The sequence below is a fragment of the Muntiacus reevesi genome, chromosome 2 (genome assembly GCF_963930625.1).
Source record: "Muntiacus reevesi chromosome 2, mMunRee1.1, whole genome shotgun sequence".
In the NCBI taxonomy this organism is placed as follows: Eukaryota; Metazoa; Chordata; class Mammalia; order Artiodactyla; family Cervidae; genus Muntiacus; species Muntiacus reevesi.
In genome coordinates, this window is record NC_089250.1 from 262,174,632 (window position 1) to 262,245,960 (window position 71,329).

The window sequence follows — 71,329 nt, forward strand, 5'->3', positions numbered from 1 at the left end:
CACCTCCCAGACCTGGAGAGTGGAATGTCCACAGGGACTCCCTGGTGCATCTGAGGAGATCCCCACTTCTCCCCGGAACCCCAGCCCAACTCTACAAGAGTTGTTCCAATGACAGGGCCTGGGTTCCAGCCCCCTGGCCCGTGTCCTGAACACGAGCTTGGAACTTAGGGTAGACGGGGTAGTGGCTGGAAAAGAGACCTGTTTTATAGTAGACACTGGAGCCACTTTCTCTCTCTTAACTTCCTACTCTGGCCCAACTCAGGACTCAGAAATCACGATCAAGGGGGTCTCTGGAGTTCCCCTAAGGCCAAAAATCAGCCCTCCATTACTCTGTCAATTTGGAAAATCAACCCTTATACACTCATTCCTCATAATGCCTCAGTGCCCAATGGCACTTCTAGGGAGAGATTTGTTATCCAAATTGGAGGTCTTTATTACCATAGCCTCCCCTCGATACAGTCTCTATATTCTGCATGCAGATGGCACCTGGACAGTACCTATCCCTCACCCCTGACCTTCCCTTGGATCTACCTGCCTTAGACCCCCAAGTCTGGGATGCTGATCACCCATCAATAGCCAAGCATCATTTCCCAGTCCACATTATCCTAAAAGACCCCTCGACTATAATCACCCAGCAACAGTACTCTCTCACCCCGGAGGCCCACAAGGGACTTCAGCCTATCATAGACCGTCTTCTTCAAGCCTCTATCCTAATTCCTACCCATTCACCACACAACACCCCTATTCTGGCAGTAAGAAAGGGACCAAACTCTTGGAGACTGGTCCAGGACCTGAGAAAAATCAATGAGGCTATTATGCCAACATTCCCAGTAGTCCCTAACCCTTACACCCTTCTGTCTGCCATACCCCCGACTGCAACCCACTTCACAGTATTAGATCTCAAAGATGCTTTTTTCACCATTCCCCTCCACCCCCTCTCCCAACCTCTTTTCGCCTTCACCTGGCAAGACCCTGAGACTCACGTTTCCCAACAGCTAACATGGACAGTTCTCCCCCAGGGGTTTAGAGACAGTCCCGACATTTTTGGACAGGCTTTACAAAAGGACCTACGGACTCTCAACCTAGCCCCAAGTCATCTCCTCCAATATGTAGATGACCTCCTCCTTTATAGCTCAACCCGAAAACTCTGCCTCCAACATACTGCCAAACTCCTTAGGGCCCTGGGATCCTGGGGTTATGGGGTATCCCAATCTAAGGCCCAAATAGTCCAGACAAAAGTCACCTACCTGGGACTTTCCATATCCCATCAACAAAGAACTATTCCCCCAGATAGAATCCAGGCCTTAATTAACTGTCCACTTCCAAAAACAAAAAGGGAACTCCTGTCTATCCTCGGCCTCCTAAATTTTTTCCGTATCTGGATCCCCAACTTCTCCCTCATTGCAAAGCCACTCTATGAGGCAACTAAAGGATGTCTGGATGAGCCCCTCTTTAATCCTTCTTCGCTGGCCAATCCTCTTCGCCAACTCACCCAGAGCCTGCTCCGAGTCCCAACTCTCCACCTGCCAGATCACACCAGACCATTCTTTCTCTTTGCACATTCCAACCAAGGACAGGCCCTGGGGCTTCTATGTCAGCGGGCTGGAGATACCTGGGCTCCCATAGCCTATCTATCAAAACAGCTGGACATGGTGACCAAGGGGTGGCCTCCCTGCATACAGGACATGGCTGCTATCGCAGCCCTCGTACCCGAAGCAAATAAACTCTCTAGACATGCCCGCCCCTTTAACAGTCTGGTCTCCACACACCTTCCGAGACTTGCTGTCACATCGGGCTTTCCTCTCCCTTCCCCCTTCCAGGGTACAGGTTCTACATGCCTTTCTCCTTGACCCTCAGCTCTCATTCTCCCCCTGCTCTTCCCTTAACCCCGCCAGCTTATTACCCATGTCCTCTACAACAGACTCCCTCTTACATAGCTGCAGCCTAACAGTAGATCTTACCCAAAACCCCTTCAAACATGTAACCGATCAGCCCATCCTAGACCCAGACACCCCACACTGGTTCGCTGATGGCAGCTCTCAAAAATCCCCACCGTTTGCAGCAAGATATGCCATCATCCAGGGGGACCTTCGTCACAATTATAGAACCCAGACAATTGAAGCTTCACTGCTGCCACCTCACACCACCTCCCAACAGGCAGAACTGATAGCTCTCACCAGAGCTTTAACTCTGGCTAAAAATCTAAGGGTTAACATCCACACAGACTCCAAATATGCCTATAACATACTTCACTCAAACATCCTAATATGGAGAGAAAGAGGTTTCCTAACCCAAAAGGGATCCCCTATTATTAATTCAGACCTGATCCACAAACTTCTAGAGGCAGTACTCTTACCAAACAAAGCCACCATCCTCCACTGTAGGGGACATCAAAAGGGAAGTCTCATATCAGCCTTCAACAATGCTGCAGACCAGAAGGCAAAAGCGATAGCCCTGTCCCATCCTTCCCTCCAGTCTCCTGTCATCTTATCTTTGACTCCACCCGACCCTCCCACCACCAGAGAAATCCTCTCTTACCTACACTCACTTTTTCATCCCTCATCCAAGACACTCCAACAGTTCCTCCGTAACCACTTCCCCATATCCAATGCTGACCAACAATATTTAGATAACCTTACCCGCTCCTGTCAAACATGTCAACGTACTAACCCCAATTCCAACCTTAAACCGACATCCTTTCCAACCCATCAAATGTGAGGCAGCCTCCCAGCACAGGATTGGCAGATAGACTTTACTCATATGACCCCAGTCCAGAGAGTCAGATATGTCCTGGTCCTTGTGGACACCTTTTCAGGTTGGGTAGAAGCATTTCCCACTACAAACACAAGAGCCCACACTGTGGCCCAAATCCTCCTCACAGAAATTATCCCCAGGTTTGGCCTGCCTTCATCCCTACAGTCTGATAATGGCCCGGAATTTACGTCCAAGGTCACCCAACAACTTGTCCAATTCTTACAGATACCCTGGAAATTTCACATTCCATACTGTCCCCAGTCCTCAGGAAAGGTAGAAAGGATGAATAGAATAATTTAAAAAAAAAACGCTTACCAAACTAACCTTGAGGTACATCTGGATTGGACTAAACTTTTGCCAATTGTTCTCCTCAGAATGCGGGCTTTGCCCAGAAAGCCCCTGGGGCTGAGCCCCTTTGAGGTGATGTATGGAAGGCCCATGCTCCCTCCTAGACTCCCCCCTGAACCTCCTCCCATACCAAGCTTCCTACACTCCCCTCTGCTGGTGCAACTCTGCAATGCCCTCTGGAAATACGTCAACCACAATCTGCCTGTCCCTGACCCCCAAGCCTCCCTGCCCCCTTTACAAATTGGGGACCTGGTCTATCTATCAGATAATCCTCAGGGTGACCTAACCCCAAAGTGGCAGGGAACATTCAAAGTCATCCTCCTTACCCCAACTGCAGCTAAACTCGAAAAGGTCACCTCCTGGGTACACCTCTCTCGTCTAAAACGGGTCACCGCCAATCCAGCGCTGCCCTCCTTAAATGACACCTATCAGGTCTCCCTCACAGGACCCACCTCCTTAAAATTCACCCGGCGACAACCCCTGTCAACCATCAGAGAGGACACTGAATGACCTTGACTCTCTTCAACATACAACTGTTCCTGACCCAACTACTACAAGACCTCTGGATCAGCGCCCCGACAGGAACCTCCTTCAAAGACCTGACTACACTGGTGTCTCAACTGTGGCTCCATGGAACCTTCTACAACTTGACTTCAGATGAAATCGATTTCTTTACTCTCATTCTCTACATCATTCTACATCCTAATGAGCACTGTCCCTCCTCAGATTCAAACCACCACCAACTTGGGGCCTTCTGCCCCTCACCCTGACTGGCCTCTCCCTGTCTCTCTAAGTATAACTGCACTCCTAATCTTAATCCTTGCTGTAGGCCTAGTAACTGTCTCCCCTCAGGACTGGCCACCTATCCTTCGTCTTTCCGTGGGTATCGCCTACGTTGCTAGGTGTGTTCTACTCTTAGGGTGCTATTTCCTCTGCACTGCCTAACTAACAGCCTCATGGCTTCTCTGCTCCTTATCCTTGCTGCACTCCCCAGCCTTCTGGCTACTCCCTGCCCCTGCTCAGACATTTATTCCTACGTACATTCCTCACGTTATAATACAGCTCCAAAACCATGCACCATGAACCTCGGGGGCGGGAAGTCCAAATTCCTACTCACTGTCAAAGTACAAATGAGAGGGAGTTTCGTGAGTACCTGCCATAAGCCAAATGGAAGAAACTTATGTTTCTATCCCATTACCCACTGAGGCTACTCAGACGGGGGTGGGGTACTAGATCAAAATTGGGAAAAGAAACAAGAACAAGTTATAAAGAACATAATTTCCTGGTTACAGGTGACCCCTGAGCCTTACAAACACCTAGACCTCCTTTCCCAATTACGGCCTCTCCTAAAACCTCCCTCTGGCAACCAACACCTTACTGCCTACTCAACTCTTCCTTCCAATTCTTCCAGTACACACAACACACATCCCAGTGTTGGATATGCATGTCACTGTCTCCCTCACCGCACATAGCGATTCCCTTACCCTCAACCTGGCTGTCACAGGGCAACTATACCTCCCCTTCCTAACAGAAAACTACACAACTCATTGGACCAGTCTCTGACAATGTCCTACTCTCAGCCTCTTCAAACCTAACCTGTATTAACGACTCTAGTCCCAACTGCACTGGTCTTACAAACTCCGCTCCCTCCTTCTGTTCCACTTGGGTTCTCTGGAACAGCACAAATAATTGCACCAATCCGGGAATCTTCATTCTTTGTGGGACCTATGAATATTCATGCCTCCCCTTAGACCCCCCTGGACCCTGCATCTTGGTCTTCCTGATCCCAGGCCTAACATTCCTCAAAGAGGAAGAGATAGAACAAATAGTTTACCCCCAAGGGGAACTTTCCCACAGAAAAAGACAAGCTGTCATAGCCCGCCTCCTGATTGGGACTGGCATAGCAGCAGCCCTAGGCAACGGGATTGGAGGCATCTCGACCTCTGCCCATTTCTATTACAAGCTGTCCCAAGAACTTAATGAAGACATGGAGCAGGTAGTAGAGTCCTTCGTTTCAATCCAAAAACAAATTAACCCATTTGTTTCTATGGCCCTACAAAATAGGCGAGCCCGGGACCTTCTCACTGCAGAAAAGGGAGGGACCTGCCTTTTCCTAGGAGAGGACTGCTGCTATTTTGTTAATGAAACGGGCATAGTCCAGGTCCGACTCAAAGAACTTAGAGACAGAATTGAACGCCGCAGAAAAGAGTTACAAAACCTTTACATTCCCCAAAACCTGTTCCAACAGATACTCCCTTGGTTGCTCCCTTTCCTGGGACCATTGGTACTTATCATTCTATTCCTCTTATTTGGACCCTGTCTCTTCAATCTCTTTCAAAGGTTTCTCCAAGAACGAATTCGGGCCATCCCTCGAGATCAGGTCAAGACCATTCTTCTTCTCGAGAGCCTCACCTCAAGCTCAGAAAAAGGATACTGTGGACCCTAGAACGATCCTCCATTCCAGACACCAAACCGTCGCCCCTATCCAGCCAGAAGTAGCCAGAGAGATACGGCGCCCTTTTTCCCTTTTTTTTTTTTTATTTTTATGATTTCAGGGTCTGGAATGAAGGAGTCTTTTGGGCCTAGAAAAGAGAACAACAGTTTCAAAAGGCCCTTGCTGAATCATCTAACTTCGGAGAAAACAAAGCATAACTTTAGTTCCATCCTGATGCTCCAGGCCAGTTGCATCTATCTGGGACTTATCACCACCTGTCCGGAAACCTACCACCCCCTACACCCGCCCAGAAGACTTATCACCCCCTGCCCAACTACAAGTGTCATCTCAACAAAAGAATACTCAAAATATCCCGCCTGATTGACGTTTCCCTTATTGCTTCCACAAACCTCCCTATAAGTATGAAGCCTCCCTGATCCCTTTCGGCGCTCAGCCTGGTCGTTAGGCCGACTATCTCCCCTCCTTGCCTGAATAAAGTTAACCTACTTCTGTTGAGGTCTTCTTTCCTTTTCTGCCTCGCCGGAAATGTACCTCACAAATTGTACTTTTAAAAATAGCACTGCTCATGTTATATTTGCTGTGAAGTATGTAAGTAAAGTCGCTCGGCCAAGTCCAACTCTTTCCGACCCCATGGACTGTAGCCTACCAGGCTCCTCTGTCCATGGGATTTTCCAGGCAAGAATACTAGAGTGGGTTGCCATTTCCTCCTCCATGGGATCTTCCTGACCCAGGGATCGAACACGGGTCTCCAGCATTGCAGACAGATGCTTTACCGTCTGAGGCACAAGGGAAGACCATGATGATAAACAAACAAACAAACAAACAAACAAACAAACAAATTTTACTTCATAAGATCCCCACAAAAATCAATTTATTAAAAGTTAAAAATAAACCAGATGTGTGATATAGTGCATTCTTCTCAGAAACATGTTCAAAAACAAGTTCTAGTGGCATCATCTTAGACTGGTGATGAGTCTAAATGATATTTCCAGAGCTGCAATTGAAATGTGCTGTGAAAATATCCGAGGTTTCTGGGGGCTTCCCTGATGGTCCAGTGGTTAGGACTGCAGCAGGAATGCAGCAGGATTGAATGGGTTCCATTCCGGGTCGGGGAAATAAGATCCCAAATGTTGCAGGGCGTGGCCAAAAAGAAAAGAAAATATCTGGTTTCCATTAGTGACAAACCCACTGTTACTGCTGACATGACTGCAATCTGCCTTCATAAATGAGAGAAAGGCTAAAGTTCAGAATGAGTTTAGTGAAAAACATACAATTTTGTTTTCCATCCAAGTTCCTGGAGCCCCTGAATTCTAGGGGTGCCTGAACCTCAGATAAAGACTTCCAGGTCTAGAGGCTTCAAATCTAGCCGCTGGAGTCCTGTAGGCCTGGATTTAAACATTGTCTCTGGCACATATTGGCCTTGACAAGTGACTGTCCTCCCTAGGCCTCCATTTTGTCAACTATAAAATGGAAAGTTTTTGTTTTTTTCTCATCATTTTAAAATTTATTTATTTTTAGTGAAAGGATAATTGCTTTACAATATTGTGTTGATTTATGTCGTATCCCAATATGAATCAGCCATAGGTATACCTATGTCCCTTCCCTCTTGAACCTCCCTGCCACCTCGACGCCCACCTTACCCGTCTAGGCAGTTACAGAGCCCAGGTTTGAGTTCCCTGAGTCATACAGCAAATTCCCGAACGCTATCTCTTTTACACATGGTAGTGTATGTTCTTCCAGGCTACTCTCTCCATCCATCCCACCCTCACCTTCCTCCTCGCACCCCCATGGCCCTAAATCCGTTCTTTATGTCTGCATCACCATTGCTGCCCTACAAGTAGATTCATCACTACCATCTCTCTAGAATCCATATATATGCGTCAGTATGCGACATTTGTTTTCTCTTTCTGACTTCACTCTGTATAATAGGCTGTAAGTTCATCCATCTCATCAGAACTGACTCACATGCGTTCCTTTTCATGAATGAGTAACACTCCCAAAATGGGGCTTTTTAAACTGTTTATAGTCATTACATCAAGAATGTGGCTATTGAATGAATCACACAGGTCACACAGCACAGTAGGAACCATGACCTGGGGTCAGAAAAGTCCATGGTGGCGCCGCTTGGCGCCGCTCCAAGGTCAGGGAAGTGCATGTTTTGCCCCTGTGTTGAAATGCACCACAATGTGATCAGCAGGAAACAAAGGTCAGGAGGCAGAAGAGTTTGCGATATGTAAATCCCAGTCCCTACAGGGCACAGACTGAATGTGTCTGGTGTTTCCAGGGCCCAGGTGGGGGTCTGGGTCGTGGCAGGGGCCCAGAAGACTATTGTGACATGAATAATGATTTTCTGGGGTTTAACTGTGTCATCCCCAAAATTGATACATTGAAGTCCGACTCAGTGGACATGAGTTTGAGTCAACGGGAGTTGGTGATGGATGGGGAGACCTGGTGTGCTGCACTCCATGGGGTCGCAAAGAGTCGGACATGACTGAGTGATGGAACAGAACTGAATTGAAGCCTTAACCCCCAGTACCTCAGAATGTGACCTTATTTGAAGATGCATTCATTCATTGCAAATGTAACCAAGTTAAAAAGAGGTCCTTAGTGTGGGTTCGAATCTTGTTAGACTGGTGTCTTTATGAAAGGGGTAGTTCAGGACACAGACACATCCCAGAGAGAATGCCATGGGAAGATAAAGGCAGAGATGAGGATGATGCTTCTAGAAGTCAGGGAACGTCAAAGATGGCCAGCAAACCACCAGACACGAGGGGAGAGGCCTGGAATAGATGCTCTCCCATGGCTTTTAGAAGGAATCAACTCTGATGACTCCGTGATCCTTGTTACAGCAGACTTAGGAACTAATATAGACAGGGATGACCCCAGATGGAAAGTCACATGATGAATCAATTTCCTATGGCTGATATAAAAAACGATCACAAACTCAGTGCCCTCAAATAACACAAATGTATTATCTTACAGCTTATTTATTTCCCTAGCTGTATCATCTTACAGTTTGTTTATATCTTTTTATTGTCTTACATGTTTTCAGTTTCTAGATGCGGCATCTCTTGGCTCATGGCCCCTTCCTCAGTTTTCAAAGCCAGGAGCATAGCATCTTCTTTCTTCTCTGACCTCTGTCACAGTCCTTAAATCTTCCCTATGTCTGATCTTCTGCCTGCTCCTGTTTCTCTCCAGGGGGACACACCACACGGCTTGCAGGATCTTAGTTCCCCAACCAGGGATAGAACCTGTGCCTCCTGCAGTGGAAGCATGGAGTCATAACCACTGGACCACCGGGGAATTCGCTCTCCCTTCCTCTTATAAAAACACTTACTGTTACATTGGGTCCATCCACATAATCCAGGTTAATCTCCCCACCTCAAGATCCTTAACTTTGTCCCATATGGAAAGCCCCCTATGCCATGAAAGATATTTTAACATACTCTCAGGGTGTACAGATTAGGACACAGAGGTCCCTGGCACAAGGTGGGGAGATACTACACAGGACTTTGCAGGCTGGGTCCATGGCGAGTGACCCTGAGATGGACAGTCGTGCATAAGACCCCTGTTGGTTCTCATCACTCAATGGACATGAATGTGAGCCAACTGCAGGAGACAGTGAAGGACAGGGAAGCCTGGCATGCTTTAGTCCATCGGGTCGCAAGGAGTCAGACACGACTTAGCGACTGAACAACAACAGCAAATTCCTGAGGAAGGACCTGGGAGCCATGGAATGGCTTTGAGCAGGAGAGTGAGATGGTAAGATGTGTGCTTGGAAGGCACCGTGCTCTGGTTGCCAAGTGGAGAGTGACTGAGAGAACTAGTCACTAATCTCTTTTGACTTTGGCACAGATACATCCTTCCACCCCACCTTCCTGATTTGCTGCTTGGTCTCCAACATCATCTGTTCCGTGATCTTTGACCATTGTTTTGACTACAAGGATGAATACTTCCTAGGGCTACTGGCTGAAAACCTGCAGCAGGTGGACAATTTGGGGGTCAAGGTACCTGCTGAAGCCACCCCAACCCCAATCACACAGCCCTTCCTCCACAGTTCCTTCTTTCAGTTCAAATGTCTGCCAACATAAATAAGTCTGTATGTGTGTTGACCTCTTGGTTGGATACTGGAGACACACCAGGAGCCAAGGTATACCTAGCTGTGTCATCAAGCGATGACAGACATGTGACCAAACCTGATAGGCCACAAGGATCAGGGCCATGGCAGTCCATTCAGTCCATGCTCAGTGAACCTGCCCTCCTGTGCAGGGAGGTGGGAAGTGGGGAGTTAGGGTGTGGGGAGGTGACTAGAGTGAGCTCAGGAATGCACAGATCATGGAATCCAAGGTGTGGGGAAAGGGAGGCTGTGGTTATTCTCAAGAGGGGAATATTCACTTGGGTAAGCTCTGGCCCCAAAGGCAGAAATGCTGAGAGATACTGAGGCAAGTTTTCATTCTTTGCTTCATTTATTTAGCTAAATATATATATATATATATATATATATATGTATATATATATATATATACATATATATACACACACATACATATTTATGTATATATGTATACATCACTCGTGGAATTCTATTAATAGGTGGAAGGAAACAACTCCTTGAGTTTAGAAGAGCTGCTGAAGGGCAGAAGAGGTGAGATGGAGATGGGACTTTCCCAAGGAGGTGGCATCCATGGAGGGGAGGGATGCTGGCTCACAGCACAGTCTTTTCAGAGGCAGGAAGACAGGGAGAGAGTTCGGGGGCCATTCTCTGCAGAGGTGGGGACACACATGACCCTGGTATCCTTGATCGGCTTCCCTCAGCATCTTTGGCGGGGCAGGAACTGGATCTGGTAGCTGGGGGGCACTCTGCCCACCCCACTCTCCCGGGGAGTAAGGTCAATGTCCTCAGGGGCTACGGGGGTGGCCACGGAGAAGTTCTGAAGGATGGTGGTGAAGAAGAGGAATAATTCGGTGCGGGCGATGCCTTCGCCAAGACAGATGCGCTTCCCTGTGGGGACAGAACAGAGGTTCACAAGGTGGACATGAGGCACAGAATCTCGGATCACAGTGTGCACTGGGAGCAGATGCACACATTTTGCCTGCTCACACCCCAAAGCCCAGACACCTGTGTTCATTGCAATAAAGTTGTGTGGGATTAGCCTTTAACTTGTAGCCACAGGAGAATCTTAGAGGATTTCAAAACTCTCTGAAAGTAAGTGCCAATTGTGTGGTGGATGCACCTTGCTCATGTTTTTGAGACAGAGTTTGTAAGCTTCTGCTCAATTTCCAGAGATTTCCATGGCCCCAGAGAATGGAAGGATGCTTGATTGTGTGTGTGTGTGTGTGTGTGTGTGTGTGTGTGTGTGTGTGCATCTGCCTGCACATACAGACAAGTGCATATTTCTGACAATATTTTTCATGTCTGTCATACCTAATATGGGAAGAATGGTACCTATCTAGAAGGGCTCTTTTGAAGATAAAAATTTAGTGTTATCTAAAACTTTTAGAAGACCTGACCAGTTCAGTTGAGGTCAGTCGCTCAGTCATGTTCGACTCCTTGCGACCCCATGGACTGCAGCACACCAGGCCTGCCTGTCCATCACCAACTCCTAGAGCTTATTCAAACTCATGTCCATAGAGATGGTGATGCCATCCAACCATCTCATTCTCTGTTGTCGCCTTCTCCTCCCACCTGCAATCTTTCGTAGCATCAGGGTCTTTTCATGTGAGCCAGTTCATCTCATCAGGAGGCCAAAGTATTGGAGCTTCAGCTTCAACATCAGTCCTTCCAATGAATATTCAGGACTGATTTCCTTTAGGAAGGACAGTTACTAAAGGCAAATGTAGGGACTACGTTGTGTTGGTCTCTGGGTGGGTGTGGTGGGGAGTTTGTATGCCAGGTGTCTGCCTGGCGATATGTATATTTACATGTCTGTGTGTTTTCTTCTTATCTCAGCCTGAGAGCCATGGGCTCCAGGAGTTCTGAAAAAAACAATAACAAATATATGTAACATTGTGTGTAGGACTGATGGTCCTGGGATCTGAGTGGACAGATTCCATGAGATTCTCAGAGGCATATGGATCCCCCCACCACAGTTCTAAACCATAAACCTGGAGTGAAGGGAGAATGGAAGGAGGCAGAAGAAAGGCTGAGACCCTGACAGCCTCTTCCTTTTAAAAAAAGAAATTAGTTTGATTTGGTTTCTTTTTGCTTGCACCAAGTGGCCTTTGGGAACGTCAGTTCCCTGACCAACGATCGAACCATTAGTCCCTGCTGTGGAAGCCCAGAGTCAACCCGTGGATGGCCAAGGAATTCCCCCTCAATCTTCCAAGTGGTGAGACTTCATGCCCATTGGAGATAACTGGAGAATGTCTACAACTTCTAGGCTCATTTAGAAGTTAGGACACAGGAGCCCAGCAGTACTCAGAGTGGCGCTCCCAGCTGATTCTCCTCCTGTCACTGAATCTGCAACTGGGCCCTTCCAAGAACATTCTGACTACAGCTCCCTCCAACCCAGTCCTTCCCATCCTTTGGGCTCTGCAGCAGGACATCCTCTGGCTCTTTCTCTCTGCCCATGGCTGTCGGCTTCAGTCTTTTCCTCTGTCTATACCTTCTGCCAGGCACTGTATCTTTGCTCTTTATCTCTTCCCTGTCCCACCTTCTTGAATCGTATGTAAGTCCCTTTCTCTGTCTATTTGAGTCTGATTCTCCCTGCAGTGCGCTTGCGTTTCTTCAGTCTCCCTGCACAATCTCTGCTTTCCTCTCCTTCAGTGTTTCTTCCTCTCTGCTTCTGTCACTCTCTCTTATCCTCTCTGTCTTCCTCTTTCTCAGCCTCTTCTTTCTCCACCTCCCTCTATTATCTCATTCACTAAGTCTCTTTCTACCATTATCTCTCCTGTCTTTCTGTCTGTCTCTCTCTGTGTGTTTCTCACTCACTCTCTCCTTATCTGTCTGTCTGTCTCTTTTCTACTTTGCCACATCTCTGCCTCTCTTAAAACTTCGGACAAGACTGTTTAATGGAGAAACTGACGCTCACCCACCACCCAGACATCACAGGTCCCCTGGCTCTCCCTGAAGAAGAACTAAGGAGGGAGGGGACATCCCTGCTGGTCCAGTGGATAAGACTCCAAGCTCCCAATGCAGGGTGACTAGTTGGATCCCTGGTCAGGGAACCATTAGTGAGATTCCCGCTACAGCAACTGAGCCTGTGCAGCAACTACTGAGTCCGCATGCCCTAGAGCCCCTGCAACACAGCACCCAGAGCAGCCAAAGGTTTAGAAAGAAAGGAGAGAGGAAGCCATTGCACTGGGCACAGCTAGAGGCCCGGAGTCACTGAAGTCACTGGTGCGATTCAAAACTAGGAACTTGATGCATGGGTCCACCTTCTTCCCCAAGGAGGGGAAGCTGGGCATTGGGATTTCCTCTGGTTGGGGTCAAGGAGAAGACAATAGCGACAGAGTGAAATCAAAGCAGGTCAAGACCCTCCCTGGCTCCCTAGTCCCAGTAGAACAAATTCAGACTCCTCCCAGCTTTCAAGGCCCCACCCAGCTGAGCTCATCACCCTTGTTGTTCACTTGCTAAGTTGTGTCCAGCTCTTTGCGACCTCACAGACTGCAGCACACCAGGCTTCCCCATCCTTTACCATCCTGAGAGTTTGCTCAAACTCATGTCCATTGACTCAGTGATACTATCCAACCATGTCATCCTCTGTCGCCCTCTTCTCCTGCCCTCAGTCTTTCCCAACGTTGGAATCTTTCCAAATGAGTCAACTCTTCACATCAGGTGGCCAAAGTATTGGAGCTTCGGCTTTAGCATCAGCCCTCATAAGAATATTTAGGGTTGATTTCCTTCAGGATTGCCTGGTTTGATCAACTTGCCATCCAAGGGACTCTCAAGAGTCTTCTCTAGCACCACAATTGAAAAGCATCCCTTCTTCAGTGTTCAGCCTTCTTTATGGTCCATCTCTCACATCCATACATGACTAATGAGAAACCATAGCTTTGACTATATGGACCTTTGCTGGCAAAGGTCTCTGCTTTTTAATACCCCGTCCAGCTTTGTCATGGCTTTTCTTCCAAGGAGCAAGCATCTTTTCAATTTATGTCTGCAATCATCATCCACAGTGATGTTGGATCCCACAAAAAGACATCTACCAGATTCCGCTTTCTCCCCATCTATTTGCCATGAAGTGATGGGACCAGATGCCATGATCTTCATGTTTTGAATGTTCTTTCACACTCATCAAGTGGCTCATTTGTTCGTCTTCACTTACATTCTTCTTCACCCTTCTCTTCTGTAATCCATGTTCCAGTCTTCCTGAGTTCTTTCTCAGATGAACCATGCCATCTCCACCCTCAGGCTCTGCCCTTGCTTCTCCCTCTGAAGGAACATGCCTTCCAGTGGCTGGTTGATACTCCCCCATGAGGTCATAGCTTAGAAGACTGTTTAGGGTACGCTTTTCCTCACAGACCCACCAGGAGTAGTCAGTAGTTCCTATTTGATGTTCCCAAAGCCCCCATTAGAGCACTTTTCATAACTATGTTTCGTTCCATGAAGAAGAGTTGGCCTCTGAACACTTATGTTAGCCAAGGAGTTCTAAGTCCACTGCAACATTTATTCATTTATAGATTTTTCTGTAACCATATAACGCATGCTCATCTCTCTTGTTGGACTGTAAAACTTCCTGGGGTAGGAACTGTGTCTCTTTGTGACTTGTCTGATGGGTTATCTTCAACCTCTGATAAAATGTTTGGCTCATAGTGGTGTTCAACAGATTTGATACCTGTGTGTAGAGAGGAATACTTGTTGCACTTACAGAGTTGTGCCTTTGGGATGTGACCTTGGTTCTCAAGCCCCCTCTAGGGTTGGTGTGAAGATGAGATGAGTTAATACAGGTAAAGCAACTGGCACAGATAAACTGATCAATGAAAAAAGACCTGTCTTTGATTGTCCTCAAGAGGTCATGTCACCTGAACTCTGGAATGCAGGCCCAGCTTACCTATGGAGAAGGGCATAAAAGCGTCAATTTTCTTCACCATCCCTTTGGCATCCAGAAAGTGGTTAGGGTTGAAGTCATCTGGTTTCTCAAAGTAATGAGAGTCATGGAGAGCAGAGCTCAGGATGGGATAGACTTCTGTGCCCTGAGGGAGGGTCACAAGATTGAAAGATATCTCCATTTCCTCCCCCAACCCACCCCTACACATCCTGAGCCAAGAGTGAGTGATAAAACTAAAAAGAGGTCAAGGTTGGGAGATGAAAGGGAACCCAGGAGAACCACACGAGGGAGATATGGCAGCCCAGTGAGGTGCTGTACCTTGGGGAGGATGTACCCTCGGAAATGAGTGTCTTTAGTGACCATGTGGGGCACACCCATGGGGATGAGGTCCGAAAATCTCTGAATCTCATGGATGACTGCGTCCGTGTATGGCATTTGGGCTCTGTCATCCAGGGCTGGAGGGCGATGTGAGCCAATCACCTGGTCGATCTCCTTGTGGATTTTCTCTGCACAAAAGCGTGGGACCAGTGAACCTCAGTTATATAGATATTTCACCAGGAACACTGCTTTCTATGTTGGAACACAGTTCAATGTTCTGTGAACATTGGTCCATTCATTTCCAGGCCAATAAGCCCAGAAAATCCATAGGAAATGGTTAGATCATTGACAGTCCTCTGAGTAACCAGCTTGGAGTGGGAGGAGAAATGGGAAAAATACAAGAATTTTCACTCTTTAATATCTAATGAACATTATGGATTCTCTCCCAACATACACATGCAAACACACACACACATGTCAACCCCAGTTTTGCTCAGAATTTCAGGCTAAGAACTCAAGGCTATGAACCTATCAAAGTTCCTCCTCTAAGATGAGTAGAAAATGAACTAATATTTATCGTATGTATATTATAGGTGAGGCATTGTGCTAGGTCCTCAGGAATATAATAGTAAAACACATCAGTGGATTAACCCATGAACAACTGGGTAAATAAATGAGCACATCAATCATTTGATCAACTAGTAGAATAAATCATGAGTGACTGCTGCTGCTGTTGCTGCTAAGTCTCTTCAGTCATGTCTGACTCTGTGCGACCCGATAGATGACAGCCCACCAGGCTACTCTGTCCCTGGGATTCTCCAGGCAAGAATACTGCAGTGGGTTGACATTTCCTTCTCCAATGTATGCATGCATGCTAAGTCGCTTCAGTCGTTTCCCACTCTGTGTGACCCTTTGGACAGGAGCCCACCAGGCTCCTCTGTCCACAGGATTCTCCAGACAAGAATACTGCAGTGGGTTGCCATTTCCTTCTCCAATTCATGAGTGGAAAGACTGATAAATGGAAGAATGGTAATAAATGGATGTATTCTTAACTTGTCAAAGAGTAATTTATTACTAAATGATCCATAGGCAAATAAATGAACTTGTCGAACCAATAACTCATATGAATGTTTGGATGGCTAAACTTCTGGAAGGACATGTGAATGAAGGCATTTAAAAGAAGAGGTAAACAGAGGAATCAGTGGGTGGTTGGATGGATTGAATGATAGAATTATAAATCAAGGCTGAATAAATGAGTGCATTATGAAATAAATAAATGAAAACATAGATGGATGAAGGATGAAGTGAAAAACAAGCAATGGAAGGATTAAGCTATGTAACCTAGTTTTAGAAAAGCAGATGGATGCATGAATAAATGAAGAAACAGATGAATCAGTGACAAACACTTCATTTAATGAATCACTGTTTCAAATGATTAATAGATGAATCAGTTTGTCCAAATAAAGCATGTATGCATATATCCTAGATGAATCACAGATGAAAGAATCTGAGGGCACAGGTTGACTGATGAGTTGAAAGGACAGATGGGTAAATGAGTGGGTCGATCTTTAAGTGATAGAAGAAACAGTGGGAAAACAGATAGACAGATTTTATGATTATTTTGGCCACACTGTGCTACTTGCCATATCTTAGTTTCCTGACCAGGGGTTGAAGCTAGGGCCATGGTAGTGAAAGTACGGAGTCTTAAGCACTGGACCTGCAGGGAACTCCCCAGATTGACAGATTCTTCATTCATCCATCCACCAACAGGCCTGGTTTAGTTGGGTAGATCATTCAAAACCTGCACTGCTCAGAGGACTTCCCTGGTGGTCCAGTGGTTAAGGCTGCTCACTGCCACAGCATGGGGTGCAAAGCCATGCCTGGTCAGGGCCAAGTGAAACAGAAAAACAAAAACACCCTAAGGCTCCTGGTGTAAGAGGGGAAAGCTGCCTCTCGCCTTCACCAAAGACCTCTAGCCCCATTTCTGGACCTGCAGAGGGGTCAGAAGCCCCTCCCAGTTCCGTCCCCAGCCTGCCCACCTGCAATGTGCGGGTACTTGAGCATGAGCAGGAACCCGTAACGGAGCGTGGTGCTGGTTGTCTCCGTGCCAGCAAAGAAGAGCGACAGAACAGACATGATGAGGTTCCGATGATCGAACTGGCTTTGGGGGTCGGACTTATCCTGAATCCAGACGGGAGGGGCTCACATCAGGGGAGGCCGGGGGCCTGCTGCCCACGCCTCTTCTCTCCGGGTCCCTCCGCCTGTTTCTGGCCCTTTCCCCTTTCCTCTATGCTCTGTGTCCCACCATCTCTCTATCTCGGTCTCAATCTCCCTTTGCTCTGTCTTGCTCTGTTTCAATCATCTTCCATGTCATTGGTGTGTTTGTCCCCCTCCCTCTCCCAGTCTCTCTGGCTCTGTGACTCTTTTCACCAGCAGCTGCATTTTCCCCCTTGTCCTGTATTTCCCCTACCTCTATCTCCTCCCCGCAACTCCCCGCTCTTTCATCTCTCCCTCTTCTCCCTTCCAAATCTCCCCTCCCTCTCCCTTCTGCTCACTGATCTACTCCTTTCCCCACCCGTTTCACTCTACATCTTTGGGTCTCCTGCCTTCCACCCCATTTCCTCTTCCAAATCCCACTTTTTCCATGCGGAGCAGGTAGCAGTCAATGAAATCCCGGGGAGCATTGGGGTCGAGGGTCTCACGGTGCTCCTCCACACTGCGGCCAATGAAGACGTTGATTTCCTGCAGGTTTTTGTAGATTTGCCTGTGTGAGCCAGGAAAGTACCTCAGGAAGCTGGGGTAGAGCTCAAACAGCTGCAGGAGAGAAGGGACTGTGAGGCCCTTGCAGGGTTGAGCTAGCGGGTCACAGGGAGGGATAGCCCTTCTGCCCAGTACCCTCACAGGGGATCTCTGTTTCCCTGTCTCTCTCTCCATCTCTCTCTGCCTCTCTGGGGTGTCTTGGTCTCCCTGTCTCTGACTCTCTCTCCACCTCTCAGGCTCTGTCTCCCTCCGGCTCTCTCTCTCCACCTAGCAGCCTCTGTCTCCCTCCGGCTCTCACTCTGTATCTGAGCCCCTCACTCACTGCTTCTGTGTCTCCTTTGTGTAAGAGATCACATTTTCTCTTTCTGCATCCTTGCCCCTCTCCTTGTGTCTTATTGTTAGTCTCTGGCCCACCTGTCTCTCTCCTTTCCACCTCTCCTCATCTCCATGGGTCTCCTGCTGATCTACCCTCTGCCCTGTCCCTGCCTGACCCGCCAGTTTACCTCTTCTACTCAAACCCCTCTGCCTCTTTCCTCTTGCATCATTCTTGCTGTGTCAGGCATTTATAACATGATGTCTAGAAAAAATGAAGCTGCTGACTGTCTGGGAGCATATCTCTATGGCGTTGCCTAATGAGAAATGTAACTTCTAACTTGTTGCCAACAATTGCAAGAAATGCAGCATAGTATAAACTATGATGTGCAATTCCTCCTTCACCTGTCCTTCGAGAGATAACATGGTTAAATGTTTGGCAGAACTCCTTCCAGACTTTTCCCCTCTCTGTGGTTCTCTGTTAGAGAAGAAAATTGCAATCCCGTGTTGGACTTGGGCAAGTACTCATCTGAGCCACTTTCCAGATTTTCCAGGCCTGACTCTCCACTAGGAGGTCATGGGAATTTGGATTTGTGATATTCATTCCAGTGACTCTGACCTTCACGCTTGGATGAGAACAACAGCCAGGCAGACTTTTCTGAAGTTTCACTTTTTAGCTTAACATACAATAGGGGTGGGGTTTCCCTGGTGTCTCATAAGGTAAAGAATCTGTCTGCAATGCCTGGGTTGGGGAGAACCTCTGGAGGAGGAAATGGCAACCCCTTCCAGCATTCCTGCCTGGAGAACTGTATGGACATAGGAGGAGCCTGGCGGGCTACAGTCTCTGGGATCATAGAGTCAGACACAACTGAGGGACCAACACTTTTACTTTTTGTAATAGGGGTATTTCTAGGTTAATTGAGAAAGACACACTTTATCTTTTTGCTTTAAGAGAGGAGCAGGTTCATGTGTGTGTCTTTGAGTCCTCTTCCTGTTCCTCCGTCTTCCATCACTCCCCATTCTTCTTCTTACTCTCTCAGTCCTTGTCTCACCATCTCTGCCTTTCGCCAGGCCACTGTGTCCCTTTCTCTCTCTCTGTTGTCTTTGCCCCTCTTCTGACTGGAAGCTGCAATTCTGGTTCCCAAAAGCAAATCACCCCTCTCCCCTGCCTGATATCCACCCAAGCTCTGCACTCCCGGACCTGGCTGAACAGGGAGCTGACGAGCAGGAAAGTTTGGAAGATCAGGTCCAGCAGCCTCCGGAACTCAGGATCTTTGTAGTCAAAGCGTTTTCCAAAGACAATGGAGCAGATGATGTTGGCGGTGATGGAGTGGAAGTAGAAGACGGGATCCTGGAGGGCTCCTAGAGGGAAAGGGGTGGTTCGCAGGACACAGACTCAAGGGCCGTGGGAGCTGTCTCTGTGTGACTCTCCTCTGTCACTCAGTTACAGTAAAGAAAAAAAAAAAAACCAAAAACAGCCACATAACAGCCAACACTCACTAGCCTAGAAGTTGTGCAGGCCCTATTCTAAGCACTTCACATATTATTTTATCAAATTCTCATGTCAGTCCTGTGAAGAAGGTGCAGAGCACGTGTTCAATCAATTGCAAGTGCCATTGACAAAGCTCTGTTTTCCTGGTCCCTTAGTTGTCCACACTTCCTCCCCCACCCCCCATTTTTTTCATCCGCCCCTAGAGCTCTCTGGTCCTCTGTGAACTGCTCTGCGCTTGATGGTTGGTGTCTGGATGGGCCAAGCTCACCCCAGGCGGAGGGAGGACTGGCTGTGCACCAGGAGTGTAGGTCAGTGCGGCCTCTCCCTGGGTCTCTCCTGTCCACTGTCTCTTTTTCCCTTGCACACCCTTTCCTGAGCCTCTCTGTCTCTCTCCAAACTTCATGCCTCAGTTTCTCCCTGCCATTGTTCCTTCCTATCTCTCTGAGTCTCTTCTCTTTTTGCCTCGATCCCTTCATCTCTGTCCCTTTATTCCTCTCTGTGTCTCCATCTGAATCACTGTCTCAGCTTGTCTTTCTTCGGAGTCCTTCCATCCTTATACCTCTCTAGCTCCCCATGGAGCCATTGGCCTCTTCCTCCCAGACTCTCCATTTATGTCTCAAAATCTCTTAAGAAAGCATCTTGTCACCCCTATGTCTCAGGACGTTTCTGAGGAATCCTAAAGCCCCCAGAAGTGCCCACCTGACTTTCTAAGAGCAGAAAACCCCGACTGCCCCCCTGCTCACTGCCAGTGGTTCACCCAAAGAAAGGAAAACACAGTTTGTCTTTTTTTTGAAATGTCTGTTTTCTCTTTCTTTCTCTTTACTTTCTTTTTATTGAAGTCACATTTTGGCCCTTGACAGATACATTCAAGCCACGAACTGGTTCCCTTGAACGCAGGAAATTAATGTGCTATTTACTGCCTGAGTCTTCCTTGCGTTCCCCTTGACCCTAGACGCCTGTATCGCTCCTGTCCCCTGAAATTCCCACCTACCCTCCTCTGCCCTGTCTCTTTGCCCCTCTCCCGGTCCCTGCTCCTCTGCTGGCCTCCCAAGCTCTGTCTCCTCTCTGTCTCGACATCTCTCTCTCTCTCTGCCCACCTACACCCTCTGTCTTTTTGCTACTGTGCTCACAGGGCTTCCCCATGTTCCTCTCCTGCCCACACCCACCCCAGGGCTCACCCTGGGACTTCCGCAGCTCCTCCACCAGACACTGAGCCTCCTCCTGAATCCGCTCCTCCACACTCCGCTTTCCCATCCCAAAGTCCCTCATGGTGGCCAGAGAGAATCGCCGAAGGGCCTTCCAACGTTCCCCGTTGGCAAAGATAACACCTAGGGTTTAGGAGAGGCTTGGGTTGCAGAGGACTTTTCAAGGAGTCTCCGGGTCCCGCTCCACCCCTTATCTTCCGTTCCCAGGCTCACCCTCCCCCATCCCCATCCTCATCCCCTGTCCCCTCCCAGTGGGCCTGAGGCCCTTACCGTATCCCTGGACAATGGGGTCAACAACGGCGATCTTCGCTCGGCCAGAGAAGGCCTCGGCCTGGTCCACCAAGGCCTCCTGAATGGCCTCTGTCCCACATATGATGACCACTGGCCTTGGCCCCAGGTACACCGTGAAGACATCCCCATATTTCTGTTGGAACTGCCAAGCACACCCACAGCCAGGGCTGCTGTTAGTCAGCATGCACCGCTGTCCCCATCTCCATTTTTAAACCAGGAAAACACTTGTGTGTGTGTGTTGGTCACTCAGTTGTGTCTGACTCTTTGCGACCCCATAGACTGTAGTCCGCCAGACTTCTCTTTCCAAGGAAATCTCCAGGCAAGGAAACTGGAGTGGGTGGCCACGCCCTTCTCCAGGGGATCTTCCCAAACCAGGGATCGAACCTGGATCTCCCGGATTGCAAGCAAAGTCTTTACCATCTCAGCCACCAGGGAAGCCCTAAAACACTTACATATAGACTGGTAATCAAACACTTACATATAGATTGGTAATCAAACACTTACATATAGATTGGTAATCAAACACTTACATATAGATTGGTAACTAAACACTTACAAAAAGATTGAAAACTAGCCACTGTCCCAAGACCTTACACCCCAGTCTGCCTTTTTGCCTCCCAGAACCCAACAACTAAAAGATTAACCCGTGACCCAGCCCAGTCCACACTGGTTGGCTTGGTTGGTGTCTTAAGCAGCATGTGTGTGTGCTAAGTCACTTCAGTCGTGTCCAACTCTTTATGATCCTATGGACCATAGTCCCCCGGGCTCCTCTATCAATGGATTCTCCAGGCAACAGTATTGGTGTGGGTTGCCATCCCCTCCTCCAGGGGATCTTTCTGACCCAGGGATCAAACCAACAACTCTGACATCTCCTGCATTGCCAGGGCAGTTCTTTACCACTGTCACCACCTGGAAAGCACCCTAAGAAGCACAGATGCTTAAATATTCCTATTAATAATTTCATCCCAGTCCAGGGGATATTAGTTGAGTCTGGTGAGATCACTGGCATCTCAACTGAAAAATCATCCTTCTTGGAACTTCCGTGGTGGTCCACTGGCTAAGACTCTGAGTTCCCAATGCAGGGGCCCATGTTCAATCCCTGCTCACGGAACTGGATCCCACATGCCGCAACTAAGCATTTGCATGCCAAGGTGAAGAGCACCTAAGACCTAGCACAGGAAAAATAAATAAATAAAATATTTTTTTAAAAAATCATCCTTCTTGTGACCCACCTTCAACCCCCATCTGCCTCCTCGCAATTTCCCCAGAGATCCAACCACCCACTTTGGAGGCATGAAGCTAAACTGATAGCCTTCTGGGGGTTATCATGAAATTTGAAAAATCATAAAATCAAGTTTTGCGACTGGGACAACAGCTCAACAGTATTTATTGAAGCTGGAGGCATCAATACTAAGTAACTCAGCCACTTCATTCCCAGAAATACACTCAACTAAAATGCATACATGTGCTCAGCAAAATAAAAAACATGGAGATTCATAGATGCATTATAATAAAATACTCTGCAACATAGGGAATAAACAACTAGTGATGAATTCATAATGTGGGCTAATATGCAGCCATGAATAAAAATCAAGCCACTGCTACAACCAACAACAAGCATGAGACTCACAGATGTAATGTTGAGTGAAAGAAACTAGACCCAGAAGAGCTCATATGTCATAATTCTATTTATATGAAATCCAGAAACAGATAACAGGAACTTATGGTGTGAGAATAATAGGAGGTGATGACTGGAAGGGGGACTTAAGGAGGTTTCTGGGCATGAGCCAAGTTGTTACGTATCTGTATGTCAACTCCATTAGTATGTTCCTTTGAAAAAATTCACTGAACTGAGCACTTAGGATTTGTGTACTTTACCCTAAAGGTTAAACTTCAATTACATGTTGACTTACAGAAGAGGAAAGAGAAAGACCATATGATATCACTTGTATGTGGAATCTAAAGTATGACACAGTCAGAAGATTCTGCATGCTACACAATGTGGCCAAAGAAATAATAATTAAATTAAGGTAACACAGTGTAAAAAAAATTAATTTAAAAAGTGACACAAATGAAACAAATATGATACAAATTAACATACTTAAGAAACAGAAACAAAATCGCAGACATAGAGAACAGACAGGTTGTGTCAAAGTGGAAGACATGGGGATGAAGTGGGAGGCTGAGCACAGCAGATGTAAGCTTTTAGACATGGAAAGGATAGACAATGAAGTCCTATTGTGTAGCACAGGGAACTACATTCAATATCCTGAGATAAACCATGATGGAAAAGAACATTTTAAAAAGGAATGCGTATATACGTGCAAGGGAATCACTTTTCTGTACAGCAGAAATCAGCAAAACTTGGTAAATCAACGATACCGCAATTTCAAAACTTGATTAAAAAGTGCACTTAAAATTATAAAAAGGTTAAGCTTATCGAAAACTCTTTCACCGTGATGTCTGCAAACCCTCTTTGCTGGTCTCCTTACTGCCTTTCCTGTGCTACACACAATCCTTTCACTACACACCCCACCCTATCTTGAAACCAGAGCTACCTCATTAAAATGTAAATTAATTAACATCCCTAACCTGTTTCAAACCATCCAGCGCTCCTCCTACCCTGAGGCTGAGACCTGAAGTTTCCCCATGGTGGACAGAGCCCTACACGATGTTGCCTCATCACCCCTCTGACATCTGCACCCACTCACACAGACCTTGGGATCGCACAGATCCAGGCTCCCTGTGGTTCCCCAAACATGCTGAGCTTGCTCCTGCTTCTGAGGTCTGCCACTGACACCTGTCGCTCATTGATGTCATCCACAGGCATCGTTCAGGGTGTCTGATCAGCAACAAGGCAAGATGGAGCCTTTCCTTCACCACTCAATCTAAAGTAGCTTCCAGTAGCTCCTGTCACTTTTGTAAAAAATTATTTATTTTTAATTAGAGGATAACAATTTTACAGCATTATGTTGGTTTCTGCCATATGTCAACATGAATCAGTCGTAGGTATATCTATGTCCCCTCCCTCTTGAACCTCCCTCCCACCACCCACCCCATCCCATTGCTCTAGGATGTCACAGAACACTGGTTTGTGGGTCCCACCACTGTTGAAAATATCACCTTGCTTTATTTTAATCATAGTGCTTACCAACCTAATACTTCCTTCTCTGTTTATGTGCCCTGTCTAATGCCACATCATCAATGCCTAGAATGTTTCCTGGCACACACAATGTGCCCAGTAAGTTGCCACTGAATGAATGAATAAATGAATGAATAGATCGAGTAACTTCTTTTTAATGAGCACTTACTGTATACCAAGCTCTAGGCACTATCTAGTCCTCCCAAGTCTCTTATGAGGCAGGCATTCTTATCATCACGACCTCATCTTGCTGAAGAGAAGCTAACACTCAATGAGTAAGAGTTGAATCTGGAACACAAACCCTCATCCATCTGACTACAGAATGATTTGGAAGTAAATCATGACACCTACTAACCTATGACCTTTCGTTCCCTCACTCCCCCTATCTCTCTCAATGTCTCTCACTCTCCAAAGACACAACGAGAATGGAGGATCATGGGGAATTTCCTGCTGGTCCAGTGGTTGGAATTCCAAGCTCCCAGGGTAGGGGGCACGAGTTCAATCACTGGTTTGGGAATTAATCATGCCGCATGACACAACAGGAAAAAATGAGGATCACGGACACACAGAGGATCCTTGCAAGAGCTATAGAAGAGATTTAGGGGGTCTGGAACTAGCAAAAATTTATGCAAAATGTATGTCAATATTTACGGAGGAGGGGATCCACTGTGCCTTAAACTCCCAAAGGATTTAGTGATCTCCAAGTTGTCAGGAGACCCAGGAGAAGGGGTTTCGACCCCTGAGTTGGGAAGATCCCCTGGAGGAGGACATGGTAATCCACAGCAGTATTCTTACCTGGAGAATGCCATGGACAGAGCAGCCTGCCAGGCTACAGTCCAAGGGGTCACAAGGAGTCAGACACAACTGAGTGTGCATGTGATAACAATAAATAAAATTATAAATTATTAGGCAGCTTCCTTCTATGAAGGAGAGGAAAAGGCCTCCATGCTGGACTCGCACATCCCCTCTCTGAAGTCCCAGGGTGTAACTACAGCCCAGTGCCTTCCCCGGGCTGACCTCACTCTCTATTTCTCTAAGGTGAGGACGACTCCTCTTCCAGCCCACAAGGTGTTGTAATCAAGGCCTAATGAATTCACTACACAATACAGATAAATCTTAGCCACTTAATTCTAAGTGAAGAAACTAAGTCCAGGTATTTCCACCAAAGTCCATGATGTTCACCCTTGTGATGGAAACTAAATAATATGCACTAGGGGCCCCATATCTGTGATAAAACAGTCTCCCTTAAAATCAAGGGTGGTCCAGTGGTAAATAAAAACCCACTTTCCTATGCAGAGGACACGGGTTCGATCCCTGGTCGGGGAACTAAGATCCCACATGCCACAGAGGAAGTTAACCAGACTGCCACAACTAGAGAGCTCTCGAGTCACAACTACTGAGCCTGCGCGCTCTAGAGCCCATGCACTACAAGTGAAGCTGGCACATCACAACTAGAGGAAGTTCACACACCACAGCAAAGGACCAGCAGAGCTCAAAAAAAACAAAACCACACAAGACAGATGACAAGCCCGAGACTCAGGAGTGTGGTCACTGCAGGGTCTGGGGGGAGGGGACAAAGCCCTGGGGCTGCTGGGGTTACTGTCGAGTGTTCCCTGAGCCTGACCTGCTGGGCAGCGGGCTCGCGGGTGTAGATGACATGGTGCGTGTGCTCGGTTGCTCAGTCATGTCTGACACCTTGCAGCCCCATGGACTGTAGCCCCCCAGGCTCCTCTGTCCATGGAATTTTCCAGGCAAGACTACTGGAGTGGGTTGCCATTTCCTACTCCAAGGGATATTCCCGACCGAGGATTCAAACCCACTGACAGGCTTATTCTTTACCACTGCACCACCTGGGAAGCCCATGGATTCCATTATTAATGCATAAATAGATCATCCATCATGAAATCATGCCTAGAGAGCCACGATACAGGCCCTGGTAAACACTCCAGGATCAGCCTCTCATTGCACGTTAGTGTTAACATTTGGTAAGAACTTGGGACCTGGCCTCCTTGTTACCCCTCCCTCCTCCCCTTTGTCTGGCTCAGGCTGGGGCCAATCTTTCACAGCTTTTGTTGGCAGAGTAGAAACCTATTAACTGGTACTACCCCTTCTCTCTCACTACCTGTGGCAGGCAGGGACTCGGGAGAGGGGGACAGAGGAGCAGGGATTTCTATACCCTCGGCTCACACCCAGACACCACTTCACGCCTGCCCACCCTCTTCAGCGACAGTGCCACACACTTCCAACTCAGCAAGAGACACCTCTGACTGCCTGATCGCCATCCACCACACTTCAGCTTCACATCCCTTCCTCGCTGAGGTTCCCACATCCCACCCTTGAGCCTGGAAGGATGCCTCACATACCCTGATGAATGATCCCCAAGGATGGAGGCAAGGAGCCACCCTCAGACCCTGCACATCTGAGTCTCACCCTCAGGAAAGATTTGAGCAGGCCTTTTCTGTCCATCTGCAGAAGGTTCCCCAGGAAGGGCAGGGGACGGGGGCCAGGCGGGAGGCGGCCATGGACCTTTGGGCGGCCTCTGGCCAGCAGGACCCAGAGCCCAGCGAGCAGAGCAAGGAGAAGGAGCACGCTGAGTTCCATGGCCGCCGTGCAAAGGTCTCCCAAACTGCTGGGCTCTGGCTGAGCCTTTTATGCTAAGACTGCCTCCACACCCAGTTATGTAACATCACCCATACTTTGGCATCCTCCGAGAGTGGGAACTCAGAAGAAAAGGAGCACATACTTCCTGCTCCCGCAGTCAGCTGGCCTGCTTCCCTGATACCTCTACAGCCCCTCCCTAGAGGCTGGCAGAGACACCATGGTAGCCATAACAAGGTCCCCATGAGTCTGTTAACTTTTGTGGGTATGGGGAGCACCCGTTGTCTCCTGGCTTTAGCTGTGTTCGTGGGTTTGTGTTTAATACTTTGGTTCATACCTGCTTCCATGTGTGTGCTTGTGTGATTCCTACACATGAAAGAGGCCTTGTATTTATGTGAACATGCCCATGTGTGTTTCTGCACATGAGTGTGAGTGTGCTTACACATGTGTCACTGCACGTGTGTGGACTTCCATGTATTTATGTGGTGCCTCACACGTGAAGATGTGTTGTGTTTTCGTGGTGGTGGTGGTGGGGTGAGTCTGTGTGTGTGTGTGTGTGTGTGTGTGTGGGTGTGTGCGCGCCCGCGCATATGCATCAGACAGTCCCTGTCACTACAGAGCTTGCAGACACTCAGCCTTTATCTCTCCAGCCCCACCTCCTTTGCCCTCCCTTCTGTGAGAGCCACAGATGGGAGAGGCAGGAGAAACAAAACAATAGGGGTGAGTGACACAGCTCTGGGGTATTCAGATCTCTGATGCCCTGAGTTTTCTCCCCGACCCCTCCCATCTTCACAGCCTCAGGACTTTCCTCCATCCCCCTATGACAGTCCTTTTCTGTGTGTTTGTCTCCCTCCTGCTGTCTCTCTCCGACTCTGTGTCAGTTTCACTCCTTAAACTCTGAGCTCCAGGAGCAGAGACTGTGTGCAGTTATATCAATGTTCACTCAGCTGGCCTGTCTCCAGCCTCCCCTGAGCATTTGGCAGCTCAATTTGTATCTACCAAATATGCTAATGATTCTGTCTGTGTCCACGTGTTGTGGCCTCGGTCTGGCTTTCCACCTCCCTCTGTCTCTCCTCCTTAGAAGGAGGGTGGCAGTCTCTTTCTTGCAATGTTACACAAACCTCTTGAGGACCCAAAACTCTGATCTCAGCAGTTGAGTAAGACTCCTCCAACCCAGTGTCCCTTGATCTCTTGAAGAGGTGGGACCTGTACTTTCCTGACCTTTGAGAGGCCACTATGAACTTTCCTTAACCCAGGCCCTGGGATCCACTGTGCTGTGTGAACTGGCACTGAACTTAGGGCTTATTCCAGGCCCAGGAATCACCGATGGGGAGACATGAAGTGCTTTACACAGAGGAAATCACCAAATCCTCACTCAGCTAATGGAGTGAATGACAGAGAGGTTAAGATCTTGCCCAAGGCCACACAGCCATCTAGAGGTAGCATCAGGAGTCAAGCCCAGACAGTCTAGCTCCAGAGTCTGTTCTTTCAGCCACTTGACCAGGCTGCCTTTCTGAGACAGATGCAGAGAGAGATAACAGACAAAGAGAAGCAGAAGGAAAAAGAAATGGAAAGGGTGAGAGGCAGAGAGGGCAGTAAGTTCTAAGGGAAAGAGTTCTCTGGGTAAATAAGCAAGGGAGAAACTTGATTAAACAAACTGCTTTCTTTCCTCCAGGACTTCTCTGAGCCCTTAGATTGCTAACTTGAGCTGTCAATCACTCATCAAGAGGGGAGGGGACTTGACAGGAGCTCCCAGTCTATTTGGAAGACACATCATATCTCTTGGGCAAGTGTCTGCTGCTCTTTGAGCTTCCGGTTTGCTCATCAGGAAAATGTGGGTACCTACCCTATAGGATATCTATGACAATGAAAATGAGACCCAATGTGCAGGGGGCCTGGGCCAAAGTAAGTGTTTTTTGAATGCACTGTGGACACAGAGAGGGACACAGAGACTCAGAGACCAAGAGTGAGGAAGGCAGAGAGACAGATAGACCCAGAAAGAGAGACTTGAGACATGACTGAGAGAGACACCCAAGACAAAGCTATGGTGAGCCCTCAAAGGACACAGCAGACATTTACTCATTCATTCAATAAGCAATTATTGGGTGCCTACTGTGTGCCAGGCCGTTTTAGGCACTGGGGACGCAGCAGTGAACAAAATGTGAATATCTTCGCTTTCACAGAGCTAACATTCTAGCAGGAGGGTCAGATAACAATAAACGGTGATACATTCAGTTAATTCCCGTAGTGACACGTAACATACAGGCATCAAGCCCTGGGTTGTCCTTCCTGGTTGTCTATCACCTGCCCACATTTCGTTTGATCAGCATCCACCTGTGCTGGGTACATGGTGCTTTGCTAATCACCCTGGGAGTGGGACACCTTTTATTGTCAGGGAAAGAAGCACAAAGGTGGAAATGGTGATACCTGAGATCTGAGAGGACAGGTATGGCAAAGAGGCATGCAGACTAATGAGACACGAAGAGGAAAACCCAGAAGCCCCGAGACAGAAGCACAGAGGACAGACATAAACACGGGAGAAGTGCAGGCACTTGTGTAGGGCCTTCCCCGGTGCCGTCCCTGTGGGGGCTTCCCAGGTAGCTCAGATGGTAAAGCGTCAGCCCGCAGTGCGGGAGACCTGGGTTTGATCCCCGAGTCGGGAAGATGCCCTGGAGAAGGAAATGACAACCCACTCCAGTACTCTTGCCTGGAGAAGTCCATGGATGGAGGAGCTTGGAGGGCCACAGTCCGGGGGGTCGCAACGCGTCGGACACGACTGGGCGGCTTCCCTGGCCCTGGTGGTTGTAGATGTCTAGTTGCTAAGTCATGTCCGACTGCCACCAGCACTGTCTGTGTGGTTCTCAGGCCTGGCTGTGCCTCTCTGCCCTCACTGTCAAGTGGGGATAACGTCCAACCCCTTCCCCGGGGATGCTGTGAGTTCAGCATCACACCTACACTTGTCACACCCTGGTGGTCCAGTGGCTAAGACTCTGTGCTGCTAAACCAGGGGGGCCAGGTTCCATCCCTGGCCAGGGAACGAGATCCCACATATCACAACTAATGATCCCCCACGCTGCAAGCTGAAGACTCTGCAGGCCACCACTAAAACCCAGCACAAACAAATAAATAAAACTTAGAAATATTTAAACAAGAGAAAAAGCAACTTGGGTAGATTCTAGCATGCACTACCCATTACACACTTCTTTTCCTGCTAAACTCGTTTGAAACATTGGGAGGTTTGCTCCAAATCCTCTTTTGCCCATTCACACGTGAAGGTGCACAATGGTTTCAGAATAACGCTTTTAACTGCATCCGGTTAAATTCCTTAAAGAAGCCAAGCACACGCTATGGCTGAGTCCTTTTACCGTCCACCTGAAGTCATCACAACATTGTTAATCGGCTGTGTGAGACGCTTAGTCGTTCACTCATGTCTGACTCTTTGCCACTCCGTGGACTGTAGCCTGCCAGGCTCCTCTGTTCACGGGGATTCTCCAGGGAAGAATACTTGAAAGGGCTGCCATACCCTCCTGGTTAGTTGTCTATACCCCAATACAAAATAAAGTTCAAAAGAAAAAAAAAAGGCAATTTTTAAGATATCTAATATTCTTCATACACCATTATAAAGTTTTTTTGTGTAAATAAGTGTCAAACTAGAAAAAGAAGAAGTCAATGCCACAAAGTCACACGTTGCACATGATTCCATTTCCATGAAATATCCAGAACTGGCAAATCGGTGGACACACAAAGATCAGTTGTTGGCAGAGACTAGGGGAGGGGAGAATGATGTGCCTGCCTAATATATACAGGGTTTTCGTTTGGGGCGATGAGAAGATTCTGGAACTAGACAGTGGTATGGTTTTACAGCATCCTGTGTGTACTTCATGCACTCAATTGTACTTTTGAAAATAGTACAGCTCATGCTGTATTTGCTTTGAAGTATGTAAGTGAATTCGCTCAGTCGAGTCCAACTCTTTGCAACCCCATAGACTGTAGCCTACCAGGTTCCTCTGTCCATGGGATTTTCCAGGCAAGAATACTAGAGTGGGTTGCCATTTCCTCCTCCAGGGGATCTTCCTGACCCAGGGATCGAACACGGGTGTCAAACATTGCAGACATACGCTTTACCATCTGAGCCACCAGGGAAGCCCATGATAAAAAAAAACAAACAAAAACACACCACACTTTACTTCATAAGATCCCCACAAAAATCAATTTTATTAAAAATGACAAATAAACCAAATGTGTGATATAGTGCATTCTTCTCAGAAATATGTTCAAAAACAAGATCTAGTGGCATCATCTAAGACTGGTGATGACTCTAAATGATATTTCCAGAGCTGCAATTGAAATGTCCTGTGAAAATATCTGTGCTTTCTGGGTGTTTCCCTATGGTCCAGTGGTTAGGACTGCAGCAGCAATGCAGCAGGATTGAATGGGTTCCACTCCTGGTCAGGGAAATAAGATTCCAAATGTTGCAGGGATTGACCAAAAAGACAAGAAAATATCTGGTTTCCATTAGTGACAAACCCACTGTCACTGCTGACATGACTGCAATCTGCCTTCATAAATGAGAGAAAGGCTAAAGTTCAGAATGAGTTTAGTGAAAAACATACAATTTTGTTTTCCATCCAAGTTCCTGGGGTCCCTGAATTCTAGGGGTGCCTGAACCTCAGATAAAGACTTCCAGGTCTAGAGGCTTCAAATCTAGGGCCTGGAGTCCTGTAGGCCTGGATTTAAACACTGTCTCTGGCACATAATGGCTTTGACAAGTGACTGTCCTCCCTAGGCCTCCATTTTGTCAACTATAAAATGGAAAGTTTTTATTTTTTTCTCATTATTTTAAAAATTCATTTATTTTTAGTGAAAGGGTAATTGCTTTACAACATTGTGTTGATTTATGCCATATCACAATATGAATCAGCCATAGGTATAACTATGTTCCCGCCCTCTTGAACCTCCCTGCCACCTCGACCCCCACCTTACACCTCTAGGCTGTTACAGAGCCCAGGTTTGAATTCCCTGAGTCATAGAGCAAATTCCCGAACGCTATCTCTTTTACACATGGTAGTGTATGTTCTTCCATGCTACTCTCTCCATCCATCCCACCCTCACCTTCCTCCTCGCACCCCCATGACCCCAAGTCTGTTCTCTATGTCTGCATCACCATTGCTGCCCTACAAGTAGATTCATCACTATCATCTCTCTAGATTCCATATATATGCATCAATATGCGACATCTGTTTTTCTCTTTCTGACTTACTTCACTCTGTACAAGAGGCTGTAAGTTCATCCATCTCATCAAAACTGACTCAAATGCGTTCCTTTTCATGAATGAGTAATACTCCTAAAATGGGGCTTTTTAAAACAGTTTATAGGCATTACATCAAGAATATGGCTATTGAATGAATCACACAGGTCACACAGCACAGTAAGAACCAAGACCTGGGGTCAGGAAAGTCCATGGTGGCCCCTCTCCAAGGTCAGGAAAGAGCATATGTCGCCCCTGTGTTGAAGTGCACCACAATGTGATCAGCAGGAAACAAAGGTCAGGAGGAAGAAGAGTTTGTGATATGTAAATCCCAGTCCCTACAGGGCACAGACTGAATGTGTCTGGTGTTTCCAGGGCCCAGGTGGGGGTCTGGGTCGTGGCAGGGGCCCAGAAGACTATTGTGACAAGAATAATGATTTTCTGGGGTTTAACTGTGTCATCCCCAAAATTGATACATTGAAGTCCGACTCAGTGGACATGAGTTTGAGTCAACGGGGAGTTGGTGATGGACAGGGAGACCTGGTGTGCTGCACTCCATGGGGTCGCAAAGAGTCGAACATGACTGAGATACGGAACTGAACTGAATTGAAGCCTTAACCCCCAGTACCTCAGAATGTGACCTTACTTGAAGATGCATTCATTCATTGCAAATGTTATCATGTTAAAAAGAGGTCCTTAGTGTGGGCCCCAATCTTGTTAGACTGGTGTCTTTATGAAAGGGGTAGTTCAGGACACAGACACACCCCAGAGAGAATGCCATGGGAAGATAAAGGCAGAGATGAGGATGATGCTTCTAGAAGTCAGGAAATATCAAAGATGGCCAGCAAACCACCAGACACGAGCGGAGAGGACTGGAATAGATGCTCTCCCATGGCTTTTAGAAGGAATCAACTCTGATGACTCCGTGATCCTTGTTACAGCAGACTTAGAAACTAATATAGACTGGGATGACTCCAGATGGAAAGTCACATGATGTATCAGTTTCCTATGGCTGATATAAAAAACGATCACAAACTCAGTGCCCTCAAATAACACAAATGTATTATCTTACAGCTTATTTATTTCCCTAGCTGTATCATCTTACAGGTTTTTCATTTCTTTTTATTATCATACATATTTTCAGTTTCTAGATGTGGCATCTCTTGGCTCATGGCCCCTTCCTCATTCTTCAAAGCCAGGAGCATAGCATCTTCTTTCTTCTCTGACCTCTGTCACTGTCCTTAAATCTTTTTTTTTTTAATTTACTTTTATTAGTTGGAGGCTAATTACCTCACAACATTGCAGTGGGTTTTGTCATACATTGATATGAATCAGCCATGGATTTACATGTATTCCCCATCCCGATCCCCCTCCCACCTCCCTCTCCACCTGATTCCTCTGTGTCTCCCCAGTGCACCAGGCCCGAGCACTTGTCTCATGCATCCAACCTGGGCTGTTGATCTGTTTCTCTATAGATAATATACATGCTGTTCTCTCGAAACATCCCACCCTCGCCTTCTCCCTCAGAGTCCAAAAGTCTGTTCTGTACATCTGTGTCTCTTTTTCTGTTTTGCATATTGGGTTATCATTACCATCTTTCTAAATTCCATATGTATGTGTTAGTATGCTGTAATGTTCTTTATCTTTCTGGCTTACTTCACTCTGTATAATGGGCTCCAGTTTCATCCATCTCATTAGAACTGATTCAAATGAATTCTTTTTAATGGCTGAGTAATATTCCATGGTGTATATGTACCACAGCTTCCTTATCCATTCGTCTGCTGATGGGCATCTAGGTTGCTTCCATGTCCTGGCTATTCTAAGAAATGCTGCAATGAACATTGCTGCAATGAACATTGGGGTGCACGTGTCTTTTTCAGATCTGGTTTCCTCAGTGTGTATGCCCAGAAGTGGGATTGCTGGGTCATATGGCAGTTCTATTTCCAGTTTTTTAAGAAATCTCCACACTGTTTTCCATAGTGGCTGTACTAGTTTGCATTCCCACCAACAGTGTAAGAGGGTTCCCTTTTCTCCACACCCTCTCCAGCATTTATTGCTTGTAGACTTTTGGATAGCAGCCATCCTGACTGGCGTGTAATGGTACCTCATTGTGGTTTTGATTTGCATTTCTCTGATAATGAGTGATGTTGAGCATCTTTTCATGTGTTTGTTAGCCATCTGTATGTCTTCTTTGGAGAAATGTCTGTTTAGTTCTTTGGCCCATTTTTTGATTCGGTCATTTATTTTTCTGGAATTGAGCTTCAGGAGTTCCTTGTATATTTTTGAGATTAATCCTTTGTCTGTTGCTTCATTTGCTATTATTTTCTCCCAATCTGAGGGCTGTCTTTTCATCTTACTTATAGTCTCCTTTGTTGTGCAAAAGCTTTTAAGTTTCATTAGGTCCCATTTGTTTATTTTTGCTTTTATTTCCAATATTCTGGGAGGTGGGTCATAGAGGATTCTGCTGTGATTCATGTCGGAGAGTGTTTTGCCTATGTTCTCCTCTAGGAGTTTTATAGTTTCTGGTCTTACATTTAGATCTTTAATCCATTTTGAGTTTATTTTTGTGTATGCTGTTAGAAAGTGTTCTAGTGTCATTCTTTTACAAGTGATTGACCAGTTTTCCCAGCACCACTTGTTAAAAAGATTGTCTTTTTTCCATTGTATATCCTTGCCTCCTTTGTCAAAGAGAAGGTGTCCATAGGTTCGTGGATTTATCTCTGGGCTTTCTATTCTGATCCATTGATCTATATTTCTGTCTTTGTGCCAGTACCATACTGTCTTGATGACTGTGGCTTTGTAGTAGAGTCTGAAGTCAGGCAGGTTGATTCCTCCAGTTCCATTCTTCTTTCTCAAGATTATTTTGGCTATTCGAGGTTTTCTGTATTTCCATACAAATAGTGAAATTATTTGTTCTAGTTCTCTGAAAAATACCGTTGGTAGCTTGATAGGCATTGCATTGAATCTATAGATTGCTTTGGGTAGAATAGCCCTTTTGACAATATTGATTCTTCCAATCCATTAACACGGTATGTTTCTCCATCTGTTTGTGTCCTCTTTGATTTCTTTCATCAGTCTTTTATAGTTTTCTATGTATAGGTCTTTTGTTTCTTTAGGTAGATGTACTCCTAAGTATTTTATTCTTTTTGTTGCAATGGTGAATTGTATTGTTTCCTTAATTTCTCTTTCTGTTTTTTCATTGTTAGTGTACAGGAATGCAAGGGATTTCTGTGTGTTAATTTTATATCCTGCAACTTTACTATATTCATTGATTAGCTCTAGTAATTTTCTTGTAGAGTCTTTAGGGTTTTCTCTGTCGAGGATCATGTCATCTGGAAACAGCGAGAGTTTCACTTCTTCCTTTCCTATCTGGATTCCTTTTATTTCTTTTTCTGCTCTGATTGCTGTGGCCAAAACTTCCAACACTATGTTGAATAGTAGTGGTGAGAGTGGACACCCTTGTCTTGTTCCTGATTTCAGGGGAAATGCTTTCAATTTTTCACCATTGAGGGTAATGCTTGCTGTGTGGTTTGTCATATATAGGTTTTATTATGTTGAGGTATGTTTCTTGTATTCCTGCTTTCTGGAGAGTTTTAATCATAAATGAGTGTTAAATTTTGTCAAAGGCTTTCTCTGCATCTATTGAGATAATCATATGATTTTTATCTTTCAATATGTTAATGTGGTGTATTACATTGATTGATTTGCAGATATTAAAGAATCCTTGCATTCCTGGGATAAACCCCACTTGGTTATGGTGTATGATTTTTTTTAATATGTTGTTGGATTCTGTTTGCTAGAATTTTACTAAGGATTTTTGCACCTATGTTCATCAGTGATATTGACCTGTAGTTTTCTTTCATTTTTTTTTTTTTTTGTGTGTGTGTGGCATCTTTGTCTGGTTTTGGAATTAGGGTGATGGTGGCCTCATAGAATGAGTTTGGAAGTTTACCTTCTTCTGCAATTTTCTGGAAGAGTTTGAATAAGATAGGTGTTAGTTCTTCTCTAAATTTTGGTAGAATTCAGCTGTGAAGCCATCAGGTCCTGGGCTTTTGTTTGCTGGAAGATTTCTGATTACAGTTTTGATTTCCTTGCGTGTGATGGCTCTATTAAGATCTTCTATTTCTTCCTGGTTCAGTTTTGGAAAGTTATATTTTTCTAAGAATTTGTCCATTTCATCCAAGTTGTCCATTTTATTGGCATAGAGCTACTGGTAGTAGTCTCTTATGATCCTTTGTATTTCGGTGTTGTCTGCTGTGATCTCTCCATTTTCATTTTTAATTTTGTTAATTTGGTTCTTCTCTCTTTGTTTCTTAATGAGTCTTCCTAATGGTTTGTCAATTTTGTTTATTTTTTCAAAAAACCAGCTTTTAGCTTTGTTGATTTTTGCTATGGTCTCTTTAATTTCTTTTGCATTTATTTCTGCCCTAATTTTTAAGATTTCTTTCCTTCTGCTAACCCTGGGGTTCTTCATTTCTTCCTTCTCTAATTGCTTTAGGTGTAGAGTTAGGTTATTTATTTGGCTTTTTTCTTGTTTCTTGATGTAAGCCTGTAATGCTATGAACCTTCCCCTTAGCACTGCTTTTACAGTGTCCCATAGGTTTTGGGTTGTTGTGTTTTCATTTTCATTCATTTCTATACATATTTTGATTTCATTTTTTATTTCTTCTATGACTTGTTGGTTATTCAGAAGCGTGTTATTTAGGCTCCATATGTTTGAATTTTTAACATTTTTTTCCCGGTAATTGAGATCTAATCTTACTGCACTGTGGTCAGAAAAGATGACTGGAATGATTTCAATTTTTTTTAATTTTCCAAGACCAGATTTATGGCCCATGATATGATCTATTCTGGAGGAGGTTCCGTGTACACTTGAGAAAAAGGTGAAATTCATTGTTCTGGGGTGAAATGTGCTATAGATATCGATTAGGTCTAGCTGGTCTATCGTGTCATTTAAGGTTTCTGTTTCCTTGTTAATTTTCTGTTTAGTTGATCTATCCATAGTTGTGAGTGGGGTATTAAAGTCTCCCACTATTATTGTGTTACTATTAATTTCCCCTTTCATACTCGTTAGCGTTTGCCGTACATATTGCCGTGCTCCTATGTTGGGTGCATATTTATTTATAATTGTTATATCCTCTTCTTGGATTGATCCTTTAATCATTATGTAGTGTCCTTCTTTGTCTCTTTTCACATCCTTTATTTGAAAGACTACTTTATCTGATATGAGTATTGCGACTCCTGCTTTCTTTTGTTCTCCCTTTGCATAAAATATTTTTTTCCAGCCCTTCACTTTTAGTCTGTATGTGTCTCTTGTTTTGCGGTGGGTCTCTTGAAGACAGCATATATAGGGGTCTTGTTTTTGCATCCATTCAGCCAATCTTTGTCTTCTGGTTGGGGCATTCAACCCATTTACATTTAAGGTAATTATTGATAGGTGTGGTCCCGTTGCCATTTTCTTTGTTGTTTTGGGTTCACGTTTATACAACCTTTCTGCATTTCCTGTCTAGAGAAGACCCTTTAGCATTTGTTGAAGAGTTGGTTTGGTGGTGCTGAATTCTCTCAGCTGTTGCTTGTCTGTAAAACTTTTGAATTCTCCTTCATATCTGAATGAGATCCTTGCTGGGTACAGTAATCTAGGCTGTAGGTTATTCTCTTTCATTACCTTAAGTATGTCCTGCCATTCCCTTCTGGCCTGGAAGGTTTCTATTGATAGATCAGCTGTTATCCTTATGGGAATCCCTTTGTGTGTTATTTGTTGTTTCTCCCTTGCTGCCTTCCATATTTGCTCTTTGAGTTTGATCTTTGTTAATTTGACTAATATGTGTCTTGGGGTGTTTCACCTTGGGTTTATCCTGTTTGGGACTCTCTGGGTTTCTTGGACTTGGGTGGCTATTTCCTTCCCCATTTTAGGGAAGTTTTCAGCTATTATCTCCTCAAGTATTTTCTCATGGCCTTTCTTTTTGTCTTCTTCTTCTGGGATTCCTATGATTCGAATGTTGGGGCGTTTCACATTGTCCCAGAGGTCCCTGAGGTTGTCCTCATTTCTTTTGATTCTTTTTTCTTTTTTCCTCTCTGCTTCATTTATTTCCACCATTTTGTCTTCTACCTCACTTATCCTATCTTCTGTCTCCATTATTCTACTCTTGGTTCCCTCCAGAGTGTTTTTGATCTCATTTATTGCATTATTCATTTTTAATTGACTCTTTTTTATTTCTTCCAGGTCATTATTAAACATTTCTTACATCTTTTCAATCTTTGTCTCCAGGCTATTTATCTGTAACTCCATTTTGTTTTCAAGATTTTGGATCATTTTTACTATCGTTATTCTAAATTCTTTTTCAGGAAGAGTCCCTATCTCCTCCTCTTTTGTTTGACTTGGTGGGCATTTTTCATGTTCCTTTACCTGTTGGGTATTTCTCTGCCTTTTCATCTTGTTTAGATTGCTGTGTCTGGAGTGGGTTTTCTGTATTCTGGAGGTCTGTGATTCCTTTTTATTGTGGAGGTTTTTCCCAGTGGGTGGGGTTGGACAATTGGCTTGTCAAGGTTTCCTGGTTAGGGAAGATTGTGTCGGTGTTCTGGTGCGTGGAACTTGATTTCTTCTCTCTGGAGTGCAATGGAGTGCCCAGTAATGAGTTTTGAGATGTGTCTATGTGTTAGGTGTGACCTTGGGCAGCCTGTATGTTGGCATTCAGGGCTATGTTCCTGCATTGCTGGAGAATTTGCGTGGTATGTTTTGCTCTAAAACTTATTGGCTCTTGGGTGGTGGTTGGTTTCAGTGAAGGTATGGAGGCTTTTGGACGGTCTCTTATTACTTAAAGTTCTATGTAGTCAGGAGTTTTCTGGTGTTCTCAGGTTTTGGGCTTAAGTCTCCTGCCTCTGAATTTCAGTTTTATTCTTCCAGTAGTCTCAAGACTTGTCCTACTATACAGCACTGATAATAAAACTTCTAGGTTAATGGCAAAAGATTCTCCCCTGTGAGGGACATCCAGAGAGGTTCACAGAGTTACATGAAGAAGAGGAGAGGGAGAAGGGAGATAGAGATGAGCAGGAGGAGAAAAAGGGGAACTCAAGAGGTGAGAGACAGATCTACGCAGTTGTCTGCTCCCAAAGTGTTCTCCGTAGCCCAGACACCCACAAAGATTCACAGAATTGGATTGGGCAGAGAAGGGGAAAGGAGGAAATAGAGGTGTTCTGAGGTAGAAAACAGAGAGTCAAGATTGGGAAAGAGTAATCCACACACTCTTGAATAAAAATGGAAACTGAATATTGGATTCTTAAATGTCCGCAATTTATATCTTATATTGAAAAACAAAGATTAAAAATCTAGAGTAGAGGTTAGACTCTTAAAAATACTATATTAAAAACAAAAACCAAAACACACACACAAAAAATATATTAGAAGTATATATGAAGTTCGGTTTAAAAATAGGGCTTCTTTTTTTTTTTTGTAAGGTTATAGTGTAATGAAAATGAAAATTTAGGAGTAGTAGAGGAATAATAGAGGACTTTAAAAGGAAATAAGAGAAAAAGAAAAATAGAAAATAGAAAAGAAAAAGGAAAAAAAAGAAAAAACACAAGAAAAAATGTTTTTCCTAATTAAAAATATCATAAAAATCTATGAAAATGAAAGTTAAGGAGTAATGGGGGAGTAATAGGGAATTTTAAAAGAAAATAAAAGAGAAAAAATAAAAAAGAAAAAAAATTTTTTTAATTACTTTAAAAAAAAAAAAGTAAAAATATATCTAGGAATTTCTCTGGAGCTGTTGCGGTCAGTGTTGGTTCAGCTCAGTTTCAGATAGCTCCTCGTTCCAGCTTACACTTCTCGATATCTACAGGCCCCTTCCAGTGTAGCTGGTGTTACCTACAGGGATTTTAATCTGTTGCACCGGTACCTTCTGAAGCGGTTCCCTTTGTTTATTTGGCTTCTGTTTGCGGGTCTCTTCAGTGTCTAAGTTCCGCCCTGACACAGGCGGGTGGAGGTGGTCTCTTATTCAGGTAGCTAGTTCCGTCGTGTTGTGGGGAGGGGCTGGCGCTGCTTTCTCCGTCTGCACTGCTCAGGCTCCCAGCTGCTCTATATGGAGCGTGCCCTGCGCTGCGCACGGTTCCAGCCCTCCGGTGTTCCACAAAAGGGCGGAACAAAAAGCTGCGCCTGCTTTTTGCGCCTACCCAGTTAGAGCGGTTCAGGATGCCAGGGGCTTGACGGGGCACTCTCCCTGGGTGCGGTGCGCCTTCTGCCCTCCACGGTCCCAGCCTCAGTTTCTGCCGGTGCCAGTCAGGTGCGTGAGCCCTCTGCCCTCCACGTCCCCAGCCCCAGTCCCTGCCCACGCCGGTCGGGTGCCTGCGCCCTGTGTCTCGCCACGACCCTCCCGGCGGATGTCGACCATCCAGAATCTCAGGAGGTCTTTGATTAGAAACTGGGGGCCTGTTTGCAATGCGGTAGGGGATGCGGTCCGTGGGGCCGAAGCTGCCCTTTTCCCCTCCCCCCTGCCTCCAACCTCCAGCAGGGCTGGGCCCTGTGAGCTCTTCTCTGGACTTGCTCGGTCCCTTTGTTCTGTGAACGGGCAGCAGTGTGTTCGGGCTGGTTAATTTTCTCTCTTTTGCTGTCCCACAGTTTAAGTTGGTAACTCACAAAAGCTCCCTCCGATTGTCCTCAGGGCACTCAGGCCCGGTCCTTACCCTAAGCAATGCCGCCCGCTCCTCTCCATTCTGACCCCACTTGCTGGTGGCGGATATAGGCGTCTGGGGTACTTTTCTGCTGGGAGTTGCTTTTAAGCCCATGATTTCTGGGTTTTATTTATTTTTCCTCCCATTCAGGTTGCCCTCGGAGATTCAAAAACTTCCCCTAGACCCGCCAGTGCAAGGGTTTCCTGGTGTTTGGAAACTAAACTCCCTTACCGGGACGAATCTCAGTCCTTAGCTCTTTTGTCTCTCTTCTTATCTTTTATATTTTCTCCTACGTCCTTTCGAAGACACTGGGTTGCTTTTCTGGGCACCTGATGACCTCAGCTAGCGATCAGAAGTTGTTTTGTGAAGTTTGCTCTGCGTTCAGTTATTCTTTTGATGAATTTGTAGGAGAGAAAGTGATCTCCACGTCCTATTCCTCCGCCATCTTGGCTCCTCCCTCCCTTAAATCTTCTCTATGTCTGATCTTCTGTCTTGCTCCTCTTTTTCTCCAGGGGGACACACCACACGGCTTGCAGGATCTTAGTTCCCCAACCAGGGATAGAACCTGTGCCTCCTGTAGTGGAAGCATGGAGTCATAACCACTGGACCACCGGGGAATTCGCTCTGCCTCCCTCTTATAAAAACTCTTACTGTTACATTGGGTCCATCCAGATAATCCAGGTTAATCTCCCCACCTCAAGATCCTTAACTTCATCCCATATGGAAAAACCCCTATGCCATGAAAGATATTTTAACATATTCTCAGGGTGTATAGATTAGGACACAGAGAACCCTGGCACAAGGTGGGGAGATACTACACAGGACTTTGCAGGCTGGGTCCATGGCGAGTGACCCTGAGATGGACAGTCGTGCATAAGACCCCTGTTGGTTCTCATCACTCAATGGACATGAATGTGAACAAACTCCAGGAGACAGTGAAGGACAGGGAAGCCTAGCATGCTTTAGTCCATGAGGTCGCAAGGAGTCAGACATGACTTAGCGACTGAACAACAACAACAAATTCCTGAGGAAGGACCTGGGAGCCATGGAATGGTTTTGAGCAAGAGAGTGAGATGGTAAGATGTGTGCTTGGAAGGGACCGTGCTCTGGCTGCCAAGTGGAGAGTGACTGAGAGAACAGCTTGCCTCTCTTGACCTTGGCACAGATACATCCTTCCACCCCACTTCCTGATTTGCTGGTTGGTCTCCAACATCATCTGTGCCATGATCTTTGACCATTGTTTTGACTACAAGGATGAAGACTTCCTAGTGTTGCTGGCTGAAAACCTGCAGCATGTGGACAATTTGGGGGTCAAGGTACCTGCTGAAGCCACCCCAACCCCAATCGCACAGCCCTTCCTCCACAGTCCCTTCTTTCAGTTCAAATGTCTGCCAACATAAATAAGCCTGTATGTGTGTTCACCTCTTGGTTGGATACTGGAGACACACCAGGAGCCAAGATATACCTAGCTGTGTCATCAAGGGATGACAGACATGTGACCAAACCTGATAGCCCAGAGGGATCAGGGCCATGGCAGTCCATTCAGTCCATGCTCAGTGAACCTGCTCTCCTGTGCAGGGGGGTGGGAGGTGGGGCATTAGGGTGTGGGGAGGTGACTAGAGTGAGCTCAGGAATGCATAGATCATGGAATCCAAGGTGTGGAGAAAGGCAGGCTGTGGTTATTCTCAAGAGGGGAATATTCACTTGGGTAAGCTCTGGCCCCAAAGGCAGAACTGCTGAGAGATACTGAGGCAAGCTTTCATTCTTTGCTTCATTTATTTAGCCAAAGATATATATACACACATATATATACATGTTTATGTATATATGTACACATCACTCGTGGAATTCTATTAATTGGTGGAAGGAAACACCTCCTTGAGTTTAGAAGAGCTGCCGAAGGGCAGAAGAGGTGAGATGGAGATGGGACTTTCCCAAGGAGGTGGCATCCATGGAGGGGAGGGATGCTGGCTCACAGCACAGTCTTTTCAGAGGCAGAAAGACAGGGAGAGAGGTCGGGGGGCATTCTCTGCAGAGGTGGGGACACACATGACCCTGGTATCCTTGATTGGCTTCCCTCAGCCTCTTTGGCGGGGCAGGAACTGGATCTGGTAGCTGGGGGGCACTCTGCCCACCCCACTCTCCCGGGGAGTAAGGTTAATGTCCTCAGGGGCCACGGGGGTGGCCACGGAGAAGTTCTGGAGGATGGTGGTGAAGAAGAGGAATAATTCGGTGCGGGCGATGCCTTCGCCAAGACAGATGCGCTTCCCTGTGGGGACAGAACAGAGGTTCACAAGGTGGACACGAGGCACAGAATCTCGGATCACGGTGTGCACTGGGAGCGGAAGCACACACTTTGCCTGCTCACACCCCAAAGCCCAGACACCTGTGTTCATTGCAATAAAGTTGCGTGGGATTAGCCTTTAACCTGTAGCCACAGGAGACTCTTAGAGGCTTTCGAAACTCTCTGAAAGTAAGTGCCAATTGTGTGGTGGATGTACCTTGCTCATGTTTCTGAGACAGTTTGTAAGCTTCTGTTCAATTTCCAGAGAGTTCCGTGGCCCCAGAGAATGGAACAATGCTTGATTGTGTGTGTGTGTGTGTGTGTGTGTGTGTGTGTGTGTGCATCTGCCTGCACATACAGACCAGTGCATATTTCTGGCTTAATATTTTTCATGTCTGTCATACCTAATATGGGAAGAATGGTACCTATCTAGAAGGGTTCTTTTGAAGAAAAAATTTATTGTTTTCTAAAATTTTTAGAAGGCCTGAACAGTTCAGTTCAGGTCAGTCGCTCAGTCGTGTCCGACTCTTTGAGACCCCATGGACTGCAGCATGCCAGGCCTCCCTGTCCATCACCAACTCCTAGAGCTTATTCAAACTCATGTCCATAGAGATGGTGATGCCATCCAACCATCTCATCCTCTGTCATCCCCTTCTCCTCCTGCCTTCAATCTTTCCCAGCATCAGGGTCTTTTCATGTGAGCCAGTTCATCTCATCAGGAGGCCAAAGTATTGAAGCTTCAGCTTCAGCATCAGTCCTTCAGGGTATTCAGGACTGAATTCTTTTAGGAGGGACTGTTAGTAAAGGCAAATGTAGGGACTACCTTGTGTTGGTCTCTGGGTATGTGTGGTGGGGAGTTTGTATGCCAGGTGTCTGCCTGGCCCTATGTATATTTTCATATCTGTGTGTTTTCTTATCTCAGCCTGGCAACCATGGGCTCCACGAGTTCTGAATTAAAAAAAAACAAACATACATAACGTTGTGTGCAGGGACTGATGGTCATGGGATGTGAGTGGACAGCTTCCATGAGATTCTCGGAGGCATATGGATCCCCCCACCACAGTTCTAAACCATGAACCTGGAGTGAAGGGAGAATGGAAGGAGCCAGAAGAAAGGCTGAGACCCTGACAGCCTCTCCCTTTTAAAAAAAAAAAAAATTAATTTGATTTGATTTTTTTTTGGCTGCTCTGAGTGGCCTTTGGGAACCTCAGTTCCCTGACCAAGGATCGAACCATTAGTCCCTGCTGTGGAAGCCCAGAGTCAACCCCTGGATGGCCAAGGAATTCCCCCTCAAGGTTTCCAAGTGGTGAGACTTTATGCCCATTGGAGGTAACTGGAGAAGGGTCGATACCAGGCTTCCCTATCCTTTACCATCACTGAGAGTTTGCTCAAAGTCATGTCCATTGACTCAGTGATACTATCGAACCATCTCATCCTCTGTCGCGCTCTTCTCCTCCTGCCCTCAGTCTTTCCCAACATCGGGATCTTTTCAAATGAGTCAACTCTTCACATCAGGTGGCCAAAATATTGGAGCTTTGGCTTCAGCATCAGCCCTGCTAATGATTATTTAGGGTTGATTTCCTTCAGGATTCACTGGTTTGATCGACTTGTCATCCAAGGGATTCTCAAGAGACTTCTCTAGCACCACAATTCAAAAGCATCCCTTCTTCAGTGTTCAGCCTTCTTTATGGTCCATCTCTCACATCCATACATGACTAATGAGAAACCATAGCTTTGACTATATGCACCTTTGCGGCAAAGGTCTCTGCTTTTTAATACCCCGTCCAGCTTTGTCATGGCTTCTCTTCTAAGGAGCAAGCATCTTTTCAATTCATGGCTGCAATTATCATTCGCAGTGATTTTGGAGCCCAAGAAAATGAAATCTACCAGTTTCCACTTTCTCCCCATCTATTTGCCATGAAGTGATGGGACCGGATGCCATGATCTTCATGTTTTGAATGTTCTTTCACCCTCATCAAGTGGCTCTTTAGTTCCTCTTCACTTACCTTCTTCTTCACCTTTCTCTTCTGTATTCCATGTCCCAGTATCCCTGAGTTCACACTCAGATGAGCCATGCCATCTCCACCTTCAGGCTCTGCCCTTACTCCTCCCTCTGAGGGAACATGCCTTCCAGTGGCTGGTTGATACTCCCCCATGAGGTCATAGCTTAGAAGGCTGTTTAGGGTAAGCTTTTCCTCACAGACCCACCAGGAGTAGTCAGTATTTCCTATTTGATGTTCCCAAAGCCCCCATTAGAGTACTTATCATAACTATGATTCGTTACATGAAGAAGAGTTGGCCTCTGAGCACTTACATTAGCCAGGGAGTTCTAAGCCCACTGCAACATTTATTCATTTATAGATTTTTCTGTAAACATATAACGCATGCTTATCTCTCTTGTTGGACTGTAAACTTCCTGGGGCTGGAACTGTGTCTCTTTGTGACTTGTCTGATGGGTTATCTTCAACCTCTGATAAAATGTTTGGCCCATAGTGGTGCTCAAAAGATTTAATACCTGTGTGTAGAGAGGTATAATTGTTGCCCAACGAGAAAGTTGTGCCTTTTAGATGTGATCTTGGTTCTCAAGCCCCCTCTAGGATTGGTGTGAAGATGAGATAGTTAATACAGGTAAAGCAGCTGGCACAGATAAACTGCCCAATGAACAAAGACCTCTCTTTGATTGTCCTCAAGAGTTCATGGCACCTGCACTCTGGAATGCAGGCCCAGCTTACCTATGGAGAAGGGCATAAAAGCGTCAATTTTCTTCACCGCCCCATTGGCATCCAGAAAGTGGTTAGGGTTGAAGTCATCTGGTTTCTCAAAGTAATGCGAGTCGTGGAGAGCAGAGGTCAGGATGGGATAGACTTCTGTGCCCTGAGGGAGGGTCACAAGATTGGAAGATATCTCCATTTCCTCATCCAACACCCCCCTACACATCATGAGCCAAGGGTGAGTGATAAAACCAAGAAGAGGTCAAGGCTGGGAGATGAAAGGGAACCCAGGAGAACCACATGAGGGAGATATGGCAGCCCAGTGAGGTGCTGTACCTTGGGGAGGATGTACCCTCGGAAATGAGTGTCTTCAGTGACCATGTGGGGCATGCCCATGGGGACGAGGTCCGAAAATCTCTGAATCTCATGGATGACTGCGTCTGTGTATGGCATTTGGGCTCTGTCATCCAGGGCTGGAGGGCGATGTGAGCCAATCACCTGGTCAATCTCCTTGTGGATTTTCTCTGCACAGAAGAGTGAGACCAGTGAACCTCAGTTATAGAGACATTTCACCAGGAACACTGCTTTCTATGTTGGTACACAGTTCAATGTTCTATGAACATTGGTCCATTCATTTCCAGGCCAATAAGCCCGGAAAACCCATAGGAAATGGTTAGATCATTGACAGTCCTCTGAGTAACCAGCTTGGAGTGGGAGGAGAAATGGGAAAAATACAAGAATTTTCACTCTTTAATATGTAATGAACATTATGGATTCTCTCCCAACATACACAAGCAAACACACACACACACACATGTGAACCTCAGTTTTGCTCAGAATTTCAGACTAAGAACTCAACGCTATGAACCTATCAAGGTTCCTCCTCTAAGATGAGTAGAAAATGAACTAATATTTATCGTGTGATATTATAGATGAGGCATTGTGCTAGGTCCTCAGGAATATAATAGTAAAACACATCAGTGGATTAATCCATGAACAACTGGAGAAATAAATGAGTTCATCAATCATTTGATCAATTAGGAGATTAATTCATGAGTGGCTGCTGCTGCTGTTGCTGCTAAGTCGCTTCAGTCGTGTCTGACTCTGTGCGACCCTATGGACAGCAGCCCACCAGGCTCCTCTGTCCCTGGGATTCTCCAGGCAACAACACTGCAGTGGGTTGCCATTTCCTTCTCCAATTCGTGAGTGGAAAGACTGGTAAATGGAAGAATGCTAACAAATGGATATATTTTTAACTTATCAAAGAGTAATTTATTTTTAAATGATCCATAGACAAATATATAAATGAACTTGATGAACCAATACTTCATATGAACGGTTGGATGGCTAAACTTATGGAAGAACATGTGAATGAATACATTTAAAGGAACAGGTAAACAGAGGAATAAGTGGGTGGTTGGATGGATTGCATGATAGATATATAAATCAAGGGTGAATAAATGAGTGCGTAAATAAATAAATGAAAAGATAGATGGATGAAGGCTGAAGTGAAAAACAAGCAATGGAAGGATTAAGGTATGTAACCTAGTTTTAGAAAAACAGATGGATGCATGAATAAATGAAGAAAAGATGAATTAGTGACAAACACTTCATTCAATGAATCACCGTTTCAATAGATGAATAGATGAATCAGTTTGTCCATATAAGCATGCATGTACACATCCTAGATGTTTCATAGATGAAAGATCTGAGTGCACCGATTCATTAATGAGTTGAAAGGACAGATGGGCAAATGAGTGTGTTGATCTTTAAGTGATAGAAGAAACAGTGGGAAAACAGATTGACAGATTTTGTTTTTTTCTAGCCACGCTGCGCTACTTGCCATATCTTAGTTTCCTGACCAGGGATTGAACCCAGGACCATGGTAGTGAAAGTACTGAGTCCTGGGCACTGGACCTCAAGAGAACTCCCCAGATTGACAGATTCTTCATTCATCCATCCACCAACAGGCCTGGTTTAGTTGGGTAGATCATTCAAAACCTGCACTGCTCGGGGGACACTCCTGGTGGTCCAGGGGTTAAGGCTGCTCACTGCCAGACCATGGGGTGCAAAGCCATGCCTGGTCAGGGGTGAAGGGAAACAGAAAAACAAAAACAACCTAAGGCTCCTGGTGTAAGAGGGGAAAGCTGCCTCTCGCCTTCACCAAAGACCTCTAGCCCCATTTCTGGACCTGCAGAGGGGTCAGAAGCCCCTCCCAGTGTCCGTCCCCGGCCTGCCCACCTGCAATGTGCGGGTACTTGAGCATGAGCAGGAACCCGTAACGGAGCGTGGTGCTGGTTGTCTCCGTGCCAGCAAAGAAGAGCGACAGAACAGACATGACGAGGTTCCGATGATCGAACTGGCTTTGGGGGTCGGACTTATCCTGAATCCAGACGGGTGGGGCTCACATCAGGGGAGGCCGGGGGCCTGCTGCCCACACCTCTTCTCTCCGGGTCCCTCCGCCTGTTTCTGGCCCTTTCCCCTTTCCTCTATGCTCTGTGTGTCCCACCGTCTCTCTATCTCGGTCTCAATCTCCCTTTGCTCTGTCTTGCTCTGTTTCAATCATCTTTCATCTCTTTGGTGTGTTTGTCCCCCTCCCTCCCCCAGTCTCTCTGCCTCTGTGACTCTTTTCACCAGCTGCTGCATTTTCCCCCTTGTCCTGTATTTCCCATACCTCTGTCTCCTCCACGCAACTCCCCCCTCTTTACTCTCTCCCTCTGCTCCCTTCCACATCTCCCCTCCCCTCTCCCTTCCGCCCACTGCTCTACTCCTTTCCCCACCCGTTTCACTCTACATCTTTTGGTCTCCTCCACTCCACCCCATTGCCTCTTCCAAATCCCACTTTTTCCATGCGGAGCAGGTAGCAGTCAATGAAATCCCGGGGGGCATTGGGGTCGAGGGTCTCACGGTGCTTCTCCACACTGCGGCCAATGAAGACGTTGATTTCCTGCAGGTCTTTGTAGATTTGCCTGTGTGAGCCAGGAAAGTACTTCAGGAAGCTGGGGTACAGTTCAAACAGCTGCAGGAGAGAAGGGACTGTGAGGCCCTTGCAGGGTTGAACTAGCGGGTCACAGGGAGGGACAGTCCTTCTGCCCAGTACCCTCACAGGGGATCTCTGTTTTCCTGTCTCTCTCTCCATCTCTCTCTGCCTCTCTGGGGTGTCTTCGTCTCCCTGTCTCTGTCTCTCTCTCCACCTCTCAGGCTCTGTCTCCCTCCGGCCCTCACTCTGTATCTGAGCCCCTCACTCACTGCTTCTGTGTCTCCTTTGTGTAAGAGATCACATTTTCTCTTTCTGCATCTTTGTGTCTCCTTGTGTCTTCTTGTTAGTCTCTGGTCCACCTGTCTCTCTCTCGTTTCTACCTCTCCTCATCTCCATGGGTCTCCTGCTCATCCACCCTCTGCCCTGCCCCTGCCTACCCCAGCCAGTTTCTCTCTTCTACTCAAAACTCTTTCTGCCTCTTTCCACCTCCTGCATCATCCTTGCTGTGTCAGGCATTGATAACACGATGCTTACACAAAATGAAGCTCCTGACAGTCTGGGAGCATATGTCTATGGCTTTGCCTAATGAGAAATGTAACTTCTAACTTGTTGCCAACAATTGCAAGAAATGCAGCATAGTATAAACTATGATGTGGAATTCCTCCTTCACCTGTCCTTCAAGGGATAACATGGTTAACTGTTTGGCAGAACTCCTTCCAGACTTTTCTCCTCTCTGTGGTTCTCTGTGAGAGAAGAAAATTGAAACCCCGAGTTGGACTTGTGCAAGTACTCATCTGAACCTCCTTGCAGATTTTCCAGGCCTGACTCTCCACTAGGAGGTCATGGGAATTTGGATTTGTGATATTCATTCCTGTGACTCTAACCTGCACTCTCGGTTGAGAACAACAGCCAGGCAGACTTTTCTGAAGTTTCACTTTTTACCTTAACATACAATAGGGGTGGGGCTTCCCTGGTGTCTCAGAAGGTAAAGAAATCTGTCTGCAATATCAGGGGTCTGGAAGATGCCCTGGAGGAGGAAATGGCAACCCCTTCCAGCATTTGTGCCTGGAGAACTGCATGGACAGAGGAGGAGCCTGGCTGGCTACAATCCCCAGGATCACAAAGAGTCAGAACAACTGACCGACCAACACTTTCAATTATTGCAATAGGGTTATTTCTAGGTTAATTGAGAAAGACACACTTGATCTTTTTGTTTTAAGAGAGGAGCAGGTTCATGTGTGTGTCTTTGAGTCCTCTTTCTGTTTCTCCCTCCTCCATCACTCCCCTTTCTTCCTCTTACTCTCTCAGTCCTTGTCTCACCATCTCTCCCTTCCCCCAGGCCTCTGTGTCCCTGCCTCTCTCTCTCTCTGTTGTCTTTGCCCCTCTTCTGGCTGGAAGCTGCATTTCTGGTTCCCAAAAGCAAATCACCCCTCTCCCATGCCTGGATGTCACCCAAGCTCTGCCCTCCCGGACCTGGCTGGACAGCGAGCTGATGAGCAGGAAAGATTGGAAGATAAGGTCCAGCAGCCTCAGGAACTCAGGATCTCTGTAGTCAAAGCGTTTTCCAAAGACAATGGAGCAGATGATGTTGGCGGTGATGGAGTGGAAGTAGAAGACGGGATCCTGGAGGGCTCCTAGTGGGAAAGGGGTGGGTTGCAAGACACAGACTCTAGTGCCAGGGGAGCTGTCTCTGTGTGACTCTCCTCTATCATTCAGTCACAATAAAAGAACCAAAAACAGCCTCATCACAGCCAACACTCACTAGCCTAGAAGTTGTGCAGGCCCTATTCTAAGCACTTCACATATTATTTTATTAAATTCTCATCTCAGTCCTGTGAAAAAGGTGCAGAGCACGTGTTCAATCAATTGCAGGTGCCTTTGACAAAGCTCTCTTCTCCTGATCCCTTAACTGTCCGCCCTCCCCCACCCCCCCCAACTTTTTCATCCACCCCTAGAGCTCTCTGGTCCTCTGGGAACTGCTCTGCGCTTGATTGTTGGTGTCTGGATGGGCCAAGCTCCCCCCAGGAGGAGGGAGGACGGGCTGTGCACCCAGGAGTATAGGTCATTGCGGCCTCTCCCTGGGTCTCTCCTGACCACTGTCTCTTTTTCATTGCACATCCTTTTCTGGGCCTCTCTGTCTCTCTCCAATCTTCATGCCTCATTTTCTCCCTGCCATTGTTCCTTCCTATCTCTCTGAGTCTCTTCTCGTTTTGCCGCAATCCCTCCATCTCTGTCTCTTTCTTCCTCTCTGTGTCTCCATTTGAATCACTCTGTCTCCTCTTGTCTTATTCTGAGTCATTCTGTCATTATACCTCTATAGCTGCCCGTGGCTCTGCCTGTTCCTCCCAGACTCTCCATTTATGTCAAAAAATCTCTTAAGAATGCATCTTGTCATCTCTATGTCTCAGTCAGGAAGTTTCTTAGGAATCCTAAAGCCCCCAGAAGTGCTCACCAGAATTTCTAAGAGCAGAAAACCCCGACTGCCCCCCTCGCTCCCTGCCAGTTGTTCACCCAAAGAAAGGAAAACACAGTTTGTCCTTTTTTTGAAATGTCTGTTTTCTCTTTTTTTCTCTTTGTTTTCTTTTTATTGAAGTCACATTTTGGCCCTTGACAGATACAATCAAACCATGAACCGGTTCCCTTGAAAACAGGCAACTAACTTGCTATTTACTGTGAGTTGTTTTTGTGTTCCTCTTGGCACTCCATGCCTGTATCTCTCCTGCCCCCCGCATTTCTCACCTACCCACCTCTGCCCCATCTCTTTGCCCCTCTCCCGGTCCCTCCTCCTCTGCTGGCCTCCCAAGCTCTGTCTCCTCTCTGTCTCCGCATCTCTCTCTCTCTGCCCACATGTACCCTCTGTCTTGGGCTACTGTGCTCACAGGGCTTCCCCGTGTTCCTCTCCTGCCCACACCCACCCCAGGGCTCACCCTGGGATTTCCGCAGCTCCTCCACCAGACACTGAGCCTCCTCCTGAATCCGCTCCTCCACGCTCCGCTTTCCCATCCCGAAGTCCCTCATGGTGGCCAGAGAGAATCTCCGAAGGGCCTTCCAATGTTCCCCGTTGGCAAAGACAACACCTAGGGTTTAGGAGAGGCTTGGGTTGCAGAGAAATTTTCAAGGAGTCTCCGGGTCCCGCTCCACCCCCTATCTTCCATTCCCAGACTCACCCTCCCCCATCCCCATCCTCATCCCCTGTCCCCTCCCAGTGGGCCTGAGGCCCTTACCGTATCCCTGGAAAACTGGGTCAACAACGGCGATCTTCGCTCGCCCAGAGAAGGCTTCGGCATGGTCCACCAGGGCCTCCCGAATGGCCTCTGTTCCCCATATGATGACCACTGGCCTTGGTCCCAGGTACACCGTGAAGACATCCCCATATTTCTGTTGGAACTGCCAAGCACACCCACAGCCAGGGCTGCTGTTAGTCAGCATGCACCGCTGTCCCCATCTCCATTTTTAAACCAGGAAAACACTTGTGTGTGTGTGTGTTAGTCACTCAGTTGTGTCTGACTCTTTGTGACCCCATAGATTGTAGCCCGCCAGACTTCTCTTTCCATGGAAGTCTCCAGGCAAGAATACTGGAGTGGGTTGCCATCCCCTTCTCCAGGGGATCTTCCCTAATCAAGTACTGAACCTGGGTCTCCTGTATTGTAAGCAAACTCTTTACAATCCAAGCCACCAGGGAAGCCCTAAAACACTTACATATAGATTGGTAATCAAACACTTACATATAGATTGATAACTACCCACTGACCGAAGACCTTACACCCCAGCCTGCCGTTTTGTTTCCCAGAACCCAGCAACTAAAAGATTAACCCAAGACCCAGCCCAGTCCACACTGGTTGGCTTGGTTGGTGTCTTAAGCAGTGTGTGTGTGTGCTAAGTCACTTCAGTCGTGTCCAACTCTTTATGATCTAATGGACCGTAGTCTGCCAGGCTCCTGTATGCATAGGATTCTCCAGGCAAGAAGACTGGTGTGGGTTGCCATGCTCTCTTACAGGGGATCTTTCTGACCCAGGGATCAAACCAACAACTCTGACATCTCCTGCATTGCCAGGGCAGTTCTTTACCACTGTCACCACCTGGAAAGCACCCTAAGAAACACAGATGCTTAAATATTTCTATTAAGAGTTTCACCCCAGCCCAGGTGATATTAGTTGAGTCTGGTGAGATCACTGGCATCTCAATTGAAAAATCATCCTTCTTGGAACTTCCGTGGTGGTCCACTGGCTAAGACTCTGAGCTCCCAATGCAGGGGCCCATATTCAACCCCTGCTCAGGGAACTAGATCCCACATGCCGCAACTAAGCATTTGCATTGCACAGTGAAGAGCAACTAATACCTAGCACAGGAAAAATAAATAAATAAAATATATTTCTAAAAAACTATCTTGTGACCCACGTTCAACCCCCACCTGCCTCCTGGCAATTTCCCCAGAGATCCAACCACCTACTTGGGAGGCATGAAGCTAAAGTGATAGCCTTCTGGGGGTTTTCATGAAATTTGAAAAATTATAAAATCAAGTTTTGCCACTGGGTCAACAGCTCAACAGTATTTATTGAAGCTGGAGGCATCAATACTAAGTAACTCAGCCACTTCATTCCCAGAAATACACTCAACTAAAATGCATACATGTGCTCAGCAAAATAAAAAGCAAGGAGATTCACAGATGCATTATAATAAAATACTCTGCAACATAGGGAATAAACAACTAGTGATGAATTCATAATGTGGGCTAATATGCAGCCATGGTAAAAAACAAACCACTGCTACATCCAACAATAAGAATAAAACTCACAGATGTAATGCTGAGTGAAAGCAACCAGATCCAGAAGAGCTCATAAGTCATAATTCTATTTATATGAAATTCAGAAACAGATAACAGGAGCGTATGGTGTGAGAATAATAGGAGGTGATGACTGGAAGGGGGACTTAAGGAGGTTTCTGGGCATGAGCCAAGTTGTTACGTATCTGTATGTCAACTCCATTAGTATGTTCCTTTGAAAAAATTCACTGAATTGAGCACTTAGGATTTGTGTACTTTACCCTAAAGGTTAAACTTCAATTACATGTTGACTTACAGAAGAAGAAAGACAAACACCATATGATATCACTTATACGTGGAATCTAAAGTATGACACATCAGGGAACGAAGATTCTGCATGCTGCACAACGTGGCCAAAGAAATAATAATTAAATTAAGGTAACACAGTGCAGAAAAAATAAATTTAAAAAGTGACACAAATGAAACAAATATGATACAAATTAACATACCTAAGAAACAGAAACAGAATCGCAGACATAGAGGAGAAACAGGTTGTTGTCAACGGGAAGATATGGGGAGGGAGTGGGAGACTGGGCACAGCAAATGTAAGCTTTTAGACATGGAAAGGATAGACAATGAAGTCCTATTGTGTAGCACAGGGAACTACATTCAATATCCTGAGATAAACCATAATGGAAAAGAAGATTTTTAAAAAGGAATGCATATATATGTACAACGGAATCACTTTTCTGTACAGCAAAAATCAGCAAAACTTGGTAAATCAACGATACTGCAATTTCAAAACTTGATTAAAAACTGGACTTAAAATGATAAGAAAGATAAGTTTATTGAAAACTCTCTCACCATGATGTCTGCAAACCCTCTTTGCTGGTCTCCTTACTTCCTTTCCTGTGCTACACACAATCCTTTCACTACACACCCCACCCTATCTTGAAACCAGAGCTACCTCATTAAAATGTAAATTAATTAATATCCCTAACCTGTTTCAAACCATCCAGCACTCCTACTACCCTGAGGCTGAGACCTGAAGTTTCCCCATGGTGGACAGAGCCCTACACGATGTTGCCCGATCACCCCTCTGATATCTGCACCCAGTCACACAGACCCTGCGATCACACAGCTCCAGGCTCTCTGTGGTTCCCCAAACATGCTGAGCTTGCTCCTGCTTCTGAGTTCTGCCACTGACACCTGTTGCTCATTGATGCCATCCACAGGCATCTTTCAGGGTGTCTGATCAGCAACAAGGTAAGATGGAACCTTTCCTTCACCACTCATTCTAAAGTAGCTTCAAGTAGCTCCTGTCACTTTTGTAAAAAATTATTTATTTTTAATTAGAGGATAATGACTTTACAACATTATGTTGGTTTCTGCCATATGTCAACATGAATCAGTCGTAGGTATACCTATGTCCCCTCCCTCTTGAACCTCCCTCCCACCTCCCACCCCATCCCACTGCTCTAGTTTGTCACAGAACACTGGTTTGTGTCTCCCACCACTGTAGAAAATATCACCTTGTTTTATTATAATCATAGTTCTTACCAACCTAATGTTTCCTTCTCTGTTTGTGTGCCCTAATGCCACATCATCAATGCCTAGAATGTTTCCTGGCACAAAGAAGGTGCCTAGTAAGTTACCATTGAATGAATGAATAAATGAATGAATAGATCGAGTAACTTCTTTTTAATGAGCACTTACTGTATACCAAACTCCAGGCACTATCTAGTCCTCCCAAGTCTCTTATGAGGCAGGCATTCTTATCATCATGACCTCATCTTGCTGAAGAGAAGCTAACACTCAATGAGTAAGAGTTGAATCTGGAACACAAACCCTCATCCATCTGACTCCAGAATGATTTGAAAGTAAATCATGACACCTACTCACCTATGACCTCTCTTTCCCTCCGTCTCTCTATCTCTCTCAACCTCTCTCTCTCTCTCTCCAAAGACACAATGAGAATGGAGGATCATGGGGAATTCCCTGGTGGTCCAGTGGTTGGAATTCCAAGCTCCCAGGGTAGGGGACACGAGTTCAATCCCTGGTTGGAGAATTAAGATCCCACATGCCCCGTGGCACGACAGGAAAAAAAGAGGATCACGGACACACAGAGGATCCTTGCAAGAGCTATAGAAGAGATTTAGGGGGTCTGTAACTAGCAAAAAGTTATGCCAAATGCATGTGAATATTTACAGATGAGTGTATCCACTGTGCCTTAAACTCCCAAAGAATTTACTGATCCCCAAGTTGTCAGGAGACCCAGGAGAAGGTGTTGTGATCCCTGGGTTGGGAAGATCCCCTGGAGTAGAACATGGCAACCCACACCAGTATTCTTGCCTGGAGAATCCCATGGACAGAGCAGCCTGCCAGGCTACAGTCCATAGGGTCACAAAGAGTCGGACATAACTGAGTGTGCATGTGATAACAATAAATAAAATAACAAATTATTAGGCAGCTTCCATCTATGAAGGAGATGAGAAGGCCTCCATGCTGGACTCGCACATCCTATCTCTGAAGTCCCAGGGTGTAACTACAGTCCAGTGCCTTCCCCGGGCTGACCTCACTCTCTATTTCTCTAAGGTGAGGGCGACTCCTCTTCTAGCCCACAAGGTGTTGTAAGCAAGGCCTAATGAATTCGCCACACAATACAGGTAAATCTTAGCCACTTAATTCTGAGTGAAGAAACTAAGTCCAGGTATTTCCACCAAAGTCCATAGTGTCCACCCCTGTGATGAAAACTAAATAATACGCACTCAGGGCCTCCACATCTGTGACAAAACACTCTCCCTTAAAATCAAGGGTGGTCCAGGGATTAAAAACCCACTTTCCTATGCAGGGGACACAGGTTCGACCCCTGGTCGGGGAACTAAGATCCCACATGCCACAGAGGAAGTTAACGAGACTGCCGCAACTAGAGAGCTCTCGAGTCACAACTACTGAGCCTGCGCGCTCTAGAGCCCATGTGCTACAAGTGAAACTGGCACATCACAACTAGAGGAAGTTCACACAACACAGCAACGGACCAGCAGAGCTCAAAAAAACAAAACCACACAAGACAGATGACAAGCCCGAGACTCGGGAGTGTGGTCACTGCAGGGGCTGGGGGGAGGGGACAGAGCACTGGGGCTGCTGGGGTTACTGTCGAGTGTTCCCTGAGCCTGACCTGCTGGGCAGCGGGCTCACGGGTGCAGATGACATGGTGCGTTTGCTCGGTTGCTCAGTCATGTCTGATTCCTTGCAGCCCCATGGACTGTAGCCCCCCAGGCTCCTCTGTCCATGGAATTTTCCAGGCAAGACTACTGGAGTGGGTTGCCATTTCCTACTCCAAGGGATATTCCCTACTGAGGCTCGAATATTCCCCACTGACAGGCAGATTCTTTACCACTGCACCACCTGGGAAGCACATGGAATCCATTATTGATGCATAAATAGATCACCCATCATGAAATCATGAGCCGTGATACAGGGCCTAGTAAACAGTCCAGGGTCAGCTACTCATTGCACGTTAATGTTAACCATTGGTAAGAACTTTGGACCTGGTCTCCTCTGTTCCCCCTCCCACCTCCCCTTTGTCTGGTGCTGGCTGGGGCCAATCTTTGACAGCTTTTGTTGGCAGAGGAGAAAGCTATTGACTGGTACCACCACCTCTTCTCTCTCACTTCCTGTGGCAGGCAGGGACTCGGGAGAGGGGGACAGAGGAGCAGGGATTTCTATACCCCCGGCTCACACCCAGATACCACCTCACGCGCGCCCGCCCTCTCCAGGGACACTGCCCACACACCTCCAACTAAGCAAGGGATGCCCCTGACTGCCTGACTGCCATCCACCACACATCAGCTCCACATCCCTTCCTCCCGGAACTTCCCACAGCCCACCCCTGAGCCTGGAGGGATGCCTCACATTTCCTGATGAATGATCCCCAAGGACGGAGGCAAGGAGCCACCCTCAGACCCCGCCCACCTGAGTCTCACCCTCAGGAAGGATTTGAGCAGGCCTTTTCTGTCCATCTGCAGAAGGTTCCCCAGGAAGGGCAGGGGATGGGGGCCCGGTGGGAGGCGTCCATGGGCCTTTGGGTGGCCTCTGGCCAGCAGGACCCAGAGTCCGATGAGCAGAGCAAGGAGAAGGAGCACGCTGAGCTCCATGGCCGCTGTCTGACGGTCTCCCAACCTGCTGGACTTCTGGCTGAGCCTTTTATGCTAAGCCTGCCTCCTCACCCAGTTATGTAACATCACCCATAACTTGGCATCCTCTGAGAGTGTGAACTCAAAACTGAAGAAGCACATACTTCCTGCTCCTGCATCAGCTGACCTCCTCCCCTGATCTCTCTACAGCCCCGCTCCCCCCAGATGCTGGCAGAGACACCACGGTAGCCATAACAAGGTCCCCATGAGTCTGTTGACTTTTGTGGGTATGGGGAGCACCCGGTGTCTCCTGGCTTTAGCTGTGTTCGTGGGTTTCTGTTTAATACTTTGGTGCATACCTTCTTGCGTGTGTGTGCTTGCGTGATTCTTACACATGAAAGAGGGCTTGTGTTTATGTGAACATGCCCATGTTTATTTCTGCACATGAGTGTGAATGTGCTTATGCATATGTCTCTGCAAGTATGTGGATCTATGTATTTATGTGGTGTCTCACACGTGAAGTTGTGTTGTGTTTTCGTGGTGGTGGTGGTGGGATGGGTCTGTGTGTGAGTCTGTGTGTGCGTGTGTGTGTGTGTGTGTGTGTGTGTGTGTGCTCGCGCATCAGACAGTCCCTGTCATACAGAGCTTGCAGACACTCAGCCTTTATCTCTCCAGCCCCACCTCCTTTGCCCTCCCTCCTGTGAGAGCCACAGATGGGAGAGGCAGGAGAAACGAAACAATTGGGGTGAGAGATACAGCGCTGGGGTCTTCAGATCTCTGATGCCCTGAGTTTTCTCCCTGCCTCCTGCTCCATCTTCAGAGCTGCCGGACTTTCCTCCATCCCCCAATGACAATCCGTGTGTGTGTGTCTCCCTCCTGCTGTCTCTCTCCGTCTCTGTGTCTGTTTCACTCCTTAAATTCTGAGCTCCAGGAGCAGAGACTGTGTGCAGTTAGATCAATGTCCACTCAGCTGGCCTGTCTCCAGCCTCCCCTGAGCATTTGGCAGCTCCATTTGTACTTACCAAATATGCTAATGATTCTGTCTGTGTCCACGTGTCGTGGCCTGAGTCTGGTTTTCCACCTCCCTCTGTCTCTCCTCTTTAGAAGGAGGGTGGCAGTCTCTTCCTTGCAATGTTGCACAAACCTCTTGAGGACCCAAAACTCTGATCCCAGCAGTTGAGTCAGACTCCTCCAACGCAGTGTCCCTTGATCTCTTGAAGAGGTGAGACCTGTACATTCCTGACCTTGGAGAGAGTCCACCATGAACTTTCCTTAACCCAGGCCCTGGGATCCACTGTGCTGTGTGAACTGGCACTGAACTTGGGTCTTATTCCAGGCCCAGAAATCACCGATGGGGAGACATGAAGTGCTTTACACAGAGGAAATCACCAAATCCTCACTCAGTTAATGGAGTGAATGACAGAGAGGTTAAGATCTTGCCCAAGGCCACACAGCCATCTAGAGGTAGCATCAGGAGTCAAGCCCAGACAGTCTAGCTCCAGAGTCTGTTCTTCCCACCTCTTGACTGGACTGTCTTTCTGAGAAAGATGCAGAGAGAGATAACAGACAAAGAGAAGCAGAAGGAAAAAGAAATGGAAAGGGTGAGAGGCAGAGAGGGCAGTAAGTTCTAAGGGAAAGAGTTCTTTGGGTAAGTAAGCAAGGGAGAAAGTTGGGTAAACAAACTTCTTTCTTTCCTCCAGGACTTCTCCGAGCCCTTAGATTGCTAACTTGAGCTGTCAATCACTCATCAAGAGGGGAGGGGACTTGACAGGAGCTCCCAGTCTATTGGGAGGACACATCACAATCTCTTGGGCAAGTGTCTGCTACTCTTTGAGCTTCCGGTTTGCTCATCAGGAAAATGTGGGTGCCTACGCTATAGGATATCTATGAGAATGAATATGAGACCAAATGTGCAGGGGGCCTGGGCCAAAGTAAGTGGTCTGTGAATGCACTGTGGACACAGAGAGAGACACAGAGACTCAGAGATCAAGAGTGAGGAAGGCAGAGAGACAGACAGAACCAGAAAGAGAGACTTGAGACATGACTGAGAGAGACACCCAAGACAAGGCTATGGTGAGCCCTCAAAGGACACAGCAGACATTTACTCATTCATTCAACAAGTCATTATTGGGTGCCTACTGTGTGCTAGGCCGTTATAGGCACTGGGGACGCAGCAGTGAACAAATGTGAATATCTTCGCTCTCACAGAGCTAACATTCTATCAGGAGGGTCAGATAACAATAAAGGGTGATACATTCAGTTAATTCACATAGTAACAGGTAAGATACAGGCATCAAGCCCTGGGTTGCCCTTCTGGTTGTCTATCACCTGCGCACATTTCTTTTCATCAGCACCCACCTGTGCTGGGTACATGGTGGTTTGCTAATCACCCTGGGAGTGGGACACGTTTTATTGTCAGGGAAAGAGGCACAAAGGTGGAAATGCTGATACCTGAGACCTGAGAGGACAGGTATGGCAAAGAGGCAGGCAGAGAGATGATGAGACACGAAGAGGGAAACCCAGAAGCCCCGAGACAGAAGGACAGAGGACAGACATAAACACGGGAGAAGTACAGGCACTTGTGTAGGGCCTTCCCCGGTGCCGTCCCTGTGGGGGCTTCCCCGGTGGCTCAGATGGTAAAGCGTCTGCCTGCACTGCGGGAGACCTGGGTTTGATCCCCAAGTCAGGAAGATCCCCTGGAGAAGGAAATGACAACCCACTCCAGTACTCTTGCCTGGAGAAGTCCATGGATGGAGGAGCTTGGTGGGCCAGAGTCCGGGGGGTCGCAACGCGTCGGACACGACTGGGCGGCTTCCCTGGCCCTGGTGGTTGTAGATGTCTAGTTGCTAAGTCATGTCCGACTGCCACCAGCACTGTCTGTGTGGTTCTCAGGCCTGGCTGTGCCTCTCTGCCCTCACTGTCAAGTGGGGATAACGTCCAACCCCTTCCCCGGGGATGCTGTGAGTTCAGCATCACACCTACACTTGTCACACCCTGGTGGTCCAGTGGCTAAGACTCTGTGCTGCTAAACCAGGGGGCCCAGGTTCCATCCCTGGCCAGGGAGCGAGATCCCACATATCACAAATAATGATCCCCCACGCTGCAAGCTAAAGACTCTGCAGTCCACCACTAACACCCAGCACAGACAAATAAATAAAACTTAGAAATATTTAAACAAGAGAAAAAGCAACTTGGGTAGATTCTAGCATGCACTACCCATTACACACTTCTTTTCCTGCTAAACTCGTTTGAAACATCGGGAGGTTTGCTCCAAATCCTCTTTTGCCCATTCACACGTGAAGGTGCACAATGGTTTCACAATAACGCTTTTAACTGCATCCGGTTAAATTCCTTAAAGAAGCCAAGCACACGGGGTGGCTGAGTCCTTTTGCCGTCCACCTGAAGTCATCACAACATCGTTGTTAATTGGCTGTGTGAGACGCTTAGTCGTTCACTCATGTCTGACTCTTTGCCACTCCGTGGACTGTAGCCCGCCAGGCTCCTCTGTTCACGGGGATTCTCCAGGGAAGAATACTTGAAAAGGTTGCCATGCCCTCCTGGTTAGTTGTCTATACCCCAATGCAAAATAAAGTTCAAAAGAAAAGAAAAAAGGCAATTTTTAAGATATCTAATATTCTTCATATACCATTATAAAGTTTTTTTTGTGTAAATAAGTGTCAAACCAGAAAAAGAAGAAGTCAATGCCACAAAGCCACACATTGCACATGATTCCATTTCCATGAAATATCCAGAACTGGCAAATCTGTGGACACAGAAAGATCAGTTGTTGGCAGAGACTAGGGGAGGGGAGAATGATGTGCCTGCCTAATATATACAGGGTTTTCCTTTGGGGTGATGAGAAGGTTCTGGAACTAGACAGTGGTATGGTTTTACAGCATCCTGTGTGTACTTCATGCACTCAATTGTACTTTTAAAAATAGTACAGCTCATGCTGTATTTGCTTTGAAGTATGTAAGTAAAGTCGCTCAGTCGAGTCCAACTCTTTGCAACCCCATGGACTGTAGCCTACCAGGTTCCTCTGTCCCTGGGATTTTCCAGGCAAGAATACTAGACTGGGTTGCCATTTCCTCCTCCAGGGGATCTTCCTGACCCAGGGATCGAACACGGGTGTCCAACATTTCAGAAAGACGGTTTACCATCTGAGCCACCAGGGAAGCCCATGGTAAAAAAAAAAAAAAAAAAACACACACACACACTTTACTTCATAAGATCCCCACAAAAATCAATTTTATTAAAAATGACAAATAAACCAAATGTGTGATATAGTGCATTCTTCTCAGAAACATGTTCAAAAACAAGATCTAGTGGCATCATCTAAGACTGGTGATGACTCTAAATGATATTTCCAGAGCTGCAATTGAAATGTGCTGTGAAAATATCTGTGCTTTCTGGGTGTTTCCCTGATGGTCCAGTGGTTAGGACTGCAGCAGCAATGCAGCAGGATTGAATGGGTTTCACTCCTGGTCAGGGAAATAAGATTCCAAATGTTGCAGGGATTGGCCAAAAAGACAAGAAAATATCTGGTTTCCATTAGTGACAAACCCACTGTCACTGCTGACATGACTGCAATCTGCCTTCATAAATGAGAGAAAGGCTAAAGTTCAGAATGAGTTTAGTGAAAAACATACAATTTTGTTTTCCATCCAAGTTCCTGGGGACCCTGAATTCTAGGGGTGCCTGAACCTCAGATAAAGACTTCCAGGTCTAGAGGATTCAAATCTAGGCGCGGGAGTCCTATAGGCCTGGATTTAAACATTGTCTCTGGCACATATTGGTTTTGACAAGTGACTGTCCTCCCTAGGCCTCCATTTTGTCAACTATAAAATGAAAAGTTTTTTATTATTTTCTCATTATTTTTAAAATTCATTTATTTTTAGTGGAAGGATAATTGCTTTACAACATTGTGTTGATTTATGCCATATCACAATATGAATCAGCCATAGGTATACCTATGTCCCCTCCCTCTTGAACCTCCCTGCCACCTCGACCCCCACCTTACACCTCTAGGCTGTTACAGAGCCCAGGTTTGAATTCCCTGAGTCATAGAGCAAATTCCCGAACGCTATCTCTTTTACACATGGTAGTGTATGTTCTTCCATGCTACTCTCTCCATCCATCCCACCCTCACCTTCCTCCTTGCACCCCCATGACACGAAGTCTGTTCTCTATGTCTGCATCACCATTGCTGCCCTACAAGTAGATTCATCACTATCATCTCTCTAGATTCCATATATATGCATCAATATGCGACATCTGTTTTTCTCTTTCTGACTTACTTCACTCTGTACAAGAGGCTGTAAGTTCATTCATCTCATCAGAAATGACTCAAATGCGTTCCTTTTCATAAATGAGTAATACTCCTAAAATGGGGCTTTTTAAAACAGTTTATAGACATTACATCAAGAATGTGGCTATTGAATGAATCACACAGGTCACACAGCACAGTAAGAACCAAGACCTTGGGTCAGGAAAGTCCATGGTGGCCCCTCTCCAAGGTCAGGAAAGAGCATATGTCGCCCCCGTGTTGAAGTGCACCACAATGTGATCAGCAGGAAACAAAGCTCAGGAGGCAGAAGAGTTTGCGATATGTAAATCCCAGTCCCTACAGGGCACAGACTGAATGTGTCTGGTGTTTCCAGGGCCCAGGTGGGGGTCTGGGTCATGGCAGGGGCCCAGAAGGCTATTGTGACATGAATAACGATTTTCTGGGGTTTAACTGTGTCATCCCCAAAATTGATGCATTGAAGTCCGACTCAATGGACACGAGTTTGAGTCAACGGGGAGTTGGTGATGGACAGGGAGACCTGGTGTGCTGCACTCCATGGGGTCGCAAAGAGTCGAACATGACTGAGATACGGAACTGAACTGAATTGAAGCCTTAACCCCCAGTACCTCAGAATGTGACCTTACTTGAAGATGCATTCATTCATTGCAAATGTAATCATGTTAAAAAGAGGTCCTTAGTGTGGGCCCCAATCTTGTTAGACTGGTGTCTTTATGAAAGGGGTAGTTCAGGACACAGACACACCCCAGAGAGAATGCCATGGGAAGATAAAGGCAGAGATGAGGATGATGCTTCTAGAAGTCAGGAAATATCAAAGATGGCCAGCAAACCACCAGACACGAGCGGAGAGGACTGGAATAGATGCTCTCCCATGGCTTTTAGAAGGAATCAACTCTGATGACTCCGTGATCCTTGTTACAGCAGACTTAGAAACTAATATAGACTGGGATGACTCCAGATGGAAAGTCACATGATGTATCAGTTTCCTATGGCTGATATAAAAAACGATCACAAACTCAGTGCCCTCAAATAACACAAATGTATTATCTTACAGCTTATTTATTTCCCTAGCTGTATCATCTTACAGGTTTTTCATTTCTTTTTATTATCATACATATTTTCAGTTTCTAGATGTGGCATCTCTTGGCTCATGGCCCCTTCCTCATTCTTCAAAGCCAGGAGCATAGCATCTTCTTTCTTCTCTGACCTCTGTCACTGTCCTTAAATCTTTTTTTTTTTAATTTACTTTTATTAGTTGGAGGCTAATTACCTCACAACATTGCAGTGGGTTTTGTCATACATTGATATGAATCAGCCATGGATTTACATGTATTCCCCATCCCGATCCCCCTCCCACCTCCCTCTCCACCTGATTCCTCTGTGCCTCCCCAGTGCACCAGGCCCGAGCACTTGTCTCATGCATCCAACCTGGGCTGTTGATCTGTTTCACTATAGATAGTATACATGCTGTTCTCTCGAAACATCCCACCCTCGCCTTCTCCCTCAGAGTCCAAAAGTCTGTTCTGTACATCTGTGTCTCTTTTTCTGTTTTGCATATTGGGTTATCATTACCATCTTTCTAAATTCCATATGTATGTGTTAGTATGCTGTAATGTTCTTTATCTTTCTGGCTTACTTCACTCTGTATAATGGGCTCCGGTTTCATCCATCTCATTAGAACTGATTCAAATGAATTCTTTTTAATGGCTGAGTAATATTCCATGGTGTATATGTACCACAGCTTCCTTATCCATTTGTCTGCTGATGGGCATCTAGGTTGCTTCCATGTCCTGGCTATTCTAAGAAATGCTGCAATGAACATTGCTGCAATGAACATTGGGGTGCACGTGTCTTTTTCAGATCTGGTTTTCTCAGTGTGTATGCCCAGAAGTGGGATTGCTGGGTCATATGGCAGTTCTATTTCCAGTTTATTAAGAAATCTCCACACTGTTTTCCATAGTGGCTGTACTAGTTTGCATTCCCACCAACAGTGTAAGAGGGTTCCCTTTTCTCCACACCCTCTCCAGCATTTATTGCTTGTAGACTTTTGGATAGCAGCCATCCTGACTGGCGTGTAATGGTACCTCATTGTGGTTTTGATTTGCATTTCTCTGATAATGAGTGATGTTGAGCATCTTTTCATGTGTTTGTTAGCCATCTGTATGTCTTCTTTGGAGAAATGTCTGTTTAGTTCTTTGGCCCATTTTTTGATTCGGTCATTTATTTTTCTGGAATTGAGCTTCAGGAGTTCCTTGTATATTTTTGAGATTAATCCTTTGTCTGTTGCTTCATTTGCTATTATTTTCTCCCAATCTGAGGGCTGTCTTTTCATCTTACTTATAGTCTCCTTTGTTGTGCAAAAGCTTTTAAGTTTCATTAGGTCCCATTTGTTTATTTTTGCTTTTATTTCCAATATTCTGGGAGGTGGGTCATAGAGGATTCTGCTGTGATTCATGTCGGAGAGTGTTTTGCCTATGTTCTCCTCTAGGAGTTTTATAGTTTCTGGTCTTACATTTAGATCTTTAATCCATTTTGAGTTTATTTTTGTGTATGCTGTTAGAAAGTGTTCTAGTGTCATTCTTTTACAAGTGATTGACCAGTTTTCCCAGCACCACTTGTTAAAAAGATTGTCTTTTTTCCATTGTATATCCTTGCCTCCTTTGTCAAAGAGAAGGTGTCCATAGGTTCGTGGATTTATCTCTGGGCTCTCTATTCTGTTCCATTGATCTATATTTCTGTCTTTGTGCCAGTACCATACTGTCTTGATGACTGTGGCTTTGTAGTAGAGTCTGAAGTCAGGCAGGTTGATTCCTCCAGTTCCATTCTTCTTTCTCAAGATTATTTTGGCTATTCGAGGTTTTTTATATTTCCATACAAATAGTGAAATTATTTGTTCTAGTTCTCTGAAAAATACCGTTGGTAGCTTGATAGGCATTGCATTGAATCTATAGATTGCTTTGGGTAGAATAGCCCTTTTGACAATATTGATTCTTCCAATCCATGAACATGGTATGTTTCTCCATCTGTTTGTGTCCTCTTTGATTTCTTTCATCAGTCTTTTATAGTTTTCTATGTATAGGTCTTTTGTTTCTTTAGGTAGATGTACTCCTAAGTATTTTATTCTTTTTGTTGCAATGGTGAATTGTATTGTTTCCTTAATTTCTCTTTCTGTTTTTTCATTGTTAGTGTACAGGAATGCAAGGGATTTCTGTGTGTTAATTTTATATCCTGCAACTTTACTATATTCATTGATTAGCTCTAGTAATTTTCTTGTAGAGTCTTTAGGGTTTTCTCTGTCGAGGATCATGTCATCTGGAAACAGCGAGAGTTTCACTTCTTCCTTTCCTATCTGGATTCCTTTTATTTCTTTTTCTGCTCTGATTGCTGTGGCCAAAACTTCCAACACTATATTGAATAGTCGTGGTGAGAGTGGACACCCTTGTCTTGTTCCTGATTTCAGGGGAAATGCTTTCAATTTTTCACCATTGAGGGTAATGCTTGCTGTGTGGTTTGTCATATATAGGTTTTATTATGTTGAGGTATGTTTCTTGTATTCCTGCTTTCTGGAGAGTTTTAATCATAAATGAGTGTTAAATTTTGTCAAAGGCTTTCTCTGCATCTATTGAGATAATCATATGATTTTTATCTTTCAATTTGTTAATGTGGTGTATTACATTGATTGATTTGCAGATATTAAAGAATCCTTGCATTCCTGGGATAAACCCCACTTGGTTATGGTGTATGATTTTTTTAATATGTTGTTGGATTCTGTTTGCTAGAATTTTACTAAGGATTTTTGCACCTATGTTCATCAGTGATATTGACCTGTAGTTTTCTTTCCTTTTTTTTTTTTTTTTTTCTTGTGTGTGTGTGTGTGTGTGTGTGTGGCATCTTTGTCTGGTTTTGGAATTAGGGTGATGGTGGCCTCATAGAATGAGTTTGGAAGTTTACCTTCTTCTGCAATTTTCTGGAAGAGTTTGAATAAGATAGGTGTTAGTTCTTCTCTAAATTTTGGTAGAATTCAGCTGTGAAGCCATCAGGTCCTGGGCTTTTGTTTGCTGGAAGATTTCTGATTACAGTTTTGATTTCCTTGCTTGTGATGGCTCTATTAAGTTCTTCTATTTCTTCTGGTTCAGTTTTGGAAAGTTATATTTTTCTAAGAATTTGTCCATTTCATCCAAGTTGTCCATTTTATTGGCATAGAGCTACTGGTAGTAGTCTCTTATGATCCTTTGTATTTCAGTGTTGTCTGCTGTGATCTCTCCATTTTCATTTTTAATTTTGTTAATTTGGTTCTTCTCTCTTTGTTTCTTAATGAGTCTTCCTAATGGTTTGTCAATTTTGTTTATTTTTTCAAAAAACCAGCTTTTAGCTTTGTTGATTTTTGCTATGGTCTCTTTAATTTCTTTTGCATTTATTTCTGCCCTAATTTTTAAGATTTCTTTCCTTCTGCTAACCCTGGGGTTCTTCATTTCTTCCTTCTCTAATTGCTTTAGGTGTAGAGTTAGGTTATTTATTTGGCTTTTTTCTTGTTTCTTGATGTAAGCCTGTAATGCTATGAACCTTCCCCTTAGCACTGCTTTTACAGTGTCCCATAGGTTTTGGGTTGTTGTGTTTTCATTTTCATTCATTTCTATACATATTTTGATTTCATTTTTTATTTCTTCTATGACTTGTTGGTTATTCAGAAGCGTGTTATTTAGGCTCCATATGTTTGAATTTTTAACATTTTTTTCCCGGTAATTGAGATCTAATCTTACTGCACTGTGGTCAGAAAAGATGACTGGAATGATTTCAATTTTTTTTAATTTTCCAAGACCAGATTTATGGCCCATGATGTGATCTATTCTGGAGGAGGTTCCGTGTACACTTGAGAAAAAGGTGAAATTCATTGTTCTGGGGTGAAATGTGCTATAGATATCGATTAGGTCTAGCTGGTCTATCGTGTCATTTAAGGTTTCTGTTTCCTTGTTAATTTTCTGTTTAGTTGATCTATCCATAGTTGTGAGTGGGGTATTAAAGTCTCCCACTATTATTGTGTTACTATTAATTTCCCCTTTCATACTCGTTAGCGTTTGCCGTACATATTGCCGTGCTCCTATGTTGGGTGCATATTTATTTATAATTGTTATATCCTCTTCTTGGATTGATCCTTTAATCATTATGTAGTGTCCTTCTTTGTCTCTTTTCACATCCTTTATTTGAAAGACTACTTTATCTGATATGAGTATTGCGACTCCTGCTTTCTTTTGTTCTCCCTTTGCATAAAATATTTTTTTCCAGCCCTTCACTTTTAGTCTGTATGTGTCTCTTGTTTTGCGGTGGGTCTCTTGAAGACAGCATATATAGGGGTCTTGTTTTTGCATCCATTCAGCCAATCTTTGTCTTCTGGTTGGGGCATTCAACCCATTTACATTTAAGGTAATTATTGATAGGTGTGGTCCCGTTGCCATTTTCTTTGTTGTTTTGGGTTCACGTTTATACAACCTTTCTGCATTTCCTGTCTAGAGAAGACCCTTTAGCATTTGTTGAAGAGTTGGTTTGGTGGTGCTGAATTCTCTCAGCTGTTGCTTGTCTGTAAAACTTTTGAATTCTCCTTCATATCTGAATGAGATCCTTGCTGGGTACAGTAATCTAGGCTGTAGGTTATTCTCTTTCATTACCTTAAGTATGTCCTGCCATTCCCTTCTGGCCTGGAAGGTTTCTATTGATAGATCAGCTGTTATCCTTATGGGAATCCCTTTGTGTGTTATTTGTTGTTTCTCCCTTGCTGCCTTCCATATTTGCTCTTTGAGTTTGATCTTTGTTAATTTGACTAATATGTGTCTTGGGGTGTTTCACCTTGGGTTTATCCTGTTTGGGACTCTCTGGGTTTCTTGGACTTGGGTGGCTATTTCCTTCCCCATTTTAGGGAAGTTTTCAGCTATTATCTCCTCAAGTATTTTCTCATGGCCTTTCTTTTTGTCTTCTTCTTCTGGGATTCCTATGATTCGAATGTTGGGGCGTTTCACATTGTCCCAGAGGTCCCTGAGGTTGTCCTCATTTCTTTTGATTCTTTTTTCTTTTTTCCTCTCTGCTTCATTTATTTCCACCATTTTGTCTTCTACCTCACTTATCCTATCTTCTGTCTCCATTATTCTACTCTTGTTTCCCTCCAGAGTGTTTTTGATCTCATTTATTGCATTATTCATTTTTAATTGACTCTTTTTTATTTCTTCCAGGTCATTATTAAACATTTCTTACATCTTTTCAATCTTTGTCTCCAGGCTATTTATCTGTAACTCCATTTTGTTTTCAAGATTTTGGATCATTTTTACTATCGTTATTCTAAATTCTTTTTCAGGAAGAGTCCCTATCTCCTCCTCTTTTGTTTGACTTGGTGGGCATTTTTCATGTTCCTTTACCTGTTGGGTATTTCTCTGCCTTTTCATCTTGTTTAGATTGCTGTGTCTGGAGTGGGTTTTCTGTATTCTGGAGGTCTGTGATTCCTTTTTATTGTGGAGGTTTTTCCCAGTGGGTGGGGTTGGACAATTGGCTTGTCAAGGTTTCCTGGTTAGGGAAGATTGTGTCGGTGTTCTGGTGCGTGGAACTTGATTTCTTCTCTCTGGAGTGCAATGGAGTGCCCAGTAATGAGTTTTGAGATGTGTCTATGTGTTAGGTGTGACCTTGGGCAGCCTGTATGTTGGCATTCAGGGCTATGTTCCTGCATTGCTGGAGAATTTGCGTGGTATGTTTTGCTCTAAAACTTATTGGCTCTTGGGTGGTGGTTGGTTTCAGTGAAGGTATGGAGGCTTTTGGACGGTCTCTTATTACTTAAAGTTCTATGTAGTCAGGAGTTTTCTGGTGTTCTCAGGTTTTGGGCTTAAGTCTCCTGCCTCTGAATTTCAGTTTTATTCTTCCAGTAGTCTCAAGACTTGTCCTACTATACAGCACTGATAATAAAACTTCTAGGTTAATGGCAAAAGATTCTCCCCTGTGAGGGACATCCAGAGAGGTTCACAGAGTTACATGAAGAAGAGGAGAGGGAGAAGGGAGATAGAGATGAGCAGGAGGAGAAAAAGGGGAACTCAAGAGGTGAGAGACAGATCTACGCAGTTGTCTGCTCCCAAAGTGTTCTCCGTAGCCCAGACACCCACAAAGATTCACAGAATTGGATTGGGCAGAGAAGGGGAAAGGAGGAAATAGAGGTGTTCTGAGGTAGAAAACAGAGAGTCAAGATTGGGAAAGAGTAATCCACACACTCTTGAATAAAAATGGAAACTGAATATTGGATTCTTAAATGTCTGCAATTTATATCATATATTGAAAAACAAAGATTAAAAATCTAGAGTAGAGGTTAGACTCTTAAAAATACTATATTAAAAACAAAAACCAAAACACACACACAAAAAAAATATTAGAAGTATATATGAAGTTCGGTTTAAAAATAGGGCTTCTTTTTTTTTTGTTCTTTTTTTGTAAGGTTATAGTGTAATGAAAATGAAAATTTAGGAGTAGTAGAGGAATAATAGAGGACTTTAAAAGAAAATAAGAGAAAAAGAAAAGTAGAAAATAGAAGAGAAAAAGGGAAAAAAAAGAAAAAAAACACAAGAAAAAAATCTTTTTCCTAATTAAAAAAATCATAAAAATCTATGAAAATGAAAGTTAAGGAGTAATGGGGGAGTAATAGGGAATTTTAAAAGAAAATAAAAGAGAAAAAATAAAAAAGAAAAAAAATTTTTAATTACTTAAAAAAAAAAAAAAAGTAAAAATATATCTAGGAATTTCTCTGGCGCTGTTGCGGTCAGTGTGGGTTCAGTTCAGTTTCAGATAGCTCCTCGTTCCAGCTTACACTTCTCGATATCTACAGGCCCATTCCAGTGTAGTCGGTGTTACCTACAGGGATTTTAATCTGTTGCACCGGTACCTTCTGAAGCGGTTCCCTTTGTTTATTTGGCTTCTGTTTGCGGGTCTCTTCAGTGTCTACGTTCCGCCCTGACACAGGCGGGTGGAGGTGGTCTCTTATTCAGGTAGCTAGTTCCGTGGTGTTGTGGGGAGGGGCTGGCGCTGCTTTCTCCGTCTGCACTGCTCAGGCTCCCGGCTGCTCTATATGGAGCGTGCCCTGCGCTGCGCACGGTTCCAGCCCTCCGGTGTTCCACAAAAGCGCGGAACAAAAACTGCGCCTGCTTTTTGCGCCTACCCAGTTAGAGCGGTTCAGGCTGCCAGGGGCTTGACGGGGCACTTTCCCTGGGTGCGGTGCGCCTTCTGCCCTCCACGGTCCCAGCCTCAGTTTCTGCCGGTGCCAGTCAGGTGCGTGAGCCCTCTGCCCTCCACGTCCCCAGCCCCAGTCCCTGCCCACGCCAGTCGGGTGCCTGTGCCCTGTGTCTCGCCGCGACCCTCCCGGCGGATGTCGACCATCCAGAATCTCAGGAGGTCTTTGATTAGAAACTGGGGGCCTGTTTGCAATGCGGTAGGGGATGCGGTCCGTGGGGCCGAGGCTGCCCCTTTCCCCTCCCCCCTGCCTCCAACCTCCACCAGGGCTGGGCCCTGCGAGCTCTTCTCTGGACTTGCTCGGTCCCTTTGTTCTGCGAA

At 45.7% G+C, this 71,329-nt stretch overlaps 2 protein-coding genes across 2 annotated transcripts; both read right to left on the reverse strand.

Moving 5' to 3' along the window:
• Positions 1-10,118: 10,118 nt before the first annotated feature.
• LOC136161357 (cytochrome P450 2B4-like) lies at positions 10,119-26,677 on the reverse strand. Its single transcript, XM_065926161.1, has 9 exons — positions 26,498-26,677; positions 20,905-21,067; positions 20,608-20,757; positions 19,139-19,299; positions 17,503-17,679; positions 16,905-17,046; positions 14,866-15,053; positions 14,551-14,692; positions 10,119-10,559 (listed from the first exon to the last, which is right to left on the reverse strand). Exons 1-9 carry the CDS (start codon positions 26,666-26,668, stop codon positions 10,369-10,371), a joined length of 1,485 nt encoding a protein of 494 aa, XP_065782233.1. The 5' UTR covers positions 26,669-26,677; the 3' UTR covers positions 10,119-10,368.
• A 15,676-nt stretch (positions 26,678-42,353) lies between these two features.
• Positions 42,354-57,474, reverse strand: LOC136161358 (cytochrome P450 2B4-like). Its single transcript, XM_065926162.1, has 9 exons — positions 57,304-57,474; positions 51,780-51,942; positions 51,483-51,632; positions 50,029-50,189; positions 48,418-48,594; positions 47,817-47,958; positions 45,912-46,099; positions 45,597-45,738; positions 42,354-42,849 (listed from the first exon to the last, which is right to left on the reverse strand). Exons 1-9 carry the CDS (start codon positions 57,472-57,474, stop codon positions 42,659-42,661), a joined length of 1,485 nt encoding a protein of 494 aa, XP_065782234.1. The 3' UTR covers positions 42,354-42,658.
• Positions 57,475-71,329: the final 13,855 nt, after the last annotated feature.

Bases quoted from the DNA above. Each gene is read 5' to 3' on its own strand.
- LOC136161358 (XM_065926162.1), bottom strand. From the start codon at position 57,474: ATGGAGCTCAGCGTGCTCCTTCTCCTTGCTCTGCTCATCGGACTCTGG. The intron at 51,633-51,779 runs GTAAGGGCCTCA...CCTAAACCCTAG, and splicing joins CCCAGTTTTCCAGGGATACG to GTGTTGTCTTTGCCAACGGG. The intron at 45,739-45,911 runs GTACAGCACCTC...ACCCTCCCTCAG, and splicing joins GAGGGTACATCCTCCCCAAG to GGCACAGAAGTCTATCCCAT.
- LOC136161357 (XM_065926161.1), bottom strand. From the start codon at position 26,668: ATGGAACTCAGCGTGCTCCTTCTCCTTGCTCTGCTCGCTGGGCTCTGG. The intron at 21,068-26,497 runs GTGAGACTCAGA...TGTGCTTGGCAG, and splicing joins TGCTCAAATCTTTCCTGAGG to TTCCAACAGAAATATGGGGA. The intron at 14,693-14,865 runs GTACAGCACCTC...ACCCTCCCTCAG, and splicing joins GAGGGTACATCCTCCCCAAG to GGCACAGAAGTCTATCCCAT.